Source organism: Vipera ursinii (assembly GCF_947247035.1).
Source record: "Vipera ursinii genome assembly, chromosome: 6".
Taxonomy (NCBI): domain Eukaryota; kingdom Metazoa; phylum Chordata; class Lepidosauria; order Squamata; family Viperidae; genus Vipera; species Vipera ursinii.
The window spans coordinates 82,241,170-82,313,258 of record NC_139515.1 but is presented as its reverse complement, the minus strand read 5'-3'; the positions used below and the strand labels follow the sequence as shown (position 1 = coordinate 82,313,258).

General features: G+C 42.6%; 2 protein-coding genes across 2 annotated transcripts in view; both read right to left on the bottom strand.

The window, feature by feature from the left end:
• Positions 1-1,809, bottom strand: part of LOC310641965 (sulfotransferase 6B1-like) — a gene marked incomplete at both ends in the record, with an annotated part of 14,214 nt that extends 12,405 nt beyond the window's left edge. Inside the window, 3 exons of the mRNA XM_083365343.1 lie at positions 1-52; positions 421-605; positions 1,668-1,809. The exon at positions 1-52 is cut by the window's left edge and continues 75 nt beyond it. Coding sequence (XP_083221469.1) covers positions 1-52; positions 421-605; positions 1,668-1,809 — 379 coding nt within the window. The remainder of the gene's footprint in view (positions 53-420; positions 606-1,667) is intronic.
• Positions 1,810-32,802: 30,993 nt separating this feature from the next.
• Positions 32,803-71,021, bottom strand: ST8SIA1 (ST8 alpha-N-acetyl-neuraminide alpha-2,8-sialyltransferase 1; the record flags this gene model as incomplete). The annotated part of the gene is made up of 5 exons (XM_083365342.1): positions 32,803-33,271; positions 42,991-43,083; positions 46,078-46,187; positions 56,786-56,930; positions 70,822-71,021. The coding sequence occupies 5 exons, from the start codon at positions 71,019-71,021 to the stop codon at positions 32,803-32,805; spliced, it is 1,017 nt and encodes a 338-aa protein (XP_083221468.1).
• Positions 71,022-72,089: the final 1,068 nt, after the last annotated feature.

Genomic DNA, 72,089 nt, shown 5'->3' with positions numbered 1-72,089 from the left:
AATGGAACATGGATACAGCGATATCCTTGGGATTTCTGACTATATAAATGGCCTACAAAATAGATACAGAATGTTATAATGGACCTCAAGAGCTGGATTCATCCAGAACTCTAGCATCCGCATTTACCCAACATCCTAAATTTGCTTACTTTCTAATGTGGGGTTTGATTGGGAACGGGCAGGTTGTTCAACCTGCTTATGTTGATTAATATTAAAGTTTGTAAAGAAAACGATCCAGCAGAAGGCCGCTGTTTGTTGTTGGGCAGCGTTGCATTAACCCATCCAGTTGATGGTTGAATAAAATGTGTGATTACATTGTGTGAACCCAGGACATTTGGGATCTAGGCTAAACCCCCTGGGTGAGTCAATACACTGCATTCCCAAGAATTTAAGTGCAATGATTTTATTTATTTTTTTAACCTTGCAATGCTTGACCCTGAATGTTGGTGGAAGCAGGTTGCTGTCCAAGTGGGTTGGGATGATCCTTTTGCAGGAAAGGCGATTCAGTTGATCCAGTTTGGAAAGGTCTCCAAATTCAATCGGAGAAGTCAAAGTCACTTTGGATGCATAGATGTGGGTAAGGATTTCCGCCAGCCAATGGGTTCCTAACAGGGAAGACAAGGGAAAGAGGCACAGGATTGGCAGAGTGTCAAACCAGGGTAGGACAGAGGTTATGTGAAAGCAGGCTTAGAAGAAGCAGACCACCTTCTGGCCAGCGAGAAGAAAATAATGCAAAGGATAGACAGATGAATGTTCTAGAGGTAGATACAGACGCATGAATTCATTGCACTACAGGTAATCCTTGACTTATGACTTGATCACTTAGCGACAGTTCAAAGTTAACAACAGACCCCTGAAAAGCTATGTACGACCCAGTTTTGAAGTATTAACATGGCCCCTCCTCCCATCCTCCCACATGACCACTGTAGGAGAAGGAATGACAAAATGTGGGGGCGGAGTTAAAAGAGGGATCAGCCTAGAATCTCTACGTAGCTACAAGTGAACTAAGTCCAATCCCCCCTTGAATTCTATTGACTCTTATTTAACTTCAAGCAGGTACTGACATTAGTTGAGAAGATTCTTGTGCATAGGCATGAATAGCAATCAATCAATTTAATTGGACTTTCATGTTGGGACCTGATCTTTTGTGCCTAACATCTGCATTTCGGGTGCTCAGCAACCAACCTGTATTTACAGCCATTTGCAGTGCCTGATGGTTACATGACCACTGTTTATAACATTTTTACCAGAGCCCAGTGTTTACTTCCAGTTTCTGGAATGTTCAAAAGACGCTCCATGTTCTTGACTGCCAAACCACAAATTAACCTGCTTTTTTCTGTTTTTTGCACAATATCCAGTAGTCCCAAAATCTCACCAATTGGGTTGGATTCACATGACCTTCATTCACAAGCCCTTGAAAACCAACAACCTAACTAATATTTAAAAAACCAACATAGTTTAGTTTATTGTGAGCGTGAATGCAGTTCTCAAGCCTTTAACATGGTTTTGTTTCATTCATTCATTCACCTTCCTCATGATGCAGAATGTCTAACCCGGCTTTCGACAAGCATTGAATGAATTCAGCCCTCCTCTTGCATTGCAATCCTTTCTAATTCATTTAACTAAATGACAAATTCTCTTTCACCCAAATTCCAAACAAACCTTACCAGATTTTGGGTAGGAAACCAACAGAATATCATCTTCTCTAGCATCAAATGAAACCAAAGAATTTAAAAGTTCCAGTGAGGATCTTGTAGTAAACCTGATGCCGTTGAAAGTATGTATGAGATCTTCTTCGTTCCACGACATTTGCACTTTAATCAGAGGCTACCACTGTGAAGAGACAGTTGAAAAGCTCCTTGCAGACCAGATGTTTATGACTGATCAGGGAGCATCAGAAAACACATATTTATGCACTTTGGACAATCTTTTAAAAGTATTTGGAAGATTATCTTTATGGATTACTATACCTGTAAAGCAATATAAAGGTTATCCAGATAAGCCACCCTTGCAAAAACAAATAAACCAAGAAATTTGGTTCACACGATGCCTTGCCTCTGGAGATAAGGAAGCCAGACAACCCACAAGTGAAAAAAAAAATAAATCTCCAGTCTTGTAATTCAAGCAAGGTGTGCAGGGAACTCATTAACAAAGGGTGACCTTAGAGCAAGGGCTGTGTCAATTCAGGAGTTGAGTTCCTAATGAACCAGTACAGCACGTGAGTGTAAAAACTATCCTGTGTCAGGTTGGAAAATTCCATCGCTGGAGAGCTGATAAACGGATGGGAATATATACCGCCTCCTTTACAGCCCTCTCTAAGCAGTTTACAGAGGCAGAACATTGTCCCCAACAATCTGGGTCCTCATTTTACCGACCTCGGAAGGAAGGAAGACTCAGTCTACCTTGAGCGGTTCAGAATCAAACTCCTGACAGTGGGCAGAGTGAGCCTTCAATGCTGCATTTTAACCACTGCACCACCACGGTTCTAATGCTCGGGATCCCTTGCGAAAGACACCAACTTGGTCCCAGAATTTTAGAATCCTTAAAAAAAATGCATCACCTCTTAACAATTTGTTTCCCTCATTCTAGAAATATGAGTAGTAGCTAAAACATTTTAAAAAAAACAAAACAAAACACCATGAGACCATTTTTTTTTCTACTGTTCTTCTTCCAGGAAGTTGCAAGGGGGTAGTTCCCTGAGAGAGGCACACCTACTTAAGGGCTGCTGGGGGCTGGTTGGTGATAGCATGGGGTCTCCAGAATGGGGGGGGATATGTCTGGGCCCATTTGGGGGAATGACCAATGCAAACTCGACCTGTTACATGGTGTGGGCTATCTCACAATGCAAATTCAAAAGGCGAAGCTTGCATGATGATGTCATAATGCATATTTTATCAGGGTGACATCATTGTGGGAAAAGACAGGCGCCCTTTAACATGGATGAACAACACCTGTTTTACCACCACCACCCCAAACTCTCCAGAATAAGATATCCCCTACACAACCACAGGGATGTAGGCCTAGCCATTCCCAGGTGCTCTGGGGATCCCAGAAGAGATAAGTACGTGCAGAGGAATGAAAAATGTGGAGTCAAGAATGCCAGCCACAAATACACAAACAGTGATTTTGTTCCTGTAAACTTATAATAAGGTGTATTGGCATTTATAGCTCAGGTCTATCCTGATGATGAAGATCAATCTTGCAAGTCTGAATGCACTGTCCCCATCCCTCTAACTTCATCAGTAGGGGGTCTCCAAACTTGGCAACTTTAAGAGATGTGGACTTCAACTTCCAGAATCCCACAACCAGGCATGAAGAATTCTGGGATTTGAAATCTACCGGTCTTAAAGTTGCCGAGTTTGGCAAGCCCTGCTGATGCAGATAGAGAGAAGATGACAGTCAATGGCACAAACTTTAAGACTGGTGGACCTCAACTCCCCGAATTCCTCAGTCAGGCATGGGGAATTCTGGGACTTGAAGTCTTAAAGTTGCCAGGTTTGGCAAGCCCTGTTCATGAGGATCAGGGAGGTTCATGCTTAAGATGCTTTTTCAAATTACATTTCGTCCAGGGACTCAGATTCCTTTTACCTGACTGCTACCTTGGTTACAGCTCTTCCTCCAGTTCCCCAAGGCTATTCCTGCTGCCCATTACTTAAACCTATCCTCTTTCAAAACCTTAACTAGGTATCTGTCACCTGTTGTATTTGAGAATATACAGAAATCTATTTATGAATATAAATAAGCCATAAATAAAAATACATTCCCAGGAATCTTGTTCCTTTTTTTTTTTGCCTGCCACTAGTGTTAAAATTTCACGTCCATGAAGATGTTACCTGCCATGGATATACAGGCAATCCCTGTTATTTGTGGGCTTGCAAATATTTGCAAATTCACTTATTTGCAAAAAAAAATATAATGTTTTTATAACCCCAAAATCAGTACTCATGGCACTGTCACATTTATTTGTGGATGTGTGAACTTGGCAAAATACTGGGATTGTCCTACATGCATGTTCCCAGCTAATTCAGCATTTTTCAGTATTTGTATACTGAAATTCAGTAATTTTCAATATTTGTGTGGGGCCCTTTGTGCTCTCTGAGCTAGGTTGTGTTTTTTTTTTGCAGATGTTTCATTACCAAACTAAGTAACATCATCAGTGCTCCCGCTGGTAAGACTGCAAGAAACCCACCAAGCTCCGAAAGCGCCAAGGACCTCACAGTTCAACCCTGAGCTACAAACATTCTCTTCTGCCAGGATTTCTGGCATTCTCACAGAACTTAAGTACTGTGAGTAACAGGAATTGTTTGCAACTGATTTGCACTGATATCGTTGCTGTGATTACAGCGACACTTAAATTTCAGGAGGTAATTGCCAATAATTAATCAATAACCTTCACTCTAACCCTAGCCCATTTGGCAGGAAAAATGTACGAGACATAAAATGGATCTAATTGATTGGTGTACGAAACTCACTGGGGGAAAAAGTAGGTAAAGATAAAAGTTTCCGTGTCCAGTTATGTCTGATTCTAGGGCAGCATTGTCCAAATACATTTTCCATGGCCATGTGGCCGGCATGGCTGCACACCAAAGGCACACAGAACACTACTCCTGTCCCACCGAAGTGGTACCTATTAATCTACTCGCATTTGCATTTTTTTCGAACCACTAGGTAGGCAGGAGCTGGGCTCTTGAACCCGGGCTGTCAGCTCTCCAACTGACAAGCTCAGCATCTTTAATGAACAAGAATCAAATCCAATAACAGCATTAGAAGCAGAACAAAAAGGGATCCAAGATCTCCACTACAAAATACAGTAAGTTTCAAACCAACTTTTTCTTTACAAATGTATAAACTTAAAAATACCCGTTTGAAAATTTTGGGAATATGCAAGGGCTTTCTTTCTTTCTTTCTTTCTTTTTTCTTTCTTTCTTTCTTTCTTTCTTTCTTTCTTTCTTTCTTTCTTTCTTTCTTTCTTTCTTTCTTTCTTTCTTTCTTGCTTGCTTGCTTGCTTGCTTGCTTGCTTGCTTGCTTGCTTGCTTGCTTTTTCCTTCCTTCCTTTCTCCTTCTCCTCCTTCCCTTCCTTCCTTCCTTCCCTTTCTTTCTTTCTTTTTCCCTCCCTCCCTTCCTCCTTCTCCTCCTCCTTCCCTCCCTCCCTCCCTCCCTCCCTTCCTTCTTTCTTTTTTTCTTTCTCTCTTTTTCTTCCTTCCTTCCTTCCTTCCTCCCTTCCTCCCTTCTTTCCTTCCCTCTCCTCCTCCCTCCCTCCCTTCCTTCCTTCTCCTCCCTCCCTCCCTCCCTCCCTCCCTCCCTTCCTTCCTTCCTTCCTTCCTTCCTTCCTTCTCCTCCCTCCCTCCCTCCCTCCCTCCCTCCCTTCCTTCCTTCCTTCCTCCCTTCCTCCCTTCTTTCCTTCCCTCTCCTCCTCCCTCCCTCCCTTCCTTCCTTCTCCTCCCTCCCTCCCTCCCTCCCTCCCTTCCTTCCTTCCTTCCTTCCTTCCTTCCTTCTCCTCCCTCCCTCCCTCCCTCCCTCCCTTCCTTCCTTCCTTCCTCCCTTCCTCCCTTCTTTCCTTCCCTCTCCTCCTCCCTCCCTCCCTTCCTTCCTTCTCCTCCCTCCCTCCCTCCCTCCCTCCCTCCCTTCCTTCCTTCCTTCCTTCCTTCCTTCCTTCCTTCTCCTCCCTCCCTCCCTCCCTCCCTCCCTCCCTTCCTTCCTTCCTTCCTCCCTTCCTCCCTTCTTTCCTTCCCTCTCTTCCTCCCTCCCTCCCTTCCTTCCTTCTCCTCCCTCCCTCCCTCCCTCCCTTCCTTCCTTCCTTCCTTCCTTCCTTCCTTCCTTCCATCCATCCATCCATCCTTTCTTTCTTTTCTTTTTTTCCCCCTCTTCTTTTGCTTAGCTCAGTATTTCATAGGTCATCCTGACTATTTTTGTTCCAAGGGTGAAGGTACACTTATAAACAAATAAAAGATCACACAACAGGAACTAGTAGAGAATATCTGAAAAATCGTTGAGTGATTTATGACTCAAAGAACAGAGGAAAGTTAACATATAAGGACAGAGTGGAGACTTCACCATTGCCAAGATGTGACTCATCCATGGTAATAAGGCTACGGAGGACATAAATGGGCACAAATCCATGGAAACTACATCTGCATAGCATATGGCTATGCAAAACTACACATTCGGAAATAATTCCTATATTTCAATAATCCAAATTCAGCTTCCTTAGAAGAGGATAACTGGAAATCAGTGACACCTAATCAAGAATAACTTGGGTCCAGTGGATTTATTTTGATTCCTGGTCAATATGTCCATATAGTTCTCTTCGGAGTGGTATCAAAATGGTTTCCTAGTGGAAATTCCCATTGTAAAATGAACAGGGCCTGTCCTTCTCAGCTTCTGAGACCAGTCAGCAGTGTGTATCCAATGGTTGAGATGAGCTTACTTTAAATTGGATTAAATCTCATTTCATTCTGATTATTTTAAATATCCAGCAGTGTGCTGCAGCTGCCAAAAAAGCCAACACAGTGCTAGGCTGCATTAACAGAGGGATAGAATCAAGATCAAGTGAAGTACTAATACCACTTTACAATGCCTTGGTAAGGCCACACCTGGAATACTGCATCCAGTTTTGGTCACCACGATGTAAAAAAGATGTCGAGACTCTAGAAAGAGTACAGAGAAGAGCAACAAAGATGATTGGGGGACTGGAGGCTAAAACATATAGGGAACGGTTGCTGGAATTGGGTATGTGTAGTTTAATGTTAACTTCTAACAGCCACTAAACAAATTGTTGTAAGTCAAGGACTTCCTGTAAGGTAAATAGTTTCGTATTTGCTCGTTGAGAATGTAACTGAGGCGCTTTTTAAACATTTTTGCTGTACACTAAATAAATAAATAAGCTACTGCAGTTTCCTTTCACAGATGGAGGGGAGCTGAACTCCTCAAACAGATCTTTCATTTTGTCCACTTAATGGCCTGGGAGATTGCTTAATGATCCCAGTTGGGATGGCTGGGATGGCGGTTGTTGAGTTGAAGCAGTCACATGGGTGCCTCGCTTAACAAATGCTTCACTCAGTGACTGAGATCCCAGTCCCAATTGTGGCTGTAAGCCAAGGAATGTCTGGAAGCTGACACGTTAAGTGAAACATCCCTGTGAGTTTATTTCCTGTCTAAGCAGCTGAGAGGCAGTCGATGGTACAGCTGAACTACATTTTATAATTACACTTATCAAGTCGGCCATATCGTGACCATCCTCAGCAGAGCAGATAGAGTAAACTAGCGGTGGTGGAAAATTACCCACAGAAATGCTTAGATGCGTTCAAGCAGAATGATCCCCTCATAAACCTTTTAATTTGGATGTCTGAAGTAAGCAGAGAATTAAACTCACTGCCCTGTATGGGGCCTTTGAACTTAATGATTCTATGATCACCGCCAACAGCTGGGAAGATAAGAAAACCACCCACAGCGGAGAGAAGCTGAGGGCACAATGTGTTCCCAGCTTAAGAAAACAACTTTGTTGACTTAAAAATGAATTGAGCGTCCTGGGGAAGCCGATTATATTTAGGAACAAGATCTCAAGAGACAACAGAGTTTCATTCCCAAAATAACGGTTTCTCCACACTTCATGAATGGAAGGCACCACCTCAGTAGATGGAAATAGACAGCTTTGGAAGGATTCGTAAACAAGGCCGCAAGCGATGACACAGCAGAAAGGAGTTGAAATTTGTGGAGGGCACAGAATTGTTATTTGTCAAGGTCTCTCTGGTTTCTCATACACAGGTAGTCCTCGACTTACAACGGTTTGTTTAGTGACCATTCAAAGTTACAACGGCATTGAAAAAAGGGAATTACGATTGCTTTTCATACTTGTGACCATTGCAGCCTCCCCATGGTCATGTGATTAAAATTCAGACGCTAGGCAACTGACTCATATTTGTGACGGTTGCAGTGTCCCTGGGGGGGGGCTTTTGTCATGTGATCCCCTTTTGCGACCTTCTGACAAGCAAAGTCAATGGGGAAGCCAGATTCACTAATACAACCATATTAGTAACTTAACGCCTGCAGTGATTCACTTAACAACTGCGACAAGAAAGGTCGTAAAATGGGGCAAACCTCCCTTAATTTTTATTATTTTATTTATTATTTTAATCCCATTTATATCCCGCCCTTCTCTGAAGACTCAGGGCGGCTTACAAGCTTAGCAGTAGCCTTCATTCTATGTATATGCCTGCTTATTAGGGCTTTCGCCCCCCCCCAAGCGGCATTATTAATGACTGTCTCGCTTACCAACAGAAATTTTGAGTTCATTTGTGATCCTGACTTGAGGACATTTAAAGATCCAATGGCTCCATTTCCACCCACCCACCCACCCACCCACCCCCACCCTCAAAAAACAAAGTTTAGTTACTTTTAATCTTGCTTTGCTTTTTCTCATGGCTGAGTAGGTTGTATGGATTGCAGCTGTTTGAGGAGTTCCATCTTCATTGAACTGGAAGATTGCTGTTTGAGACCCCAGCACCTTGTGATGGGATGAGCTCCTGTTACTTACTCCAGCTCCTTCTTACTTAGTAGTTCAAAAGCATGCAAGTGAGAGTGGATAAATAAATGTTTTTTTTAAACATATGCATCAGTGTGGCTGCCATCATCAGCACTATCATCTGTTTAATTAGAAACACCCACAGCCTGGCACCCTAACCCACCCCACTTTTAAAACCTAGACACGATTCTATTATGCTCACTTTGGCTGAAAACATCTGCAATATCATGCTATTAAAACTTCAGCCACGGGCAGCGTGAAGCCTCCCTTGCTTACTTCCAAAACTAAACTGGCTTGCTGACTGCTTGGATGCGACCAGTTGGGATTTCTAGGGCCATAGACAGGATATCAAAAAGCATTTCAGAATGGCAAGTCCCCTTTTTGATTCTGGAAAAAAACCCGATGATATAATCCCTAGCACTTGAGTTCAACCTGAGGGGTTATATCCCTTTTAAAGGCAATAATGTACAATATGTAATTTACACCTGCAATAAAGCGTTCTGTTATAGGAAAACTCCCATTGTCTGGCTTTGTTTTTCCCTTAGACTAGGGATAGACAACCTTGGCTCTTTTATGACTCGTGGATTTCAACTCCCAGAATCCCTGAGCCAGCCATGCTGAGGGGAAAGGCAGAGGTTTCCATGCTTAGCCATGCTGGCTCAGGAATTCTGGGAGCTGAAGTCCACAAATCCTAAAAGAGCCAAGGCTGCCTACCCCTGCCCTTGACCAATGTTTCTCAATCTTGGCAAGTTGAAGATGGGTAGATTTCAACTCCCAGAAACCTTGCTCTAGAACAGACATGCCAAACTCGCGATGTGACATGACATCATGCCACGTAGCAGAACTTTTTCCCCATTGCCGGCAATGGGGTGGGCGCAGTTTTTTCGTGATGCATCCGGCCCACGGGCCGGCCCCTGCTCTAGAATATTTCAGTAGCAATCCATTTCTTCACCCACCCCACCTCTCCCATCCAAGTGATGTTTTTAGTTTGTTTTAATTTTTGTAATATTAGTCTCTCTTTATATTTATAATCATCATATATTTGTATATTTTAACTTACTGTGAGTCGATCAGGGTGGCCTTGAACTGCGAGATGGGCGGCAAATAAATCTGACAGTCATAATTGTCGATAAGAAAGATAGAAAAGAAAGAGAATACAAATGGGAGAAGGGAAGGTCAAAGAAATATATTATTAATTAATATACTAATTATGGAATTATAACAATCAATCATTATGGACTGTTAATTATTATTACCTTTTTTTCAGATATATAAACCAGGGGTGTCAAACTGCCGGCCCATGGGCCAGATGCGTCATGTGGAAGCCGTGCCCACCCCATTGCCGGCAATGGCAAAACCGTCCCAATACGTTGCATGACATCATGTGACGTCGCGAGTTTGACATGTCTGATATAAACCAAGACAACAGGCTGTACACCAGCCACTGGAAATTGTTATTGTTAAAAACCAATAAAATATTTTTTTAAAGAAAGAAAAGTCTGGATAATGGATGTGGCAGTACTCGGAGACAATAGAAGAGAAAGAATTGGAGAAGATCACAAGGAATGGGACAACTTGCCGCAGCCAACTCAACATGGCCAACTCACCATGGCCAGCTTGCCCTGGGAAAATTCAGCAATTCAATGTATTTAAAATATTTTTTAAAAAAATATTATAATTGTTGTTGTTCACATTTCATTATGTCCCTCCTTTTGCATCCTTTCTTTATGTCAAGGTATTAACAGCTAACCAGCTTATGTAATGTAAGGTGTAAGATATAATGATGGAAATGACTCAGCAGGGTTTGTGTCTCTTTAAGAGCCTTTGTATAAAGGGAAGGCTCTACTGATGCGTTCCTTCTCTCTTCTGTTTCCTGCTGTAATTGTGGTTTTTTGGATCCTGCTGTATTAGCACGTGTATGTATATTGTTCGTGGTATATGATATTGTAGATAGTTTAAGATAAATCACCATTTAATACAGATCACTGTTTACTGTGTTTACTCCTGGGTTATCTCGCACAAATAAGACTGTGCACGTATTCCACCATTTCTTTGATATTAATGTAATTCTTCTCCCCCAGTGGGTTGTCTCTCAGTGAGTTGGCCATGGTGAGTTGTCCCTCAGTGAGTTGGCCATGACAAGTTGGCTGTGGCAACTTTCCCCATTCTACAAATAGAAGTGGAATGACTGTGGCAAAAAAACCCCACAAAGGCTATTACCAATAGTAATAGGACCTTGGGTGCAATCCCAAAACATCTGGAGCACCACTTGAACACCATTGGCACTGATAAATTCACCACCAGTCAATTGCAAAGGGCATTAGGAAATTTCTCCTTTGTTCTAGGGTGCTTCTCTCCTTGATTAGTTTCCACCCATTGTTTCTTGTCTTATCTTTTGGTGCTTTGGAGAATAGGTTGACTCCTTCTTCTTTGTGGCAGCCCCTGAGATATTGGAACACTGCTATCATCTCACCCCTCACCCTTCTTTTCATTAAACTAGACATACCAAATTCCTGCAACCATTCTTCATGTGTTTTAAGCTCCAGTCCCCTAATCATTCCTGTTGGACTTTTCTGCACTCTTTCTAGACAGTCTCAGCATCTTTTTCATATCGTGGCAACCAAAACTGCATGCAATATTCCAAGATCAGGGCATTATCAAGCGGTACTAACACTTCATGTGATCTTGCTAGTATCTCTCTGTTGATGCAGCCTGGGAACTGTGTTGGCATCCGTAGCACATTCCCATTCCCATTTGGAAGTATCCTACTCCAGACTGGTTCATCTGGCACGAAGAAGCAGACTGTTTTTCAGATTTAAAAACACAAAAGTAAATTCTCTGTCAAAACAAGGGTGGTAGGAGACTTTGAGAGGTCGGACGAATGCTGAAAATGGCTGGTTCCTGCTCAACCTTTAGTGTCTGTGAGAAACAACCTGGGCTTCTTTCAATCAAACCCAAGGAAGCTTTTTACCCATGCAAGAGACACCAAGCTCAACTGTGAGATACATAAAATCGTTTGTGAAACTTTAATTGAAATCTAAAGTCCACAGAAGGGGAATTACACGCTTGGTTGTAAAATGTTTTGTTTGTTTATTTATGTAAAAGGTTTAGATAGCCACCCATTGTAAACAAATCTGGGAGATTCACAACAGCAGTAAAACCAGGATCTATAAAACAGTCTTAAAACAATAAAACGATCAGACAAAAACAAAAAAACCTGCAACTTATTCATCTCCTTACGATGCCCCACAGCAAGCTCCAGTGTTGTCATTCTTTCCCCTCCCCTCTCCTGGGTAAACCAGAGAGAAAACACAACTAGGTGAGTTAAATCTACTTGGTTGTAAGGCTACATTAGCAGAATCTTGCAAGTCTGAAGGCACAGACTAACTGCCATCAAAACTGCTTGATGATTAGGGAAGTTCCTTCCTGAATTTCTTGTTCTGACTTTTAACCCACTGGGGGCTCCTGACTCTTTTTTCCCTGATTGTTTCTTTGTCAGCTTCTCTCCCCCTCGTCCCCCAAAGTCACCCACCCGTTCCATTACAAGCGAATAGCTTCAGTTACGTTTCTACGAAGCACTGCAAGCTGGCACATCTGATTTTAGCTGAATGTGTTACACAGATCCAGCCTGCATGATTAATTTATGATGGATTTGAGTCCAAGAGGGTTAAGTGAATCTGGAGTGTGTTGTCAAGACATAACCACAATGTCCTTGTTGTGGTCTTGCTGGAAATGATTAAATTATTCAAGGTCACAAAACAAATAGTGGGCGGTTAGGAACCCTTTCACCCACTTATATAGTATATAGCTATTTAGTTTAAATGTGATATCACTAATATCTAAGGTTTTCAAGAAATGCTAATTTTATGTTTTAACAACAACAACAATAATAATAATAATATTGGAAGGGACCTTGGAGATCATCTAGTCCAACCCACTGCTCAGGCAGGAAACCCTACACCAGGGGTGTCAAACTCAATTTCATTGAGGGCCGCATCAGCATTGTGGTTGCCCTTGGGGGGCCAGGTGGGTATGGCCAGGGTAGGTGTGGCTAGAGTGCGTATGGCCTACTGGGTGGGCGTGGCCAGCTCTACATCGTTCGCATCAAGGGTGCCTATGGAGGCCTGGGCAGGAGTGGGACAGATCTGAGGGCCTCTGGCAGAAGGAGGGTCTCTGGGCCAGGGCCAAGGCAGTGGGGGCCGTTCCCTCATTGTTTCCAGGATGGCTTCGTGGGCCGCATGAAACCACTTCGCGGGCCACATCTGGCCCCCGGGCCTTGTGTTTGACATGTCTGCCCTACACCATTTCAGGCAAATGGCTGTCCAGTCTCTTCTTAAAAATTTCCAGTGTTGGAGCATTCACAGCTTCTGGAGACAAGTTGTTCCACTGGTTAATTGTTCTAACAGTCAGGAAATTTCTCCTTAGTTCTAGGTTGCTTCTCTCTTTGGTTAGTTTCCATCCATTGCTTCTTGTCCTGCCTTCAGGTGCTTTGGAGAATAGCTTGACTCCCTCTTCTTTGGGGCAGCCCCTGAGATATTGAAACACTGCTATCATGTCACCCCTCACCCTTCTCTTCGTTAAACTCCCAGAATTCCTCAGCCAGCCCTCAGCCAAGTTTGAAGACCCCTGTTCAAGACTTACAACCATAACTGGAATGGGAAATTCTGTCACCAAGCAATTTGGTCATTAAGTCATTTGCACCCGATCTTATGACCTTTTTCCCGCCCATTGTTGCTAAGTGAATCATGATAGTTCTAAGTTAGCCATGCGGTTGCTAAGTCAATCTGGCTTCCCTATTGGTTTTGCTTGTCAAAAATTGCAGAAGGGGATCACCTGTCCTTGGGATACAGCAATGGTCATAAGTATGAACCAGTTGCTAAGCCTCTGGATTTTGATCACATGACCACGGGGACGCTACAAAGGTTGTAAGTGTGACAAATGGTCGTTAAGTCCCTTTTTTGGGTGCCCTCTTAACTTTGAATGGTCACTAAATGAACCATATAAGTTGGGAGCCACCTTATATGGCGCGAGAAAGATGTATTTTAGGTGGATCTCCAAAATCAAGGTAGCAGCTTTGATCATGCAGTTCCACCATTCTACAAAACTCCTCTGTCCCCAGTTAAGGTGGGCTAGAGGGAGAGTGAACAATGGCCAGGGCACATAGAATGAGATTGATTGATTGATTGATTGATTGATTGATTAAATTTATATGCCACCCTTCTCCCTAAGGACTCAGGGCGGCTGAGAACAATAAAAAATTAAGAAACACAAAGTACAAAAATTAAAAGAGAATTAAACAAGAAATATGATAAATACATGACAATTTAACCCAATAAAAAGCCTAATTTAAACCATAATCAGTCCAGACCCGCTTGTTGAAATAACCAGGTCTTCAGGTCACGGAGGAAGGGCCAAAGGTCAGGGGCCGTCCGCAGCTCTGGGGGTAGTTCATTCCAGAGGGTCGGCGCGCCCACAGAGAAGGCTCTCCCCCCTGGGGGTCGCCAGCTGGCATTGCCTGGCCGACAGCACCCTGAGGAGGCCGACTCTGTGGGAGCAAACCGGGCGATGGGAGGTTGACAATGGCAGCAGGTGGTCTCTCAAGTACCCCGGGCCTAAGCCATGTAGGGCTTTAAAGGTTATTACCAGCACCTTGAATCGCACCTGGAGGGTAACCAGAAGCCAATGCAGCTTGCGGAGGAGTGGTGTAACATGGGAGTATCGAGATATGGCCCATTTTCTTCTCTGTCCAGGCTAAAAATGCCTCGAGTTGATCTAGAACAGGGACTTAAGCTGACTTTGTATTAATGCCGCTTGGGGTGTGTGTGTGAAAGCCCTAATAAGCAGGCATATACATAGAATGAAGGCTACTGCTAAGCTTGTAAGCCGCCCATCCTCAATATAACTTTCCAATGACATTTTCATTTTACTTGCTTCCAAATCTTCAACTTTACATATGCCAAAGAAAGGGCTGTTGCAACGGAATGGGGCAACACCCACCCCCCCGGGCTGACTCGCCACAGCCAACTTGCCAAGTGACAACTTGTCGCAAGGCAATTTTAATGCAAGATAACTCAAGAGAGGGACAAGTAGTGTTGCAGGTCATCCCAGCTTTGAGGACCTCTAACTTAAGAAGGCTCAAACCAGTGGTGGGATTCAAATATGGGAACAACCAGTTCTCTGTCTGGATGCCATTTCCGGAAGTCCATTCTGGGCCTGGGCAACAAAATATTAGCTACCGGTTCTGCCGAAGTGGTGCGAACCGACTGAATCCCACCACTGGTTCAAATGTAAAGCAAGATGAGGCGCCCTGCAATTCCCTTGTCCCTCCGTGGAGTTATCCCACGTTGAACTGTCCCATGACAAATTGTCCCATGGTGATTTGTCCAGTGATGAGTTGTCCTGCAGTGAGTTGGCTCAGGCAAGATAGCCAGGATGAATCAACTGGGACGAATTGGTTATGGCAAATTATCCTAGACCCTTTGCAATACTTCAAACTCCACTTCAGAAAGGGTCTTATCAGCCAGGACTGTATGACAACTTCAAAGAGAAGCAGCATCCTAATAGAATAGCATAGAATTGAATAGAATATGGAATTTAAGAATAGAATAGAATAGAATAGAATAGAATAGAATAGAATAGAATAGAATAGAATAGAATAGAATAGAATAGAATAGAATAGAATAGAATAGATGGAATGGAATGGAATGGAATGGAATAGAATAGAATAGAATAGAATAGAATAGAATAGAATAGAATAGAATAGAATAGAATAGAATAGAATAGAATAGAATAGAATAGAATAGAATAGAATAGAATAGAATAGAATAGAGCTGGAAGGGCTTGGTTAGTTCTTGACAGAACATTGTTGGAGGAATCCCAAGTTTCTAGGCTAGTTTGCAGCATCCTGCAGTCATGTGACTGCATTTTATGATGTGTTTACTGAAAACTGACATTTAGTTTTGACCAAACCACTCATTCATTCATTCATTTGCTTCCTATAGCCACCCATCTCAGTCAATTGCGGTGGGTGGTAATACAATTCAAAAAGCATATTACAATTAAAATACTAAAAGCACTTTAAAACAATAAAAAAACAATACAAACATCCAAAATAAATATACATAGCAGCCAAGATACTTAGCAGGTTAGCAATACAGCCAGGAAACCACCCTTAACAGATTGAACGCCTCAGGTATGGGAATATATCATGGCTGGCTCAGGAATTCTGGGAGTTGAAGTCCACAACTCATAAAAGAGCCGAGGTTGCCTACCCCTGCGCATAAGGCCTTATGAAAGGCTAACAGGATTGGGACCATTCTGATCCCCGAAGGGAGGATCTTCCGTAGAGCAGGGGCCAGTGCGAAAAAGGCCCCAGCTTCCAATTCCTGCCAGTCAGCCCTGTTTGACTGACAGGATCTGCAGCATGTCCATTCTGCTTGATCTGATTGGATAGGTAGAGACGCTTGGAAAAAGGTCATCCATCAGATGCCTCCCTTAGCAAACCATTGGTTTGCTTCATGATTGCAGTGGTTCACTTAACGACCACCTCAAAAGAGGTTGCAAAATCAGGTCGGTCAAATTAAAACCCATTCTTGTCCATTCAACCACTGGTTGAATCTGAGCCTGTGTCGTCCCAGCCTAAGTTACAGAACTGCAGAAAAGAATGAAAGAAGTTTCCCATATAAGCATCTCTCTGCTGTGGAAGGAAAAACAGTCTGCAAATCTATGTTGTCACTCCTAACATTAGTAATTATTAGTAGTTAGCAATTATTGCTAACTCCTAGCTCTTTCTAAAGGTTACAGTTTGGAAGTCTTAAATTATTGGTTAATGGTGAAAAAAGTAAGGTTCTACATTTAGGCAAGAAAAACCAAATGTACAGGTATGGGTGATAACTTGTTCAATAGTAGCAAGTGTGTGAAGGTTCTTGGAGTCCTAGTGGACAATCACTTAAATAGGAGCCAGCCGTGTGCCAAAAGACCCAACACAGTGCTAGGCTGCATTAACAGAGGGATAGAATCAAGATCACGTGAAGTGTTAATACCACTTTACAACGACTTGGTAAGGCCACACCTGGAATACCGCATCCAGTTTTGGTCACCACAATGTAAAAAAGATGTCGAGACTCTGGAAAGAGTACAGAGAAGAGCAACAAAGATGATCAGGGGACTGGAGGCTAAAACATATAGGGAACGGTTGCTGGAATTGGGCATGTCTAGTTTAATGAAGAGAAGGACGAGGGGGTGACATGTTAGCAGTATTCCAATATCTCAGGGGCTGCCCCAAAGAAGAGGGAGTCAAGCTATTCTCCAAAGCACCTGAAGGCAGAACAAGAAGCAACAGATGGAAACTAACCAAAGAGAGAAGCAACGTGGAACTAAGGAGAAATTTTCTGACAGTTACAACAAGAAGCTGGGTGACTTTGAGCCAGTCACTCTCTATCAGCCCAACTCACCTCGGTTGCGGTTGGAGAAAATAGGAGGAGGAAGTTGTGTTGTATATATTCCCCGCTTTGTGCTATTTGTAAAAACAATGAAGGCGGGAAATAAATACATAAATACATAGATACATGCATAACGCTCTCATTCGCTGGGGTGGCCTTTGTACAAAAACATAGCTGTTGAGTTGCAAATCAGAAGGAGGGGTTGTGTGTGTTTGTTTGTGTGTGTGTGTGTATCTTTGTTGTTCAACCCCAATGCAATCAATCTCATCTGGGCACACTTTGTTGGGAATTGCCCCAGGCTCTTCGGAGAACAAAGAGATCATATCTTCTGGAAGCTAATCAAGAGATGAAGGGTGACCAGGAACAGAATGCCTGTTGTGGATAAAATGCATAAAAACAAAGGAAGACAAATGTTCACTTGAACAGCTGTTAGCCGGAAGATCATCCATCAAACGAAACAAGAAAAAAAAACAATTAATGTTCCCTGTTACTAAATATGAAATGCTTGAGTATTCCGTTTCTGATTTTGGATTCCAGCCCTGTAGGAAGAAAAGCCCAGAACATTAGAAATTAATTGATAAATAAAATATCATCTAGGACAGGGGTAGGCAACCTTGGCTCTTTTATGACTCGTGGACTTCAATTCCTAGAATTCCTGAGCCAGCCACGCTGAGGGGAAAGGGAGAGGTTTCCATGTTTAGCCATGCTGGCTCAGGAATTCTGGGAGTTGAAGTCCACGAGTCATAAAAGAGCCAAGGTTGCCTACCCCTGATCTAGGAGGTAATGTGGAGAAGTATATTTCTACCAGGTTGAAAAATGGAGGGGAAAATACTTGTTTAAAATAAATCAGTGTTTTGTAAAGAAGAGGGTGGCCCCGGTTTTGTTTTGGTTAAATGACAGGTTAGGAAAAAGGGAAATCTCACATCTGCTGGCAATATTTTTTTCTTTACTTCAGTTAGGAGAAAACATAACTGCAAGGCTGAAATATTTAGGGAATAAATCCAGACCTGAACATCTCAAGCTGATATGCAGATCAGGCCCTGGCTAACAACTGCATGTTGCGTTTCAGCTGTTGTTGCTCTAAATAAGTGTCTAATCACAATCATAATCATAATAGTAAAGTTGGAAGGGAACTTGGAGGTCATCTAGTCCAACCCCCTGCTCAGGCAAGAAATCCTATACCATTTCAGACAAATGGCTGTCCAGTGTTTTCTTAAAAACTTCCACTGTTGGAGCATTCACAGCTTCTGGAGGCAGGTTGTTCCACAGGTTAATTGTTCTCACAGTCAGGAAGTTTCTCCTTAGTTCTGGGTTGCTTCTCTCCTTGGTTAGTTTCCATCCGTTGCTTCTTGTCCTGCCTTCAGGCACTTTGGAGAATAGCTTGACTCCCTCTTCTTTGGGGCAGCCCCTGAGATATTGGAATGCTGTTATCATGTCACCTCTAGTTCTTCTCTTCATTAGACTAGACATACCCAATTCCAGCAACCGTTCCTTATATGTTTTAGCCTCCAGACCCCTGATCATCTTTGTTGCTCTTCTCTGTACTCTTTCCAGAGTCTCAACATCTTTTTTACATCGTGGTGACCAAAACTGGATGCGGTATGCCAGGTGTGGTCTTACCAAGGTGTTGTAAAGTGGTATTAACACTTCACGTGTTCTTGATTCTATCCCTCTGTTAATGCAGCCTAGCACTGTGTTGGCTTTTTTGGCAGCTGCAGCACACGGCTGGCTCATATCTAAGTGACTGTCCACTAGGACTCCGAGATCCCTCTCACAGTTACCGATCCCTCTCACAGTCTCTCAACCTTATGAGTCCAAGGTGTGTGAACTTCAGTTCCCAGAACTCCCCAGGGCTACCTGCACTCCTACCTGAGGCATGAAGCCAGCTGGGAAACCTTGGGGCAGTCATTCTTCCTTAGCCCTAGGAAGAAGAAAAGAGAAACTATTTCTGAATAACATGGCCCACAATTTGGAGGGCAAGCAGATGGCATAGCTGGATAACCTATTTTGGTCCCCAGGGCTCAGAAAGGCTTATACCACAACCCAGAGCACTCCAGAGATGTTTAGGTGGAAAAGGTGCTACCAGACTCTGATTCTTTTTTGCCAGTCTAGTGTTTCTCAGCCTTAAGAACTTTAAGATGTGGAGACTTCAAAGAAGAACAGACAGTGTAAGACAGGGGTAGGCAACCTTGGCTCTTTTATGACTCGTGGACTTCAACTCCCAGAATTCCTGAGCAGCCAGCATGGCTGAGCATAGAAACCTCTCCCTTTCCCAACTCTGCATGGCTGGCTCAGGAATTCTGGGAGTTGAAGTCCACGAGTCATAAAAAAGCCAAGGTTGCCTACCCCTGCCATAGATATATCTCCCTGTTTAATCACCTAGGACAGGGGTAGGCAACCTTGGCTCTTTTATGACTCGTGGACTTCAACTCCCAGAATTCCTGAGCCAGCATGGCTCAGCTTGGAAACCTCTCCCTTTCCCCTCAGCATGGCTGGCTCAGGAATTCTGGGAGTTGAAGTCCACCAGTCATAAAAGAGCCAAGGCTGCTTACCCCTGGTGTAAGAGAAGGACAGGCAGAGCCTGGGAACAGAGTCAAGAGAGTAATCAGTCTGAAGTCATTAAGTTCACACAAGCGGTGTTGAATTCCATGGACTCTTTTCTAGCGCCGATTTGTAACAGAATAAATAAAAGAATAACAGAGTTGGAAGGGACCTCGGCGGTCTTCTAGTCCAACCTCCTGCTTGGGCAGGAAACTCAACTGCCAACCGGAGTGAAGGAGTAGAGGCTAAAGACAGGTGGGCTTTTAGCTCATGAGTACTGCTGCCCTCTCTTGGCAATAGACAACAATGGCAATACACTCAACTTTTTTGCACTGCTGTTTCAATCTCAATCAGACCATTTTAGAACAGACATGTCAAACACAAGGCCCGTGAGCCGGATCCAGTCCACCATGTGGTTCTGTCTGGCCCGGAGGCCTGCTGTGGAAACAGCGAAGGACCGTCCCATGGCACCTCGGCCTGGCTCAGGCTGACCGGGCACTGATCTACAGCCTGGTTGCATCCATCACCCTGAGATCCAAAGGGTAACCATGGAACCAGCGACAGGCGCCCCCACCCTGCCCCCTGGGTACACGTGCAAGAGCAGGCAGAGTCTGGCATCCCTGCTGGCTGTCTTGGCCCACAGGCTGACTTCACCTGGGACGCCGGTACTGGTTGTCTCCTGTGTGCATACCCAGCGGGCGGGGCACCTCCTCACTGGTTCTAGGGCTGCCCTGTGGATCTAAGGCTGAGTGTGTTCTGGCTTTGATGGATGCAACCAGGTTGTAGATCAGTGCCACCCCCCCCTCCCATCAACACCTCTATGACCCACTCCGGGCAGCCTGCATAACTGGGGGTCCTCTGTATGGCCTGAGAGAGACAGCAAGGGTCCTCTGGTGGAGAAGGGTTTAGTGCTCGCCGTGGCGTCGCCTTCCTCACCTGGAGACAATGGATGCCCCCCAGCCCCGCCCAGGCCACCACAGGCACCCCGCTACATGAGCAACGTTGAGCTGGCCACACCCAACCCGGCCCCACAAGGTCAACCACAACCCTGATGCAGCCCTCAATGAAATCGTGTTTGACACCCTTCTTTTAGAACATAGAACAGCAGAGTTGGCAGGGACCTTGGAGATCTTCTAGTCCCACCCACTGCTTAAGCATTTCAGACAAATGGCTGTCCAATCTCTTCTTCAAAACCTCCAGTGTTGGAGCACCCACAACTTCTGGAGGCAAGTTGTTCTACTGATTAATTGTTCTAACTATCAAAAAATTTCTCCTTAGCTCTAGGTTGCTTCTCTCCTTGATTAGTTTCCATCCGTTGCTTCTTGTCCTGCCTTCCGTCGCTTTGGGGAATAGCTTGACCCCATCTTCTTTCTGGCAACCCCTGAGATATGGGAACGCTGCTATCATGACACCCCTCGTCCTTCTCTTAATTAAACTAGACATACCCAATTCCAGCAACCGTTCTTCGTATGTTTTAGCTGCCCGTTAGCAGACTAGGTTCTTAGATGGGCACGAGCAATCTTATTAACAAGAACTTAACATTTAGTTCTGATTCTTGAAGCGTGACAGAAAGCTAGATTAAGAGGTGACAGCAAGGCTAAACACAAAACAACACATTTTTTTTAAAAAAATGTCCAAAGATTATTCTGATCCAATTAATGGGACAACTCTGCAAAAGGGGTTTCCTGTTCATTCCTAGTTAATGGTGGGTCTTGCCAAAACAGTTTCCTGTGAGCAACTCTTGGTAGAACACAGCAGGTGTCTGTGTTGAGTGAAGGCCCCAAATTAAATGTAAAATAAATAAATAAATAAATAACACAATACTCAATACCAGGATTGTGAGCTAAGAGTCATCAGGAGCTCCTTGCCCGCATGTTTGGACTCTGGATTCAAGCTACGCTTCCTGACATGTTTTGATTTAGCTTTCAGCTGTGTTTGCATTTTGGTGCTTGAGGAAAGCTTCGCAGAACAGTTCAAGGCTAAACAGTTAGTCTTTGTTTCAAATTCTACCATGATCCACTAAACAGATTATCCATAAGCTACTTCTGTAAGCCTTGAAATGTTCTATAATGGCTTCCTTTGGAACAGTGGGATCTTGTATTCAGTGGACTCTCATTTATCAGACTTTAGATGCAGTGGACCAGATTTCTGCCTGGACATCTGTCTGGAATAACAGACCAAAGTAGTCTGAATGGAACAGTTACATACATTAAGATGTTGAGACTCTGGAAAGAGGGCAGAGAAGAGCAACAAAGATGATCAGGGGACTGGAGGCTAAAACATATGAGGAACGGTTGCTGGAATTGGGTATGTCTAGTTTAATGAAGAGAAGGGAGAGGGGGGACATGATAGCCGTGTTCCAATATCTCAGGGGCTGCCCCAAAGAAGAGGGAGTCAAGCTATTCTCCAAAGCACCTGAAGGCAGGACAAGAAGCAATGGATGGAAACTAATCAAGGAGAGAAGCAACCTAGAACTATGAAGAAATTTCCTGACAGTTAGAACAATTAATCAGTGGAACAACCTGCCTCTAGAAGCTGTGAATGCTCCAACACTGGAAGTTTTTAAGAAGAGACTGGACATCCATTTGTCTGAAGCAGTATAGGGTTTCCTGCCTAAGCAGGGACTAGATGACCTCTAAGGTCCCTTTCAACATTATTATTATTATTATTATTATTATTATTATTATTATTATTATTATTATTATTATTGTTTTTTTTTCTCATAGAACGCTCAGAACGGAGTTCCGGCACCTTTTTGGGATGGAACCTTGTAGGGTAGGCAAGGTGGGTTGTATGACATGTGTGAGTTCCGGCACCTTTTTCTTTTACAAAAAAGCACTGATTATTATTATTATTATTTATTTATTATTATTATTATTATTATTATTATTATTATTATTATTATTATTATTATTATTATTATTATTATTATTATTATTAATCAGGGCTTTTTTTTCTCATAGAACGCTCAGAACGGAGTTCCGGCACCTTTTTGGGATGGAACCTTGTAGGGTAGGCAAGGTGGGTTGTATGACATGTGTGAGTTCCGGCACCTTTTTCTTTTACAAAAAAGCACTGATTATTATTATTATTATTTATTATTATTATTATTATTAATAATAATAATAATAATAATCAGGGCTTTTTTTCTCATAGAACGCTCAGAACGGAGTTCCGGCACCTTTTTTGGATGGAACCTTGTAGGGTAGGCAAGGTGGGTTGTATGACATGTGTGAGTTCCGGCACCTTTTTCTTTTACAAAAAAGCACTTATTATTATTATTATTATTATTATTATTATTATTATTATTATTATTATTATTATTATTATTATTATTATTTATTATTATTATTATCATCATCATCATCATCAATTTTATCTTAATATTAAAGCACCCATGGTGACACACTTCTAATAGGTTTTGTAAAAATGATGTCATTTTCATCCATGTTGCTAAATTACTCAAGTGACATATATCACTGTGGCGATATATTTTATATTTAACAGACACCCTTCCCAGAAGCGATCCTTTAACATAAATACACAATATTGTTTCTGTTTTCTGGAGAGCTTCTCTATTTCTGGAGATGCTGACATTTAGCATTTGTGTTTAAGTTCTTCTATCATGCAATCGTTCTTCAAACCGTCAAAGAATTTGGAGGAAATTGTAAATAGCTTGTTTGGTTTTTTGTTGTTTTGTTTTTTTATCCTCCCAACTTTTCTTTTTCATTAATCAACTGAGCACTGAAATGGTCAGCTGGAGGAGATTTATTGGGAAGATTGCCTCCAAAAATAAATATTGACAAAAATACTGCATTACTCCAGTGCTTTGTCCCTAGAGATTACAGATACATTACCTCTTGGATGGAAAAAAAAAAAGAAACACTAAACAAAATTGAAGAGATGTTTGACTTTCCTTCTCAAATGTTCTTTTCGTACTATTTGAGGTCATTAAAATTTCATTAGTAACCTTTTGGTGTGACCCCAAAGTAAGCTTCTTGCCAGATTTTGATACTGTCTGCAATTAGGTAAAACGTATGAAGATGCATGAGACCTTGAAGGTGCCTTTAAAAATTTGAGATACAATACAAAAATGTCAAGCAATGTTGCCAGTTTCTTGGGTGAGAAATGTCCTTCTACTCTTTGGTGTTTTAGGCCAGTGGCCCCCAACCTTTTGGGCACCAGGGATCTGTTCCGTGGAGAGAGATTTTTCCATGGACTGGAGTGGGGACTGGTTTCGTATGCAGCCTGCATCCCACCGATGGAGCTTTGCTTGTTTGCATGGATCAGTTCCTGGCATGCCGCGGCCCAGGGCCAGTCCACGGACCTGGGGTTGGGGGCCCCTATTTTAAGCAATCAGCCATCGCAATTATTGCCATTTGGGGAAGCAAAACTAGACAATGACACAAAAAGAAAAGTAAAAATACCGACTAAATTTTCCTTTTTGTTGCACACAATGGGGAAGGGGGTGTCCTTGAGAGCAATGATTTCCAGTGGAAAATAATTTTGCAATCCAAAATTTTATCGTAGAGGAGAAAATAGTCACTTCTCGTTAACCACGGACGTTCTTCTAGTTCCGATCTAATGTTGTCTCTTTAAAGGAATCTGCCTTTTAGCAGTATTAGCAGAGGAAAGCATTCTTATTACATTTAATGATAGCATTTGTAGAGTAGGGAAGAACCATAAATGGAAGAATGTGGATTAATTCATCCTTGTTGTTCATAATTCTTACACTTTTTTTCTGAATTAAATCAGTGTAGCCCGGGGTTGATAGTATTTTGTGATGTTTGAGGGCGGATGGTGTGGTTGGGCAATGCTTAGTGCAAGCTAACAATATAGAATTTGGTCATCAGGATATGGAAAGAGTGCAGAAATCAACAAGAAAGATTAGGGGACTGGAGGCTAAAAGATATGAAGAACAATTGGAGGACTTATGTATGTCCAGTCTAGTAAAAAGAAGGACTAAGGGTGACTTGATAGTAATGTTCCAATATTTGAGAGGAGGATCAACTTATTTCCAAAAGCAAAGGATGGAAGCTTATCAAAGAGAAGAGCAACCTAGAACTAAGGAGAACTTTCCTGACAGTGAGAATAATCAACCAGCGCAACAACTTGCCTTTAGAAGTTATGGATGCTCCATCACTGGAGGTTTTTAAGAAGAGAATGGACAGCCCTTTGTCTGAAATGATATAGGGTTTCCTGCCTGAGCAGGGATTTGGACTAGATGACCTCCAAGGTCCCTTCCAACTTCTTCTTCTTCTTCTTCTTCTTCTTCTTCTTCTTCTTCTTCTTCTTCTTCTTCTTCTTCTTCTTCTTCTTCTTCTTCTTCTTCTTCTTCTTCTTATTATTATTATTATTATTATTATTATTATTATTATTATTATTTTATTCATAAAACATGAAACTCAGTCAACTGAACACTCAAATTGACTGGCACTAATGGTTGACACGGGTTGCTGCCAGCATCCTAGGTATCAACCAAATATCTCCTTAAAATGTAAGATGTTCCGAGTACCGCAGCTTTTTGTAGCTTTGCTGGAGTTATTGCAGGAAGCTGCAATTTCTTGATGTATTTTGCAAAGTTTTTGGACATAGTTCCCAGTGCCCCAATGACAATGGGTATCACTGTTACACGTTTCATCCATAATCGCGCAGTTTCGATGGCCAGGTCGCGGTATTTCGTTGTTGTGTTGTTATTATTATATCAATTTTATCTTAATTTTAAAGCACCTATGGTGACACACTTCTAATGGGTTATGTAGGGTCCCCTGCCTGAGCAGGGGGTTGGACTAGATCTCCAAGATCCCTTCCAATCCTGATGGGTCTATGTCAGGGGTCTCCAAACTTGGCCCTTTTATGACTTGTGGACTTCAACTCCCAGGCTCGCTTTTAAGATTTCCTGGTGGAACAGGGATTCTTAGTTGAGTCATCACTACTGCTAATAAATGACCCATTTTTCCTCTGTAGTGCTGGGCAGAACTAGCAAATGTGTCGACTTTTTAAGATACCCCATTCCATATATCTGACACCCCATTCCATACATCTGGGAAATGAATGAAAGGCTGCCCCCAAAGCCCCTAAGAAATACAAATATTCCTATATCATGAGCCTCTGTCTTTGATTCTGAAATAAAAGTCTATGTGAGCAATGCCATTTCTGACTGGGTGCATTATTAGGCATAGAAAAAACACCCCCCCCAAAGGTATAAACACAATGGATTCCCCCATTAATGTTGTAAAACTGCGTCTATTTCACAAGACACATTATTAAATCGGGCTACTGTTGTGATTTTATACTTCTGTGTTTGTTTTTTACAATCATTTATATCACCACTAGGGAGGAACTTTTTTTAAATATAAGGATTTATTTGGGATTCTATCCGTCAGCAGCAAAACTTGAGAAAAATTCATCGTAGTGTCTCAAGCAACCTCTCTCAGTATCTTAACATATGTTAAAATCCTTGTTTCGACAATATAAATATTTCAAAATATTGTAGTGGTTGTTTTTTTCAAAATTCTTTTTATTGGGGGAAAGGGAGGGAATATAGGAAATGATCACATTCTCTACCAAACTAGGAGGAAGAATAATTGAAGTCAAAAGAATTTACAAATACACATGTAGAACAATGCACAGTAAAGACAATACACAGTAAAGATAATGCAGATTTATGCACAGGGGGTTATTAATACTGACACCTCAGGTACGTAAACATAGAATAATATTCTAATTTGGCGTTTTTGAACATTTTTTGCCATAAGCACAGCCAGAAATGTAATAACCTTCTTTTAAAAGGAGATGACTGATTTGTATCTGGAAATCTGAATTTTAATGACATGTGGTAAGGCTGTTTGCTCAATTCCTAATACAGGTTAAGTCCTCGACTTACAACAGTGTTTAGTGACTGTTGGAAGTTACGATGGTGCTGAAAAAAGTGACTTATGACTGTTTTTCACACTTACGACCATTGCAGCATCCCCAAAGACACACGATCAAAATTTAAACACTTGGCAACTGACTCAATATTTATGGCGGGTGCAGTATCCCAGGGTCATGTGATCCCCTTTTGTGACCTTCTGACAACTACCTTGCCTAGCAAAAGAAATGTTGGGCTCAACTGTGGTCATAAGTCAAGGACCACCTGTAACGATAAGCAGATGGTCATTTCAAGGTTAGCTCTTCAGGTCACACATTCTGAGAAAAAGGTTCAGACAGCTTTAAGAGGCCCTCCCTTAATTAGCTTGCTAATCAATGAAAGCCAAGAACTAAAATCAACTTCCTTCTGCAAACAGCTCCTGCTTTGTCAAAGAAGATTCTCACTCATCCAAGTATGGCTGTCTGGAAGTTGCGTCATGGCAACTGGACTTTTCACGTTGGTTCAAAACATTCTGCTGCTTATCCAAGTAACTTCTTTAGAGTGAGTAAGATGGTTAGGTGAACTCCATAGATGTCCTCCAGGGTTGGTTTCAATTCTCAGCTAATCTGAATAGGTTCGTTAACGGAGTAAGCTGAGTGTCATCAAGAATTATTGCTCCTAAAGTCCAGTTTCCCCGAACTCAACTTCCAGACAATGGATGCTAGAGTTTTGCCTAGGCCAGGGGTCTTCAAACTTGGCCCTTTTGTGACTTGTGGACTTCAACTCCCAGAATTCCTCAGCCAGAATTCTGGGAGTTGAAGTCCCGAAGTCATAAAAGGGCCAAGTTTGAAGACCCCTGGCCTAGGTAGTCCTCCACTTGCAATCATTCATTAAGTGATCATCCAAAGTTATGAAAGTTCTGAAAAAAGTGACTTATGATGGACTTCATCCATATGACCATTGCAAAATCCCTGGTCACAAGATTGTGATCCAGATGTTTGGCAATTGGCTCACATTTACCATGGCTGCAATGTCCCAGGGTCATCTGACCACAATTTGCAACCTTCTCAGAGGGCATCTGCCAAGCAGTCAGTAAGGAAGTTGGCAGGGATGGTTGCAGATTGCGATCAAGTGATGTCTTGCTTAACGAACACACCGCTTATAACAATGCCTTTTCTAGCCCCAATTGTAATCGTAAATTGAGAACAGCCTGTACTCATTTCCCAGGATTCTCTTACTCTTGACAATGAACCTAACTAATGAAAAGATTTTGTGAATCTTTCTTTCTGGCTTGTATTCTGCTCTTATGACAGGCATGTCAAACTCATGATGTCACGTGACGTCGCGCGACGTATCGGAGCTTTTTCCCCATTGCCGGCAATGGGGTGGGCGCGGTTTCGTCGTGACACATCCGGCCCATGGGCCGGCAGTTTGACACCCCTGTCTTATGATCTGACTCTAACAAGGCCAAGTATCAGTGCATTTTCCTTCCCTGATATAATTTCAGCAAGGAAAAACAAAGCAAACACTTTTAACATGAGTCATTCAAAATACTGAGTTTCAGCCTTTTGTGTCTTATATTCAATTTATCCATGAATCTGGGTTTTAATGATAAAAGAAAAAAGAAATACATTAACGGTATATGTTTTTGTTTAGAGACATTATGTTACTACTTAATTCTTTATAGCAAGTTTTCAGATTTAAAATTTTAGTGGCTTATTTTATATCTCCTTTAGATTACTTTTGTATTGGGTGGGTGGTATATGACTCAGGGGTAGGGAACCTTGGCTCTTTTATGACTCGTGGACTTCAACTCCCAGAATTCCTGAGCCAGCATAGATGGCTCAGGAATTCTGGGAGTTGAAGTCCACGAGTCATAAGAGCCAAGGTTGCCTACCCCTGGTATATGTGAATTGGATGAAAACCACAGTTTCCTAAACGAATAAATCCTGACAGTCAAAACTAAAACCTTTTTCATTGAGAAACACAGACTAATTCTGAAATATTTCCTTCTACGGAGTGATTGTAAAGAACATGGCTTTGTTCCTTCTACATCTGATGTGTTAAAACTGCAGGCGGGCCGGATGGGTTATGCTACACCCCAGCTCCGGCAATGGGGAAAAAGTCATGATACATCGTGACACGTCACGTGACATGGCGAGTTTCATACCCCCGTTCTACCTTTTAAAAAGAATCCTCTGTCTTTTAAAGGGAGGCTTTATTTTTCTAGGCATCTTTTGGAACAAGGTTGACTGGAAAAAATAAAATAGACTAAGGATGACTCACAAATAAATTTGAAGAAGATCCTCAGGTGATCGATTGGCTGTTGTTCCCCTGGGGTGAGCCAGACTTCAGATTTTGAACTGTGCAGCTGAGCAAACAACAGGTTGAATAATGAGCAACCATCTATCTCCAGTGTGTATTTTGGAGATAAAACTGGCATTCCTGATGCAATCCAATCTAATCTTCAGTTTACCTTTTCGTGCCTCTCAAGGATGATTCATAATCTGAAGCCAGAGCACTGCTAATTCTAAGTTGCCTACATTTTACTAACATGAACTTGTTCTCAAGACTCTTATTGGGCTAACCAGTGATTGGACTTGATCCTAACTAACTGGGGATCATTTTGCACATCACACCTAACTACAAGAAGTGCTACATGGCCAAGCCAATCTTGCCAAGCGAAGTAGTCCAAACGCAAAGACAGTCCTTAACGTTTATGTCAGGAAGTGCTCCGTATGATGTAACATTTCTTGATCTGTGCAGCTTCTTGAAAGGGAGACTTAAGATGGAGGAAAAACTTTAAAAAGTTGTCTTTCTTCCACCCCACGCTGCCAGCCGTATTCGGCTATTCCAGCTCCAGAGTAAAACGGAAACATAATTTCACGCAAAATTATTTGTGTTAGGTTGGAGGAGCGAGTGGTGAAGGTGACAGAACTTGTTGAGGTGGGCAAAGGGACTGACTGTTCTGATTAGAGGAAAGGACAAGATCCACACGAATTGGTGAGCGGAAACCCCCTTTATGGACTTTTTGCATAAAATGAAACACATCACCTTCTACCAATAGAGGAGAACATTTGCAGCTCAGGGTTGAAATGAGGGGTCCTTGCTGCTCTCTAAGCTGGCTTGTTTTCTTGCAGAAGTTTCATTACCCAAAGTAGGTTAACATCGGTGCTGCCTTGTGACTTACGGTGTTGATGAAATAGTTTTCCAGCAAGATGCCACACATCGTGATGTAACATTAGAGAGGGAGGTAAAAATATCATTGCAGTCATACCTGCTGGGAAGACTATTGCAACCCCCTTCTTTGTATCTATCATTACTTTCCCTGTTTTGAACTTTCTTCTAACTTTTTTCTTATTGTGCTTTTAGCTTTTCTTTTATTTCTGTTTTTAGTTTTCCTCTGCCATTATAGTTTAAGTTCTTATCATTGCTGTTAAAACTTTCAGTGTATGCTGCTATATGTATGTATGTGTGTGTGTGTGTGTGTGTGTGTGTGTGTATATATGTGTGTGTGTGTGTGTGTGTGTGTGTGTGTGTGTGTGTAAATTAGTAACAAAGAATTAAGGGAGACTGAGATGCATTTCTGACTCTTTAATCTTCATCAGTCAGCCATACCCTTCTGAGATTCGAACCTGGGCTGATTGCATATTAGGCAGTATATTTACCTCTTGAGCCACAGGATCTCTCTCGCTCTGTTAGCTTTCTGCAAGGGGAGATATGTGTCAAATGTTTAACTATTTAGATTAGATACACACACACACACACACACACACACACAAATACATGCTGTATATGTGCATACACTGTATACATTAAATAAGATTGGACCAAACTCAAATTGAGTTAGGCCAACCATCTATGGAACACTGATATTAATAGTAATCATTCTTTTAAGTATTTTTTGTTTCTCCTAACAAGACCCCTCTTGAGTGATGTTATTTTTGACACTCAGCAGGCCCAAATCCTGATAAGTTGCCAACTGTTCAAATATTCTCAAACATTCCCACCCATTTCTCCAGTGTAAAATATCAACTGTAATTCAGTAAAGTAAAATGTTAAGTACCAACAAATACTTGAAACAGCTACTTTTGATTAATGGGTTGGGCCACATCAATTTTTAATTTACTAAAAATGCATCTTAAGATTAATTGCTCGGCTGGAGGGGGGGGAAATAAAGCCCTCCTGGAGATGGTGCAAATCTGTCAGTTTCTGCATAACTGGCAAAAATCCTGGAGCACTTTGAATCTTATAAATTTTCTCTTTGATTACTTTTGGTAATTTTGGGAAAAGCAAAAGCTACGTTGATCATTATTAAAGTTAGTCTGCACCTTACTAAAAGGGGAGGGGTTCAATGGCTCAGTGGTTAAAGATGCTGAGCTTGTCAGCTGGAAAGCTGACAATTGGGGTTCAAGACCTGAGGGGTGCATGACAGGGTGAGCTCCCTGTCCCTTGCACCAGCTCCTCCCCACCAAGCAGTTTGGAAGCATGAAAATGGGAGTAGATAAATAGGTATCACTTTAGTGGGGAGGTAACAGCGTTCCCGTGTTTCACGGCACACTCTGCGCTGTGGCATGATGTCATGCTGGTCACATGACCACGGAAGTGTCCTCAGACCATGCTGGCTCTCTGGGCTAAGAAACAGAGACGGCATCGTCCCCTAGAATCGGACACGATTGGATAGGGGAAACCTTTATGTTTACACCTTACTAACAAGAGGATTGCATCTAGATTGGAGACATTGCCATTTCTAACACACACCCGTCTATGACCCCACCTTAGGTGGGGCCCCAAAATATCAATTTAAAACTATTCTTTTATTATAGGAAATTCATGCAGGATTAGTTAAAAGAAATCAAGCACATTTTAGGCCATCACCCAGATTTGTATGGATTAGAGCTACATAAAAATGCATGTGAATAAAACAAAGTAGCTTTTTTAGATACCCTCCAGTATTCATATTTATTAAGGGAGAAGCCATAATATTTGTTCAATTATTTAAATGATTTCTATGGCTAACCATCTCATAAAAACATCTCTGGGTGATGTACAAAGATTAGTGGTTAAGGCGCCAGGCTAGAAAGCGAGAGCTGCTGAGTTCATGTCCTGCCTTGGGGCTGAACGCTGACTGGATGACTTTGGACCAATCACAGAAAACAGCTGAGTTCTAGTCCTGCCTTAGCCATGAAAGACAGCTGAGTGCCAGTCACTCACTCTCAACCCATCTCTCGCCGCAAGGTTGCTACTGTAGGGAAAATAGCACAAAGAAGCATTAGATATGTTCAATTGCCTTCAGTTCATAAAATAATAATAATAAAGGTGCAATATAAATTAAATAAATAAAATTAACCCAACAAAGCACGGGCAAAGTCATTGGCAGGAAAGATTAAGAGCTGGCAAAAGATTTTGTGTCGGCTCCATTGTAATCATAAGTCAATGACTAGGTGTATTAGCACGGGTTGAAAATTCTGCTTTTCATAAAGACAATGCAATGCATTTAACAAGTCCTAGAATGTATGATGAAGTAGTCCAAATTTATACAGGTTACTTTCAGACACCAACAAAGTGCCTCTAGATAATAAAGAACCTACAGAATATGTTGGTTCTTTTTTTATCATCCAGCATGGACTGAATATTTCGATATTAAAACAGCAGCTCAGAACTGTTTCCAGCTTCATTTTGCAGGCTCAAATAGGATTGGCTTTAAATGACCAGGAGTGACATGATTCTTCTGAACACACCCCCAACAGTTCTATGTGGAAGAAGCTGGACAGCTGTTTCATAAGATAAATCTGGCTAAAAACATTTCCATTTGTTAATTTTTTTTTTAAAAAAATCCCAGTTTGTGCTACAAGATTTGTAGAATACACTATTGAAGTAAATTGTTGATTTCTTGAAGAGGAGGGGGAGGGGAGAGGACGGGGGAGGAGGAGGAGGAGGAGGAAGAGGAGGAAAAATTGGCCCCTTGTGCTATACTTTCAATATTTTTTTGACGGAAATGTAAATAAATAACTCAGGCACCTTTTGAAAATCCAGCTTCAGGAACAAATTAAAAAAGCGAACAAAACACATCCCCAGTATTTTGGGAATCAGTTGTATATCTGAGCAACAGGAAGTATTCAACACGGTGGTTGAAAGCCCTTTGTAAACTCACTCTCCAGTCTTATTTTGAGCCTTCCCAGCAATGGACAGTTGCATTCTGCATTTTTTGCAAAACAATATCCACCAGGGAATTCACATTATCAGTGCCATAAAATTTCAAGTCTTCAGTTCACTGTTAGCTTATGAATTAAGTCCATGCACGTTTGTTAAAAGGATTCCACACACCCCTCCCAGCCACCCCCATCCCCACCAATACTTTGTGGTTTGTTCTTTATGCCGATGGCAAATTAAGTAAACGACGGCAACTGTAAAACACAAAGTTTCGTGCTCCAGGTAGAGCAAAATCAAGAATCCTCACAATGCTCCAGCTGCATTCGTAAGATTCCTCTCTTGTGGAGAAACCACAGCTGTAAGAATTCCTCTGGCATGGCATGGAAGCCGGGATCTGGCATGATGTTATCGTAGTAATGATGACTAATATACCGCCCATGGAGGTCCACCGAAAAAGGCCAGAAACCATAAATTGTCACTTCTTCACAAAGACCAAGAGCTGCACTGGCCAAGAAGAGACCGGTTGAAAGCCGCTTAGCGTGAATCCCTTTGCTCTTCCAAAAATTGCCAATATCCCGTAGGAAGTTAGGGTTGGCGAAGATCACCTTTTGTTTGGCTCCAACGTCAGTGAGGGTGTAGTACACTCGGAGAGAAGGCTGAGTGCCTATTTTCATGGAGAAAGCCGGCATGTAGATGTAGCTCTGGTTATAGACTTTAACGCTGTCCACAAATGTTTTTCGGGACCAAAGAAGATTCTGGAATCTGAAGAGAAGAGAAGAGAAGAGAAGAGAAGAGAAGAGAAGAGAAGAGAAGAGAAGAGAAGAGAAGAGAAGAGAAGAGAAGAGAAGAGAAGAGAAGAGGAGAGGAGAGGAGAGGAGAGGAGAGGAGAGGAGAGGAGAGGAGAGGAGAGGAGAGGAGAGGAGAGGAGAGGAGGGGAGGGGAGGGGAGGGGAGGGGAGGGGAGGGGAGAAGGGAAGGGAAGGGAAGGGAAGGGGAGGGGAGGGGAGGGGAGGGGAGGGGAGGGAAGAGGAGAGGAGAGGAGAGGAGAGGAGAGAAGGAAAGAGAAAAAGAAAGAGAAAGAGAAAATGAAAAAGAAAGTTATATGGTAAGTTCATGCTTTCCCAACTACTCAAAGCACACTATGAAAAGTCCAACAAAATATCGACAAGAATAACTTGTCAAAGTTAGTGAAGTTTTAGGGTCTCACTGCAACTAGGATCAAAGAAATAAGCTAGTGCTTCCCAACCAAGGCCACTTTAAGGTGCATGGGCTTCGAGAATTCTGGGAGTTGAAATCCACACATCTTAAGAGTAGCCACAGCTGACAAACATTGCAATAAAGGCAGGTTAATTTAAATCAATGCTGACGGTAAGTCTTGGGATTTCTGAGAAGGCTGTCATAAGCATTCTATAAAATGGTAGCTACTGGTGGTCCTCAACTGATGGCCACAATTGAGCCCCAAATTTCCATTGCTAAGTAAGACAGTTGTTAAGTGAATTTTGTGATTGACCCATCCAGTTGGTTTTCATGGCTCAGGCGGGACTAGAGCTCAATTGTCTCCTGATGATTGGCCCAAAGTCATAAAAAGGTGGTTTTCATGCGTAAAGCAGAACTAGAATCCACCACTTCCAGCTTTCTAGCCTGGTGCTTTTAGACCAGGGGTAGGCAACCTTGGCTCTTTTATGACTCGTGGACTTCAACTCCCAGACCAACTCCCATTTCAGACCAAACAGTCCTGCTTTCATGGCTAAAGCAGGACTAGAACTCACAGGCTCCCATTTTCTAGCCTGCTGCCTTAATCACTAGACCAAACTGGTTCTCTTGCTCCTCTAGAAGGGTTGGGAGAAGCAGAGATATCTTCAGCTGTTCCTCATTATCTAATCATTTTTGAAATGGGATTCTTCTTGCATTTTAATATTGAAATAGAAATTATTTAGGTCAGCTGCAGGACTGTTGGACCCAAGAAATAAGCTCTTCTTATCCTGTCTTCTTTCTGAGATCTGAAAGAGATTGATGCGTGGAAACCCACAGGACACTGAAGGATGTCAGATTTTTATATCCTTTTGATATCAGATTTTATTTCCGAAACTGAAGGTCTCCTGGTGGCCTCAGCAGGGGATCCTGATGCACCCCAGGGAGAATTGTTATCTTAATAAAGGTTACGCTAAGACGGGCAATATTTCTTTCTAGTGAAATGGTATATATGTAACTCAGGGTTGACCTATTCTTGATGCTCTCTGAGCTACTGTATATAAACAACCTATATTCAACTATTTAGGGGGAAAAACAGACAAAAACAAAGAGAAAAAAATTCTTAAGAAATAGGAAAACATGAAAAGTATTACTGGAAACTAAAACAGAAACTTTAACATAAAAAAGGGAAAACACGGAAATTATATCCCTTTCTGTCTCTGTCTCTTGTCTATTTAAGGATAGCAGATGTCAGGCTATTAAATTTACATTAAAAGGTAAAGGTAAAGGTTCCCCCGCACATGCGTGCTAGTCGTTTCCGACTCTAGGGGCCGGTGCTCATCTCCGTTTCAAAGCCGAAGAGCCAGCGTTTGTCCAAGGACGTCTCCGTGGTCATGTGGCTGGCATGGCTAGACGCCAAAGGCGCACGGAACGCTGTTACCTTCCCAACGCTGTTGTTGTTGTAAAGTTACCTTAGAGATAGTTTGATTTGTATTTTCATTTTGGATTTATTTGTGAACTCTGTTATTTGAATTAATTGCAGTATGCTATATATCTCCTCCTAAGAGGTATTTATGTTTTCTTGATGTGTTGTCTACATTTCTCTGATCCATGATGACCAAAAGTTGGAGTTTCCCTTCTTATCTGCAAATAGCTTTAGAGTCCCGGTTAAATAGATATTTGTAATCCAAAGAGTTCAAAAAAGATTTTTTTTCTAAAGTTTATAATTCTCTCTTTGTCTGCAGCCCAGATTATTGTCCTTTTTTGTCACAGCTGTTCTTTATTATTAAAGCTTTGAAGGTCACAAACACAAATTAGCTTTTCCCATCTTTTGGCAAGTTCTCTATGGAAATCATAGCTTGTCATAATCTTCATCCACCACTAGGTGTCAGCATCTATTTAGTTTTCAATATGAACAATAGTCTTTAAAATGAGAGTGTTTACCATTCAACAATCTGAAACTTGTCCAAAGTTAAATTTTAGCTTTCAAGTTTATAAATTTATTTCACTACCATATATTTTGATCCTCCATAGAAATTTTAATTCGCCACTTCCGTTAGTATAAGGATGGGACGGAAGTCCCCCTCCTTCACTTTCGGAGGTATTTTGCTTCTTGGGGATCTTTTCCAGGAAATTAAGTGTAGAATAGAAAAGGGAAAATCAGATTCCTTGCCCAGTTTCAAGCATACTGTTTACTGTAGTGCTGGTTAGCTCTTTTGGACTCCGGCTGCAAGTAGCTTGGGCTGATTGATGAAATACAGCCTTTCCCCTGTTGGGTTAGAAGGCTTTCCCCAAGACGAACGGAACGACCGCCGTCATTCCGGAGTCACCGGGGCACCCTTCTTTCTTCGCTGCCTCTCTGGGGTGGCTTGGACCCCATTAGGGTCTCCAGGCAGGACGAAAGTTGGCCGCAGGGGTGCGGCGGTCCGCAAGCCAGCGACCAGTCGCTATCACGCAGGACCGGAAGTCCCCTACAATTACATTCCTATCTGAAGTTCCTCAGAATATTGCTGTAGTAAATAACGGAGATCTACAAAGCATCTTCCCCTTGGAGAAAGAAGTCACCTTAGATGGCCTGACTTTCCTCAGAAATGCAAAGAAGAGAAACGCTCATTTGCTGCAGGGAAGAGCAGCTGGCAGGCAATTTTCCTTCTCTGCATTCCCTTCTCTTTGCCAGCTGGAAAATCCCCGAGTCAATCTTGGTCACACTGCAGAATCAAACCGTGGCATTTTTGTGGCTCACACACTTCCTTAAAGAAGCTGCAGAGACATCAAGAAAGTAGCTGAAAGTAACTGAAGCAACCACAGACTCAAGAGAGAAGAAAGGATCTTAGGCGAAATTAAACCTAACGTGGCTTGAGTGCCATCACTATGTGTGTGTGTGTGTATAAAATTGCTGTAGCACAAGAACTGCTACAAAGACTTGCCTATCTGTAAAATGGCTCACGTTGAGGAACTGCTGGTTGACGGGGCTGTGGCTTCATAAAGGCGACTTGGATCTTGGCCCCAGAGTGCAGCTGTTGTGTGAAACAGCAGCCCAAGCAACGGCCTAGCACTGAATGCCCATTGTTAAGAATTGTTTTGTTCATCAAATCACTTTTAAGCCAACCTTCCCGACACAACTATTAGGATGAATGCCATGGATAATCTAGATCGCCATCTGGTAAGCCACCCAGGCCAGAGAACTAAAGTTCTCTGCTCTACAGCTGGGCAAAGCTTTAATGGTGGGGATTCCATAATGCTGTGATTGATGCACCCCATCAAAGCAGATTCTGAAACCAGGAGACAGGGAGTTCTAGTCCCGCCTTAGGCATGAAAATCAACTGGCTGACTGGGCCAATCACCAGGAGACTGGGTTCTACTCCTCCCCCCCCCCCAGATATGAAAACTGGCTGGGTGACTTTGAGCCAATCACCAGGAGACAGGGAGTTCTAGTTCCATCTTAGGCATGAGAGCCAGTTGGGTGACTCTGGGCCAATCACTCTCTCTCAGCCCATTCCACCTTGCAGGATTGTTGTTGAGGGGAAAATAGGAGGAAGAAGGAGCATTATGTGTGGTTCAATGCCTTGAGTTACTCATAAAGTAATAAAGACAGGAGAAAAATCGAATGAATGAATGAATGAATGAATGAATGAATGAATGAATAACAGTCATGTTATTTCCCTTCATTGTCACCTTCCATGGATATGCAGCTTATGTCAAATCCTCTTCCAGCTAACTGTAGGACCGCTATAGCTAGTTTTAAAACCCCATTTTGTTGAAACACAGGGATTTTTTTGAGAATATTTTTTAAATTTTTTAATACAATTCAATAGTATTTATTCAACAAACATGAACCAGTACCGGGCTGCAGCATGCCAGCAACCGGTCCACACAAACAAGCAAAGCCCCATCCGTAGGATGCAGCCAGCACACAAAACCACGCACCCTCCGGTCCGTGAAAAAACCTCTCTCCATGGAACCTGGCCCTGGTGCCCAAAAGGTTGGGGACCTCTATGCTAAGAGTTGTCTAAAAACACAAAATATGGGCCCTGGCCGACACAGATAACAAGACTCCCTACAGCTTTTCCTAAAGGTGCTCTTTCCAAAAGGCAAATGGGCTTTCTTTCTTTTTTTTCCCCCCTTGAAAACATTTCACTTCTCATCCAAGAAGCTTCTTCAGTTCTAACTGACAGGTAGGGAATGGAAGGGTTTATATTCGTTGCAGTCATCTGGTGGTTAGCCCTCTGAAAGTCATTAGCCCTCTGAGAGTCATTGAGGGTTGATCTATCCTCTGCTTCATCTGAATCAGAGGGTAAACGGATGTGGAATCTTCCTGCGACGGCTGCCTGCATGAGGAATGAAACCGTTTCAATACTGCATCCAGTTTTGGTCACCACGATGTAAAAAAGATGTTGAGACTCTAGAAAGAGTCCAGAGAAGAGCAACAAAAATGATCAGGGGACTGGACGCTCAAACATATAAGGACCGGTTGCTGGAATTGGGTATGTCTAGTTTAACCAAGAGAAGGACGAGGGGTGAGATGATAGCAGTCTTCCAATATCTCAGGGGCTGCCCCAAAGAAGAGGGAGTCAAGCTATTCTCCAAACCGCCTGAAAGCAGGACAAGAAGCAACGGATGGAAATTAGTCAAGGAGAGAAGCAACCTAGAACTAAGGAGAAAATTCCTGACAGTGAGAACAATTAACCTGTGGAACAACCTGCCTCCAGAAGCTGTGAATGCTCCAACACTGGAAGTTTTTAAGAAGAGACTGGACAGACATTTGTCTGAAATGGTATAGGGTTTCCTGGTCGAGCAGGGGGTTGAACTAGATGACCTCCAAGGTCCCTTCCATCATCATCATCATCATCATTAAATGAAAAAGCCCAAGAAAGTCCAGTTGCCTTTTGGAAACGCACCTTTGGGACAACCATGGATGTTTGAAAATCTCTAGAGACATCCTCACAGCTTTGTGTCAGCCTCCAAACTTGGGGACAGCTTCCAGAGGCATGCAGAAGTCTCAAACAGATCAGTGTTTTAACTGTAACTGAACGGAAAATGCAGACCAGGAAACTTGGGCGACCTCAAAATTTACCTTAACAAAACAGAGATCACCAATAATAGAAAACAGATAAGGGGGGGGGGAATGGATAATAGAAAAAAAAATCACCCAAAGAGAAAGCAAGACAGCCAGATGTTTAACAAGAGCTACTCTTCAATTACAAAATTGAAGACTACAAAATTATAACCTTATCTTGAAATAGACATCGTATAGGATGAAAAGATGTAGTAGTTACAGTAAGTACAGGGAAAAGGCTGCATATTTATAGAAACAGAAGCACTCTCGGTCGTGCCAAATAACTCTTCTTTCGCAAGAAAAAGCATTAACTGGCCTTATTTCAAAAATAAGTATAAATGCACATATGTGGTGTTTGCAATTAAATAAGAAAAACAGAATGGGGGCAGAAGAGAAAAACAGGTGGGTGTATCTTGCTAGCTGAGATGTTAATATTTTGAACAGTGTGAGCGGGAAGACTGCTTACATTTTTAATCTACCATAATACCAACAAGCAAAGGACTGCAATTTTTTTTACGGTGCTAAAAAAAATAGCATATTTCAATCTCTTTGGACCAAGGCCAAACTCTCGACCGTTCTAAGGGTATCTCTAAGACAGCCTAGCAAAAAACAGCTGAGGAGAGGAATAAAAAATGAACAGATCCAGGAAAAGACTAGCTTTGCTTTAATTTTCATTTTAAAATCATTCCAAATTAATTTACATAATTTATGGCTTCACAGCAAGAACAAACTGCTTTATGTCAAGAACAAACATTTTTGAGGGTACAAAGCTGAATTAAAGGATGGAGGAAGGAGACCATCGAGCAAGGAATAACGTTGAACGAGGATCTGGCTGAAGGATCTGACTCCCTTATATTATTTGGAGGACCCTGAATAGGTTAAGGGTTGGAGTGCCTAAATATAAAACCAGCAGGCTCAAGTGGAGGATCTTAGCAGATAACAACATGCCATGTGAATGTGGAAAGAAGCAGAGCCCAGCCCCATGGTGGCGAACCTATGGCACACGTGCCACAGGTGGTACACAGAGCCCTCTCTGTGGGCACGCGCCGTTGCCCCAGTCCTAGGCCTTCAGCTGGGTTTTATAAAACCTTTTCGCTTTAGGCCGCCGCCGCCGTGTGCAAAAAAATAAATAAAAATCAATCAATCAATTTCAACTTCTCAAGGTGAAAAAAAAAAGATCTCGCAAAGTTGGAATTGATTGATTCAACTTTTTAGTCTTACCAGTCTGCCGTTACCACTGCAGCCACGCCCACTCAATGGACCATGGCCACCCGACACCTGATGATACATAAGTGGGTTCTGGGTTGCAGTTTGGGCACTCAGTCTCTAAAAGGTTCGCCATCACTGTTCTAGGCCATCTCCTGGTATGTCAGCTATGTACCTATAATGACATTTTGGCCAACAACAAAGCCAGGAAGGTGGCTTCATTCTGGCAGTTTAAAGTTTGATCTAGACATGGAAGAAGAAGGAATTTAATTAGTTCAGTATAACTAATACATCTTTCTCCTTGCATTGAATACGAGCTTCCCTTCAGTCCAATGAAACACTTAACACCGATAGCAAACCTGGGGTTATTCTGGAGGGTCACAGCCAAAACCTGGGGACTGGAAAGAGAAAATGGCTTCCAAGACTTGAGGTCAACCCTTCCAGGTTGGTCTTCATGACAAAGCCTGGAGCTGCATTGATGTAACAGAATCTCAAACCTTTTCCCTTCATCCCTCTTCTCAAAGTGAATCAATGCGGAGTCACCTAATGGTCTCTTTTTAATATATTGTAAGGGTTAATTCACACATTATTGACCATTAAATTCCTTCTCCAAGTCTTTGTTTGGTGGTGAGCCACGTGCTTACAACTACAGGTAGGTGATTGGTTGGGTATTTTGAGGATTTCAAGTGCAGGATTTCAAGTGCAGCCCAAATTGGGCAGTGCTGGTACAAGTCCCATCTCCTCTTGCATTAGATCTGGTGGGTTTCAACCTCTCCTGTAGCTTATCAGCTCAAGATTTTGCAGGGTATTTGAATTCTGAGCGGTGCAGCGGTTCAGTGCGTAAAACATTGGGCTTGTCAGTCGGAAAGCCAACAGCCCAAGTTCGAGACCCCAGCATCATGCAAAGGGGTGAGCTCCTGTCCTCGCCCCAGCTCCTACCAACCTAGCCATTCAAAAGTATGCCAATGCGAATAGATAAATAGGCACCACCTTGGTGGGAAGGAAACAGCACTCAGAAATGTCATGCTGAGCTAATGACCATGGAAATGTCTTCGGACAGCACTGGCTCAACGGCCCTTGAAATGGAGATGAGCACCATCCCCTACAGTCAGCAATGAATAACGGAGTAAAACCCACAGGGACTTCCTTTGAATTCTGAAGGAAATGCTCACATTCTGCTGCATGGGAGGTGAGCATAAACTTTTCTGCAGGGAATAAATCTTGGTTCTCTGCCTGCCAGCCTACCAAAAGCCTGTTGAGACTTTTGAAAAATCACACCCAGGCAGTCTGCATAATTTTTAGACACTGATGCTGAAAACCTCCCGATTCCAGACAATAATAAAGCAAAGGACATGTAATTTCCTACACACTTTAATCAAGATATGCACGGGCATGAGATGAAGGTTTACAAATATGGAAGATGACTTCATTTCTTACACAAAGATAACACACTGTGAGCATAAATGATAGCTTCAGAAGAATCTAAACGTGGGTGCCGTCTCAATCAGTTTCAGCGTGTAGAACTACAGAATTTCAGCTACTTCATTGTATTTCACTCCTCCACAATCACTTTTTGATAGTTAATTTGGATATTTGGAACTCTTTGTTTAGGCAGGGAAATTATTTCAGAATTCAGAGATGCAAATGCATCTAGTATTGTATACAGTATATATAGCAGGGGTCCCCAATCCTTAGGCCGAGGGTAGGCAACCTTGGCTCATGGACTTCAACTCCCAGAATTCCTAAGCCAGCCATGCTGAGGGGAAAGGGAGAGGTTTCTATGCTGAGCCATGCTGGCTCAGGAATTCTGGGAGTCGAAGTCCACGAGTCATAAAAGAGCCAAGGTTGCCTTCCCCTGTCCTAGGTGATTAAACAGGGAGGTATATCTATGGCAGGGGTAGGCAACCTTGGCTCTTTTATAACTCGTGGACTTCAACTCCCAGAATTCCTGAGCCAGCCATGCTGAGGGGAAAGGGAGAGGTTTCTATGCTGAGCCATGCTGGCTCAGGAATTCTGGGAGTTGAAGTCCATGAGTCATAAAAGAGCCAAGACTGCCTTCCCCTGTCCTAGGTGATTAAACAGGGAGGTATATCTATGGCAGGGGTAGGCAACCTTGGCTCTTTTATAACTCATGGACTTCAACTCCCAGAATTCCTGAGCCAGCATGGGGGAACTATACCCCCCTCATGACTCATGGACTTCAACTCCCAGAATTCCTGAGCCAGCCATGCTGAGGGGAAAGGGAGAGGTTTCCAAACTGAGCCATGCTGCCTTAGGAATTCTGGGAGTTGAAGTCCACGCCGAGGTTGCCTACCCCTGTCCTAGGCCACAGCCTGGTACCAGGCCGCTTGGGAACTGGGTTGTGCAAGCGGCAGGCAAGTGCATGAAGTCCATTTGTGCAAGGTGGGTGCATGAGCAAAACCATCCCCTCTTCCCTCCCCTCCCCCACTGCCGCCACCATTGCAGGTCCACAAAGCTGGAAAGGTTTGGGACCACTGATATAGTATTGTGCAAATTACATTTCCCCACCCGCACCCCCACCCCGCCTGTACTTCTTGTTAGGAGACACTTCATACAAAGTTGAGACTCAGGCCTCATTTATAGTTTTCCTTTTTAGCTACATGTTTGGCTCCTGAAACGTTACATGCTTCAAACACAGGTTTCAAGGGCTAAAAATTTCCTTTTTAAGTACCAAAATTGGGAATCTTGTGAGCTTTTGACCCATGTCGAGTGCACAGGATTGGCTCTGACTATCATATTCCAGTATTCACCCCTCTTTTTTGAAGCAGGTTGATGCAAACCAATTTCAAATCACCTGAGATGACAAAATGAGTCCTTTGACTTCTTAACACACCCTGTAAGATTGTGGTTGATTGCACACAGGCTGCTAGAAAGACAATTCTGCTCACAACATTCTGACTTTAAAATGCCTCTTTTTCCTTTCTTTAAAAACAAACAAACCAGGATGCCTCTTTTTCCTTCTCATTCAGCCTAGGAACTGAAGAAGAGACAGGCAATTCGCTGCTTACCTGTTATTAATTATGCTGGGATTTGCAGTTACCAGTTGAGTTTTTGATCCAACATCATTGCTGTATTCATTGCCTAGTGGAGCAAGATTACATCTGGAAGGAAGAAAAAGAAAAGCATATTATATTAAATTATACTTCTTGTGTGCATTCATGTATCTGAGGGGTCATTGGAGCTCTCTGAGATTGTTTTCTTGCAGATGGTTCATTACCCAAACTAGGTTACATCACTGGACTATGCAAAAGGGACTATATCACTCAGCCCAAAAAAGGAACAAAAAGACCCAAGCATCGCTCCATCAGCAAAGCAGCACCCAGATACAATCAGGTAAACAAAACTCCAATCAAGAAACTGCCAAAGAAGCCAACAGCAAACAGCCCAATCAAAGAATCTGCCCCCACCAACACTGACAGGCAAGCCACTAGAATGCAGAACTGACAGCAAACCGCACTCCTTACCAGCACTGATGTTGTTATCTAGTTGGGTGATGAGACGTCTGCAAGAAAACAAGCAGGCTCAGAGAGCATCAAGGACCCCTCATTTCAACTCTGAGCTACTAATTATTCTCTTTTATTAGTAGTCATGTATTTGCTCGAGTCAAAAATCTATTAAGAAAAAGGTTTTTCCCCACGAGGCGAGTAAACGTACTGCCTCAGTTGGGACTAGCAACTCCATTGCTGAGCAAAGTGGCTGTTGTGAAATGCCATGTAGCGGCACTGGACTTGTGACATCAGTTCTGCTGTGGCTGTTAAGCAAATCCATCACAGGTCATTAAACGCCACATCACAGGACCACAACTCTTATTGACTCTGCTTGTCGGAAACCAGCAACTGAAACTCATACATGGCAACCATATGACCGCAGGACACTATAAACGTCATAAACATGTGCCGGTTGCGAAGCACCCAAAGGGTGATCATCGTGTGATCATGGGCACACTGCGACAGCAGCAAATTCAAGAACCGGTCATAAAGCAACTTTTTCAGCACTGTCATAACTTCAAACAGTCACTGAACAAGCAGTCAGTAAGAGAGGACTACCTGTTAAACTAGACATGGACAAGGAGATGGTAATAATGCAGTATTTCCGCACATGTCTTAAGCGCAGAAAAATCTGCATTTAACCTTCGATATCCCTAGGCCGAGATAGGTCTGAAAACAGCATTTTAAGTTACTATATGGAAGATATTTATTTATTTATTTATTTATTAGTTTTTATAAACCGCCCTTCTCCCGAGGGACTCGGGGCGGTGTACAGAGGAAGGACGAAGAATACAGACCGAACAATAAAATAATAAGAAACACTAATGAACACAAACTGGGACCCCAATTAACGCTATCATGCCAGGCCAGCCTGCTGGAACAAAAAAGTTTTTAAGTCGCGACGGAAGGCACGGAGGTCAGGGGCCATCCGGATTTCGGTAGGTAAGGTATTCCAGAGGGCTGGCGCACCCACTGAGAATGCCCTCCCCCTGGGGGCCACCAGCCGACATTCCTTGAGCGGTGGCACCCTGAGGAGGCCCTCTCTGTGGGAGCGCACAGGACGGTGGGGTGCTGACATCGGCAGAAGGTGCTCCCGTAGGTAGTCCGGACCCATGCCATGTAGGGCTTTGAATGTCATTGTTAGCACCTTGAACTTCACACGGAAGGCAACCGGAAGCCAGTGCAGCGCACGGAGGAGAGGTGTGATATGGGAGTATCGGGAGGCTCCCAAGAGTGTCCGTGCCGCCGCACTTTGCACCAGTTGAAGCTTCCGAGTGGATCTCAAGGGCAGCCCCATGTAGAGAGCGTTACAATAGTCTAGGCGAGATGTCACAAGGGCATGGGTGACTGTACGTAAGGAATCCAGGTCTAGATAAGGCCGTAGTTGGCGAACTAGTCGAACCCGGGAGAAGGCCCCCTTGGTCACAGCTCCAATGTGGTCTTCCAGGGAGAGCTGCGAGTCTAGGAGGACACCCAGGTTGCGGGCCCTATCAGCAGGGGGAAGTAGCTTGTCCCCAATGTTAAGCAGTGGGACGTTCTGAATCTCCTGGCTTGCCGGTACGTACAGCCATTCAGTCTTGTCCGGGTTCAGTTGAAGCCTGTTTCTCCCCATCCATTCCCGGACCGCTTTCAGGCAGCGGGACATCACGTCTAGGGCATCACTGATATTGTTAGGAGTTGAGATAAAAAGCTGGGTGTCATCAGCATACTGATGGTACCCTACTCCAAAACTGCGAATGACCTCACCCAGCGGTTTCATGTAGATAAACACTAAGGAGGTTGAAACACTGATATAATATGGAAATGATGACAGTACACTTTGGTCTGCATATCAATCCTTGGTATGTCCAATAAAAAACAGCTGGATCAGAGGTGATGGGAAGGGTTATTGTCTGAAATCCTTTTTTCCAGTGCCCTTGTAACTTTGAACAGTCACTCAATAGAATAAAAAATGTAACGTAATGTAATAATAGAATAGAGTAGAGTAGAGTAGAGTAGAGTAGAGTAGAGTAGAGTAGAGTAGAATAGAATAGAATAGAATAGAATAGAATAGAATAGAATAGAATAGAATAGAATAGAATAGAATAGAATAGAATATGGAATGGAATGGCCCAGAGTATGGAATGGAATGGAATAGAATAGAATAGAATCAGAAATGGATAGGATAGAATAGAACAGAATATGGAATGGAACGGAACGGAATAGAATATGGAATGGAATGGAATAGAACAGAATAGAATAGAATAATAACTTTATTGTCGCTTTGAATGTACACTAATTGGCATACATTAAAATAAAATTTCATTGCATACAGCTCTCAAAGGCTCACCAACCTCCGCTATACGCTCCCTAAATATGAGAAAAATAAATAAATAATTATGCATATACCCACATATATTACATATATTACACAGAGAAGTGACAGTCTAGTTCAGGTTATGTACACATGTACATGGCGAGAAAAACGAATCTTGCGAGTTTACCAGACGGAATGGTTGTAAGTTTAGGACTACTTGTAATTCTTCCTGAGAAAAGGTTCTCTATACTTAAAAAAAAAAAAACAATAAAGGGAGGAAAGGCAAGCGTAGCCAAAATGGCGGCTTTTACCTCATGACGAAGTCCGCTTGATCAATCTGCTTGCCGCAGCGGCTGTTCTTCAGAATGCCGCTGTTGCCCACCACAGAGCATCTCTTCAGTGGTAGCTGGAGTGGAATCTCCTGGCAAGAGAAAACAGGAGTCACAATCACACCTGGAAAAAGAAGCGATGCATCTGGTGATTTTAGAAGGAGGGTTGAGGGAGCCCAATATTGCTGGAGAACAGGCTTTGGGTCTTCAAGAGACACGCTTTGTATCTACCTTAGAGCGATTAAACTTTTGGAATTCATCAACACAAGATGAATTGTAATTGGACCAATTCAGTTCAGTTCAAGAAGTCCTGGGATCAGTGCTATAGGACTGCCTCTGAAGAACATCTCTTGGGAGACCAAAAGGCTCCTTCTGCAGCTGTGGACTGCTAGATTAGATGGGACAGATGTGATCCAGAAGGGCACTGCTTATATTCTTACCTTTTCTATGGGTTTCTTAACCTCAGCATTACCTAAAACCATAACCAGAGTAGGATCTGAACTATAAGGGGCTTTGAAGGTCAGAAAATAAATCTCATGGATTGCACAACACAGGATGCCCACTTTAGAGGCAATGAGAAAGGTGACACCTGCAGCTGGATACAAACATTTTACATGATTTCCTTCCTTTTTCCCAGTAGCAGGGGGGAAAAACCCTGAGCTTGTTGGCATAACAGAAAAACTACGGTACATGTAATGAGTTAGGTAAAGGTAAAGGTTCCCCCGCACATGCGTGCTAGTCGTTTCCGACTCTAGGGGGCGGTGCTCATCTCTGTTTCAAAGCCGAAGAGCCAGCGCTTGTCCGAGGACATCTCTGTGGTCATGTGGCTAGCATGACTAGACGCCAAAGGCGCACAAAATGCTGTTACCTTCCCACCGTAGTGGTCCCTATTTTTCTACTTGCATTTTTACGTGCTTTCGAACTGCTAGGTTGGCAGAAGCTGGGACGAGTAACAGGCGCTTACTCTGTTACGCGGCACTTGGGATTCGACCCTCCAAACTGCCGACCTTCTGACCGACAAGCTCAGTGTTCTAACCCACTGAGCCACCGCGTCCCTTATGTAATGAGTTAAGCTATACTTAAAATATCTCTTGTTGCAGGTGAAGAAGGAGAGTGCAAAAGTTGGGTTGAAACTAAACATTAAGAAAACCAAGATCATGGCATCCAGCCCTTTCAATTCCTGGCAAATAGATGGGGAAGAAATGGAGGTAGTGACAGATTTTATTTTCCTGGGCTCCAAGATCACTGCAGATGGGGACTGTAGCCAAGAAATTAAAAGACACTTGCTCCTCGGGAGGAAAGCCATGGCAAATCTAGACAGCACACTAAAAAGCAGAGACATCACCCTGTCAACAAAAGTGCGTATAGTCAAGGCTATGGTCTTCCCAGTTGCAATGTATGGCAGTGAAAGCTGGACCATAAAAAAGGCTGAGCGCCAAAGAATTGAGGCCTTTGAACTCTGGTGCTGGAGAAGACTCCTGCGAGTCCCTTGGACTGCAAGGCGATCAAACCAGTCAGTCCTAGAGGAGATCAACACTGACTGCTCTTTAGAAGGCCAGATCCTGAAGCTAAAACTCAAATACTTTGGCCACCTAATGAGAAGGAAGGACTCACTGGAGAAGAGCCTAATGCTGGGAAAGATTGAGGGCAATAGAAGAAGGGGACGACAGAGAAGGAGGTGGCTGGATGGAGTTACTGAAGCAGTAGGCGTGAGCTTAAATGGACTCCAGAAGATGGTAGAGGACAGGAAGGCCTGGAGGAACGCTGTCCATAGGGTCGTGATGGGTCGGACACGACTTCGCAACTAACAACAACAACAAATATCAACTCAATACAGTGTAGTAGACCTGAGCTTGCAACCACTGAGAAGGTGACTAACCAAACGTGGAGAAGAGATTTGAGAGGTCTATTCTTCCTGTATGGCAGATGTACGCAATCTTCTATAGGTTTCCTAATCATAGTTCCCAGCAATCCCCATCCAAGGCCCTGCTTGCCTTCAGAAGTTGTGGTCCTCCATCACTGGAGGTTTTTAAGAAGAGATTGGACAACTGTTTGTTTGAAATGTTATAGGGCAGGGCTCTTCAAACTTGTCCCTTTTATGACTTGTGGACTTCAACTCCCAGAATTCTTTAGTTGGCCATTTTGATGAAACTGCAGGCTTGGATCCAGACCAGGGGTCTTCAAACTTGTCCCTTTTATGACTTGTGGACTTCAACTCCCAGAATTCCTCAGCCAGCATCACCCATTCCTCATACAAGTGAATGTAGATTTCTGTCACATTTATGGATCAATTTTACAAGATATACTTATATTTTAAATTTGTTAGATGCTTTCAGACTGTGATTAAATAAGGGGATAGAACTATTTATTTTAAATAATGGGATGGAACTATTTTAAATGTAAAATAAAATGTTTTCAGATATATAAATTAACAAGCAAGGAAATGAATAGTGAGATATGCCACTTTTGTTATCTTTTGGAGGTTGAGTCTATAAGTTTTCCTGCGACAACATCAGAGAAATTATTTGCTGAAAAACTTCCAAAGAAAGATGCTGTCCTTGTTAGATAATGTCATTCTGCAATAAAATCAAGGCTGGTGCTTGTCTTTGTAAAAAATCAGGAGCGCTGTGTTTGTTTCTTTTATTTAGAAAAAGAGAGATAAGAGGCCTGGCAGATTGGTATCCATGATGATTTCATAGCCATCTTTTGAAAGCCTGTTTTCTGTTTCCAAAAGATGTCTGGGGAAAATGCTTTCTGAATTATTTACAGTAATACATTGGGGAAGGATGATAATGCCCTATCTGTTTGCTTACTAGGTGGGAAACATATGGGATTTTTTTTTCTTCTATTATTCTAATGCAAACTATAGTCTTTCAACTCTAGCCCTGCTTGGAATTTACTCATTTCCCTTCCAGGATTAATTTATAAGGGAACATATTGAACAGCTGCATCGTAAGATACAACCTTTTGTATGTGATCCGTCCCCATGACCTATTGATCACTCTCAGAGCAATTCCTCATCAGTGAGCAATTCAAACTTGTTCAGGAATGCAAAATCAAGAAGAAGAAGAAGAAGAAGAAGAAGAAGAAGAAGAAGAAGAAGAAGAAGAAGAAGAAGAAGAAGAAGAAGAAGAAGAAGAAGAAGAAGAAGAAGAAGAAGAAGAAGAAGAAGAAGAAGAAGAAGAAGAAGAAGAAGAAGAAGCTTCATTGGACTGGCAGGATGGTGGGGGCTATAGAGCAGGGGTCTTCAAACTTTGCCCTTTTATACTTGTGGACTTCAACTCCCAGAATTCCTCAGCAAGGCACGCTGGCTGAGGAATTCTGGGAGTTGCAGTCCACAAGTCACAAAAGGGCCAAGTTTGAAGACCCCCTGCTATAGAGGGATTAGTTCTGAGAAGATGGGAGAGGGAATTGGAAGGATCTTAATTCTTTACAGTCATCTGGTTGTTAGCATTCTCCTTGAGAGCATTTGAGTCCACTTGGGGCTTTATCTGTGCCCTCAGGGTCATCTGTATCAGAGTGCAAATTCTTTTTGGACACTGCCGCAAGGGCTGCCTTGTAGACCGGAGATAGTTTGGGTCTTATCCCTCCCCCTCTGTTGAGACAGGACTGCTCAGCGTTAACATAAATGGCCTCTTTCATCTCTCTTTCAACCCAATGGTCCTTTCTATCCAGAACGTGGACTGAGGGCACAGATAAACCTCAAGAGCTAGAATCCCTCCATAGCTCCCACCATCCTGGCAGAACCGATGAAGCTTTTTGTATGAAAAGGGAAACTTCTTCTTCCTCAAGGAAAAAAACAGTCAAGTTGCCTTTAAAAATAAAACACCTTCGAGACAAGTGCGACATGGATGACTGAGAAACTCCACAGCCAGTCATTCCAAGTAGGTCTTGAATTACAACTGGTCACTTAGTGGTCATTTAAAGTTATGACAGGCATCACGAAAGGTACTTACAACCTGGTGACAGTGTTAAAACAATGTGAGGGCTACAACAGACAGTACAGCTGGAGACATGTTAAGTATGGAAGTTGGTTCTTGCATGTCTTTTTAACAACTCCACGTGGGACCCTTTGTTGACTGTTTGACAGATTTAGCTGTCAAAGACACTGCTTTCAGCCTTATGATACAGACACAATTTCAATTTGTGAAAGCATGAGAAAGTCATGATTTTTCCTGGCTGTAAAGCTGCTAGTAGCACTGTCAGCAAGACACTTTTCTCCAAAGTCCTCCCTTCAAAAGTTTAAGTTTACACATTAAGCCATATTAAAGGTAAAGGTTCCCCCGCACATGCGTGCTAGTCGTTTCCGACTCTAGGGGCCAGCGCTCATCTCCATTTCAAAGCCGAAGAGCCAGCGCTTGTCCGAGGACATCTCCGTGGTCATGTGGCCGGCATGACTAGACGCCAAAGGCGCACGGAACGCTGTTACCTTCCCACCGTAGTGGTCCCTATTTTGCTACTTGCATTTTTACGTGCTTTCGAACTGCTAGGTTGGCAGAAGCTGGGATGAGTAACAGGCGCTCACTCTGTTACGTGGCACTCAGGATTCGACCTGCCAAAGCCATATTACGTACTATCAAGTTGCCATTGACTCAGTTTCATTGTGGTCTCTGTAGAGCAGGGGTGTCAACCTGCCGGCCCGTGGGCCAGATGCATCATAGCGAAACCGCACCCACCCCGTTGCCGGCAATGGAAAAAAAAAGTCATGATACGTCATGACACGTCACGTGACGTTGTGAGTTTATGACACCCCCGCTGTAAAGGCATGATGGAATGCTGTATTCGGATCAGCTGGAGTGATCCTGAGTTTAAAAGCAGGTAAAAATCAGCCCGACAGCAATGGCAGACAGGATTTTTCAAGAAAGTTCTTTATCCAGGAAGAAATATACCAAGCATTAGGTCGATGAAGCTACCATTATTTGAAAATCGTACTACAACGTTTGAAACTTTCAAAAATAGGAGTTGTTTTTTAGAAAAAGGCCACAAAGCTCCAGAACAATTTTGGAAAGCAATACTTATTTTTCCCCGAATACCTATTTACAGTGGGATGGTGTATGAATGGGTGTTATTTGTCAGCTGCAGGTTTCGACAGCCTTAATCTACTTTTTTATTTTAGAAAATGAAATAAGGAAAGGGAGCAAGGAAATTACAGGCAACAGGGAGAAAGCAGAGCTGCTCAACTCATAATTTGCATCAGTCTTCACACACACAAAAAAAAACCATAGTCCAACACACCAAAAAAAAAACCACTGCAAAAGACATACTAGAAACAAAAGACAAAATAAGCAAGAAAATGGTAAGAGAACAGCTATCCAACCTTGACGAATATAAATCACCAGGACCCAAAAGATTACATCCCAGAGTTCGGAAAAAGCTGCCAGATGTTATCTCAGAATCATTGCACCACATCTTTCACAAATCCTGGAGCACCGGGGAAGTACCTGAGGATTGGAAAAAGGCTGATGTGGTCCCCATCTTCAAGAAAGGGAAAACAACGGACCCAGGAAACTACAGACCAATCAGTTTAACATCAATACCTGGGAAGATCCTAGAAAAGGTAATCAAAAAACACATCTGCGAACAAGTAGAAGCAAACAAAGTCGTAACTAGCAGCCAGCAGGGGTTTGTTAAAAACAGATCATGCCAAACCCACCTCATTGGTTTGGCCTACAATATCAGGCTGACAAAATGATTTCTCACTATCCTCGGAAACCTGCTCACACAACTCGGGATATTTTTCCCATAGTACACAAGGCAAATAACCACAACAACACTCGGGATTCTGAAACAGTACTGTGCTGACATTGTGAGAACACAGACATGGATCATTAATTACTATTAATCACTCCTTGGCATAGTCCTTCATACCGTCCTACTGCTGAGAATGATTAACCCTACAAAGTCAGCTGAATGTGGAAGAACCATGTGGTCAGTTACTCATTGGAGCAAAAGATGGAGGGTAGAAGATTTTTTTTTTAAATGTGTGTATGGGTTTTCTTTCTTTCTATGTGCATCCTTGCTATATGCAGAAGACCGTTATTCTTTCATCTCTTTGTAGTTAGTAAATGGTGACTTGTCCACTTACTTACACTTGACATTTTAATGATTTGATAACTTTTATTCTACCAAACGTCTAGTAATAGGACCCACCCATCTAACAGGCAGATACTATGACATTAAAAGGGTAAGTACTTTGTAATGACAAATATTTATATGTTACTTGTATGTAAGGGTGTAGGTCTATACATATGTTGTATATAGTATGTTTTAAATGAGTGTGATGTATGTGTACACTTTGAGAGGAAGCAACTAAATTTCATTTTTAATGTATTCCATTGTGCCCAAAGGAAAAAAAATGACAACAAAGGTTATCTATCTATCTATCTATCTATCTATCTATCTATCTATCTATCTATCTATCTATCTATCTATCATCTGTCTGTCTATCTACCCACCCACCTACTATCTATCTATCTATCTATCTATCTATCTATCTATCTATCTATCTATCTATCTATCATCTGTCTGTCTATCTACCCACCCACCTACTATCTATCTATCTATCTATCTATCTATCTATCTATCTATCTATCTATCTATCTATCTATCTATCTACCTACCTACCTAATGCCGAATCTCAACTGAATAGGGGAAGATGATCTGTTTCAGCCCTTATTACATGCCATGTCATATTTGTTACTGTTGTTCCCATGGTCAGAGACGATATATCAAAAGCCAAAATCACAATCTGAGATCATTTTTGCAAAGTAGCTGTTGAGAAGAAGGTGGGGGTGGGGGGTGGAGAGAAATACTTCTTTAGAAGAAGCTAAGGAGTCAGAAGGAAATTTTCTGATTTTCACTATAACATAAAGGAACCTCAACGTCATATGTTCCATGGACAGGCATGTTATTTTGTTGGTAGCAATATAAAATGCTTTCTTCTGCAGGGTGGTTTTCAGGTTCCCAATCTAATTCCTACTTTTTGGGTGATTTCTATCCAAGTATTAAAACTTTTTGAACTGCTTAACTTTTAAACTTAGACAAGTTGGATCAGGATTAATTATTCTAATACTGGTTCCATAGTTTTTAATGAGTGTGCCAACGAGCAGAAGTAGTCTTCGGCATGCCAGTATATTTATTATTTGATATTAAAATCCTAGATAGCATTCCACCAACACTCAGCAGAAAAAAGTGACATACTAGTTGTACTGACATAACCTGATTAACCTGAATTAGCCTACTCTGAGTTAGAAACCATGAGCCATAACATAAGAGCAAACTAGGTTTGCACAAAATGTGAAAATGCATTTCCAAATCTAGAAGGTTAATACCCTCAAGCCTTGCACATTCTGCACAGCTGCTAAATTTGTAACCAACCTGCCTTCTGGTTGTCCTTGATGTACTACAGTCATTTAATGGCACTGAAAAATGGGACTTATGACCAGTTCACCCACTTATGACTATTGTAGCATTCCCCCCCCCCCAGTCATGTCATCAAACTTCAAGTGCTTGGCAACTGGCACGTGTTTACAACGGTTGCAGCATGCTGATAAGGTGCGATTGTCATTTGCAACTTTCCTAGGGATCTTCCAACAAGCAAAGCCAATGAGAGAAGCCAGATTCACTTAACAACTGCAAAATTATTCATTTTACAACCGTAGCGATTCGCTTAACAACCATGGTAAAGAAGGTCGCAAAATGGGCCACAACTCACCACGCCTGCCCAGTTTGGCAAGGGAAAATTTGGGGCTTAGTTGGGGTCAGTATTTATTTACCGGTTTGGTGTGGTGGAATGTAGTCTGGATTTCCAGGGGGGAGGGGCTGGAGCAAAAGACAGCTAAGTTTAAATAGCTTGAGTGGGAGGGAGAGCGTTAAAATGGAGTTCTCAGAGTATGTCCTTAAGGATGCAAATAGTTTGCTCTAGTTTGGCAAGATTTCCGCCTATGGGGGAGGAACAATAAAGGAAACTGCTTAGAAAAAAAAATCAACTTGTCTCTCTTGTTTTTGGGAGCCCAAATGATTGGTTTAGTTTGAAAGCATCCAATATGGATCGCATCGCATCGCACGCATGTCAGAAGCACTAAGGCGCTTCTGGGTGGAAAGGATTAGCTGGTGACATCACCGTTGCTCAAGGGACGCCCAACTGGTGCCTCCTTTCATGTCCAAGGCAGAAGCTGGAGTGAAGGACAGGAGCTCATCTCACCCCATGGCAGCATTCGGGTCTCGAACATGGGCTTGCTCTCAGGCTCAAAATTTAAGAGAAAATTTTTATAAAATGTTTTATAGATGGCATTTGGATCCCAAAAAGTTGTCTAACATGTATCCTAACCTACAGTCTAAATGCTGGAGATGTGGTAGTTTAGATGCTACTTATTTTCATATGTGGTGGACTTGTAGAAATATAAAAGGTTTTTGGATTAAAATTTGGTGGAACATTCAAAAGATTTTTAAGAGAAAGATAAAGTTTTCTCCACAATTGTTTTTATTGGGTATTGTTGTAGATTGTGATACTAAAGAAATCAACTTGATGTTGAACTTGATAACAGCAGCACGGTTACTGGTGGGACAATATTGGAAGAAGGATAGTTTGCCTACTATAGAAGAATGGGTATTTAAAGTATCGAATCTTGCAGAAATGTCTAAGATTTCTGCTTATTTGAAGGATCACTTGCAAGAAAGATATACAGTATTTCAGTTTGGAGGAGATGGATAGATTATATTCAGAATAAATATGGGACTAAAAAGTTCCATTTAGCTTATGAGTAGATTTTAGATTGTTATTAATTTTAGTATTAGTATTGATTATATTTTTGTTTAAGTTACTATTATGTTTTTAATAATTTGAATGTATCTATGTTAAAGGGGAGTTAAAGCACATTATGAATTTGGTTAATTTTATAACGAAGAATCTTAGTTAGAATATGATTATTATATCTATAACCCTGTATTCAGCTCTGGGAAGTGGGGGGGGAAGGGGGGTGGTTTGGGGCGGGTGGGTTTTGGGGATATGTATTGTAATTTTTTTTTGTAAAACTCTTTAATAATAATGATGAATGATCTGGTGAATGATCTCTGGAGGGCTCGGGACAGAGGATACTCCTCTGTTCTAGTCCTATTAGACCTCTCAGCGGCTTTCGATACCATCGACCATGGTATCTTGCTGCGGCGTCTCAGGGGATTGGGAGTGGGAGGCACGGTTCTTCAGTGGTTCTCCTCCTATCTCCTGGGACGTTCGCAGTCGGTGTTGACGGGGGGGCAGAGGTCGACCGCGAGGCCTCTCGCTTGTGGAGTCCCTCAGGGGTCGGTCCTCTCGCCCCTTCTGTTCAACATCTACATGAAGCCGCTGGGTGAGATCATTCGTGGTTTTGGAGTTGGGTATCATCAGTATGCTGATGATACCCAACTTTTCATTTCGACCCCAAACCACCCCAGTGATGCCCTCGACGTGATGTCCCGGTGCCTGGAGGCGGTCCGGGTCTGGATGGGGAGGAACAGGCTTCGTCTCAACCCCGACAAGACGGAGTGGCTGTGCGTATCGGCATCCCGGGATATTCAGGATATCCCACCCCTCATTATGGGGGGTGAGTCATTACCTCCTGTAGATAGGGCTCGCAACTTGGGAGTCCTCCTAGATTCACAGCTCTCTTTAGAAGACCATATTGTAGCTGTAACTAGGGGGGCGTTCGCCCAGGTTCGCCTGGTGCGCCAGTTGCGGCCCTATCTAGACCGGGATGCCTTGCGCACGGTCACTCATGCGCTCGTGACCTCTCGTCTTGATTACTGCAACGCTCTCTACATGGGGCTACCCTTGAAGACCACTCGGAGGCTCCAGCTGGCACAGAATGCAGCCGCGAGAGTTGTGTCGGGGGTCTCCCGATACTCCCGTGTTACACCTTTGCTCCGCGAGCTGCATTGGTTGCCAGTTGTCTTCCGGGTGAGGTTCAAGGTGTTGGTAATGACCTACAAAGCCCTCCATGGCATGGGTCCAGAATACCTTGGGGAGCACCTGCAGCCGGCGTCAACTTCCCTCCGCCCAGTACGCTCCCACAGAGAGGGCCTCCTCAGGGTGCCGCCGGTCAAAGAATGCCGACTGGTGGCCCCCAGGGGGAGAGCGTTCTCTGTGGGTGCACCGGACTTATGGAACCATCTTCCGGTAGAGCTCCGGATGGCGCCCGACCTCCGCTCCTTCCGGCGCGACCTTAAAACCCATCTCTTTAAGGAAGCGGGCCTGGCCTGATGGGATGGGGTGGGTTTGTTATTATGACTTTAATTTTAAATTTGTACTATTTGTACTATGGGCATTGTTTAATCATGTTTTAACAATTTTAACTTTTGTACTTGTTTTTTACGTATTGCCCTGTTAACCGCCCTGAGTCTCTTGAGAGAAGGGCGGTATATAAATTAAATAAATAAATAAATAAATAAATAAATAATGAAAAAAAAGAACACGGGCTTGCTAACCTCCAACCCAGTGTCCTAACCACGCGAGCCACCGTGTCCTCATCCAACGGGAATGATTTATAAGCACAGTGTGAAAGCAATTACAGTTTACTCAGCAAGCCGCAATTAAATAAACCATGATGTGCAATTCTCGACAACAGGGATGTGTTCAGCAAGTCCTCCTGACATGTACACAAGAGCGTCCTGGGAAGAGCAAACTGGCCTTCCCCAGCATATCCTCGTCACTAACCTTTGGAAAGAGTGAGGAGGTTTCGTTGTCAATCGTGAAGTAGTAGAGAAATTCGCCATCGTACCAGACGCTCTTTCCCACCGGCGAATTTTGCTTCGTCATGGCAAAGCGATGGCTCGGATCGCAACAGTCTTTCAGAAGTTTCCTAATAGAAAGAGAAAGGACAACCATGGCAGACATTATGGTAAGAGGCATTTGTAAGCTTTCTAGAGCAGGGCTTTTCAACCTTTTCCCAGATTGTACCACTTTTGGGACGCGACAATATCTGAGTACCACCAGTGCTTAGGAAGGTGTCAAAAACTTGATGGCTAAAAAAAAAAAAAAAGGGGGGGGGGAATTTTGGCTTTTACTGATTAGATTCATTTGTTGTTATAGAAATGGCTAGTTTACACTACTATGGAAAAGTAAAAAGTTGAGGTTCAATGTTTGTTCTTTTTCCCTTTGATCACGTGACCATGGGGGAATCATGCAATGGTCATTAAGTGTGAAAAACTGTTATTAAATGAATTGCTGTTAAGTCGGGGATTACATGTTTTTGTTTTCACTATGCAGACAGAATTTTGCCAGACTAAACTGGCTATACTAGTCTAATCCTAATGGATATACCCCAGGAATGGCTATCCTAAATCTCTTTTTCTGTCTTTGATCCAGCTCCAGTTTGTGCTGCCTCTTGTCTTTCCCCCCTCCCTAGATATGTGTTCTATCCTTCCTGAGAACTTGCCGCATTACTCTAATCCAGGGGTCTTCAAACGTGGCCCTTTGATGACTTGTGGACTTCAACTCCCAGAATTCGTGTCTGGCTGAGGAATTCTGGGAGTTGAAGTCCACAAGTCATCAGAGGGCCACATTTGAAGACCCCCTACTCTAATCCAGTAGGCAGTAGGCGTGAGCCTAAATGGACTCCAGAAGATGGTAGAGGACAGGAAGGCCTGGAGGAACATTGTCCATGGGGTCGCGATGGGTCAGACACGACTTCGCAACTAACCCCAACACTCTTATCCATCACATCACGTCCCCTTTCACAGACATAATCCACTATCTGACAAAGGAGTCCCTGCGGATTTTATTCCGCTAGTCGTTGCCGACTATAAGGGGCGGTCCTCATTTGTTTCAGCGCCATTGAGCCAGTGCTGTCTGAAGACATTTTCATGGTCATGTGGCCAGCATGACATCACGGAGCACTGAAGTGGTACCTATTTATCTACTTGCGTTGGCAAGTAGGCAGGGGCGAGGATGGGAGCTCATCCCGTTGTTGTCATACTACTTGGACTTGATGATCCCCAAAGTATATTACAACACCTATGTCTATGATCTTATGATTCACCAGAGATGCTGTAACCAATTTTCAGTTCAACGCATTTCATTAACTTAAACATTAATCAGACCTGAATGGTCATATCTGATTTGTTCCTGTCTACTTCATCCTTGAAATTCAGGGGTGCCTCATTCCTTCTGGCTTTCTTGGTTTCCACGGCTGGCCCATCAGATGTTTAGGAGGTTCTTTGGGATGACTTCAGACAAAAAATGTGCCTCGAATGGACTTCCCATCTCTTTCCAGGGAATCCGCTAGATCAGCGTTGGTTAAACTCAGCAACTTTAAAACGTGTGGACTTCAGTTCTCAGAATTCCCCAGCCAACACAACACGGCTGACTGGCTTGTTCTGGGAGTTGAAATTCAAACATCTTAAAGTTGCTAAGGTTAACAAACACGGAGCTAGTTCTTCCTGCATTCCCATGCCAACGGTGTACGAGACTCCGCAAAGCTGGAAACATTAGAGAACCCTGTTGTAATGAATTGAACTTTCGTTAGATTATTCTGTGTCATTCTTGGGCTAGGCCTGGTCTGGTTCTGTATAAACTCTTGGAGCAGTGTTGGTTGCACATTGAGATTATAGAGGAAGGAAAAATTATCTTACCTAGCCACACCTACCCCTTCATGGATTACTGTCTTGTCGTGGTGCAGGGGCTTGGGTAACTCAATGAAAACTATGAGCTATGCCGTGCAGGGCCACCCAAGACGGACAGGTCATAGCAGAGAGTTCTTACAAAATGTGATCCACTGGAGAAGGAAATGGCAATGTCTTTGCCATGAAAACCCCATGGACAGTACCAAAAGGCAAAAAGATATTGATGCTGGAAGATGAGCCCCTCAGGTCGGAAGGCGTCCAATATGCTACTGGGGAAGAGCAACTGGAATTAGGGCTATTTGTAAATTTATTTATTTATTTATTTATTTGATTTAAATACTGCCCTTCTCCCGAAGGACTCAGGGCGGTGTACAGGGCAATAAAAATAAGAATACAGGATACAAGATTTAAAGTTAAATGATTGTGCCCAATGTAGTAAGTTAGTTAAAAATAATGTTAAAACCCCAAACCCATCAGACCAGGCCGGCTTGTTCGAATAGATAAGTTTTTAGATCACGCTGGAAGGAGCGAAGGTCGGGGGCCATCCGTAAAGGTAAAAGGTTTTCCCCGTTGTGTCCGACTCAAGGGGGCAGTGATCCACTTCAGAGTTGTCTGAAGACATTTCCGTGGTCCTGTGATCAGCTATGACTATATGCTGAGGCAAGCAAAACACTGTGATCTTCACACCAAACTGGTATTTAGTTATCTATTCGCATTTGCATGCTTTCAAACTGTTAGATGGGCAGGAGCTCACCCTGTCCTGTGGCACCCAGGTCTCGAACCCTGGCTGTCAGCTTGACAAGCTCGGCATCTTTTAACTGCTGAGCCATCATCCCTCCCCTGTCTGTGAATCCTTTCAAACTATTATTGCAATGGATGGTCAAAATGATTTCACACGATCCATTCTGTAAACGGGATTTATCTCAAATAAGTATCAAGCGTTTCGTCTTGAACTTTCGGTGCCACGCCAAATTGAGGCTGACTTAAGAAGCAGAAGGCTAAGGCATTTTCTTAGCTACGTTCTCTTTTGCTAAGCCATCAAAAAGCTGTTTCCCCTTTTAAGCTTTCAAAAGGATTATATTTCCCTTCTCGATGAAAATGCCAATTCCATGATCTTTACATTATTTCCACTTGACAATTCCTTTCGGAAAGTCCAATGGTTAGAAATATGCACGGTTTCTTTAAAGTTTAATATTAGGATGAAACCATAACTGCTTTTATTGGGGCATATTATTAGCCAATTGGAAAAGACTTACAGATGGCTGATTTTATATATGGTAATTCCAGCATTATTATATGCATAAGAATGGAGAGATATAAATACCGACAATGGAGGACAGTGGATAGTACATATGGCAATGGATTATAAAGATGGCAACATTACCAGAAATGGCTAATGGACCTTTAGGGACCTTTTTGCTGAAAACAGAAAAAAATTGCAATGGCTTCTGGACTTACTAATCAAAACAAAAGGTTGAATGTGGGATAGAAGAAATCTCTTTGTCATGCAATCTGAGAGAGAGAGGAAAGGTAATTTGTAACTGCTGCAAAGAAGATTGGAAGATTTTTTTTTTATTTCTCTTATTAGATTGCTTTTTGCACACTTTTTTTCTTTTCAAATTTTCATTATACATTTTCATGTTTCATCTTTGATCTATGCAAAAATCCTCAATCAACATCTTCAAAAGGCAAGATTCCAAATATAAAAGGACCGGGGTCAGTTTCTTTCTTGGAAATTCCTTTTTGGGCGTCAGGCGCAGGGATCCAAGCGCTGAGATACAGTTCAAAAGTACCGCGAGATTATTTCATGCTACCTAAACACAAGAATCTGAACGACTAAAAGTCAAGACAAATTGGTGGTAGATAAGAGTCAATGGAATTCATGGTGGGGGGGAGAGATGGCTGGTGTCTTGTAGCAGCATGGCGATTCCAAACTGGTGATGCCTTTGACCCCACCTCCGCCTGCCCATCTCCTACATCAGGGGTCCCCAACCCCAGGCATGCCAGAAAACCAGGCTGCACAAACAAACAAAGCCCTATCCGTGGGATGAAAGCAGCACACAAAACCACACCCTCTCTGGTCCGTGGAAAAACCTCTCTTCGCAGAACTGGTCCCTGGTGCCCAAAAAGGTTGGGGACCTCTGTCCTACATCACAATTTCTAAGTTTCCAAGCATTCAGCATAGGTCCAAAGGATACTTTCACTCCAATGCCATCCAAGACATTTTTCCTACATAAAAGTTTACCATGAAAAGTATTAATCCAGGGTATGGAAAACTGCAATGCATACTACAACTAGCATGATAGAGGTAGTCCTCCACTTACACCAGCACTGGAAAAAGTGACTTTCGACTGTTTTTCACACTTGCAACCGTTGCAGCATCCCTGTGGTCGCGTGATCAAAACTGAGATGCTTGGCAACTGGTTCCTATTTATGACGGTTGCAGTATCCCAGGGGGTCATGTGATCCCCTTTTGCAACCTTCTGGCAGGCAAAGTCAATGAGGGAAGCCAGATTCACTTAACAACCATGTTACTAACTTAACAACTGCAGTGATTCACTTAACAATTCTGACAAGAAAGGTTGTAAAAGAGGACAAAATTCACTTAAACGTTTTACTTAGCAACAGAAATTTGGGGCTTGTAAGTTGAGGACTACCTGCATAAGTTACACAGAGGGGTAATTGTCCCCAAACACATCATCTACCTTGAATACATGAAAACAAAAAGCTGTATTCAAAACCAAACATGCCTTCATGTGGACAATCAGCCATAAGAGACAGATGCAAATGTGATAATAGTTGTGTGTTATATAATAATTTTACAACTACTGGTACATTCTTATGCCAGAGTCTAAGCACAGATTGTGCTCAGGTGACTCCGAGAGCACAGACAAACCTCCAAGTGGCCTCAACTACTCTCTAAAAGAAGGCAAATGACCAGCTGTCTGCAAGGAATACGAATCCTTCCATTTCCCACCATCTAGTCAGAGCTGAAGAAGCTTAGATTTCCGGTGGCTACGCCACGCCGAATGGCGGCTTTTCCCTGGCCGCCCGCCCTGAGGCTTCGTTGGAGCCGCGGAGACAGTGACAATCAGCTGTTCCGCGGCTCATAAACTTCCCCTTCGGGAGAAGAGGGGGAGGTAAGTTTTCTCAGATAGTGGTAGAGCTCTCCAAGACCTCCCAGAATTATCTGGGGGTCGGAGGGTGAGAGCCCCCATGGAGTCCGAGGCTTTCTCCGAGTCCAGGACGCCTTTGCTCCGCGCAGGAGCGAAGCTAGATGCTGCATCCACATCTGCGGATTATAGTGATTTATGTGTGCCTTTAAAGCAAACAGAGCTGACCAGGAGGAGTAAAGTTGCAAGTATTCAGAACTTTAACTCGAGGTGCTTTAATCTTTTCCATTTATAAATTACACTTTGAAGAAGAAAAAATGGCGCTGAAATGTTTTTTTCTTTTTAAAAGAATAAATTATGAGGATTTTGTTAAAATTTAAAATAATATATTGGAATTTTTTCTCTTTTTTATTATTATTGCTATTAAGAGTTTATCTCCCTTTCTTTTTGGGATTTTATTTTAATTTTATTTTTTTTCCTCCGGAGTGCAGAGGGAAAGTGAAAGTGATAAAAGAAAGTGATTTGTGGCAAGTGAAAATGGCTTCAAGACGGCAGGCAGATCCTGTTGTTTCTAAAACCTCAATCTCTTCTCCTGTCATTCAGCCTACTGCAAAACCCAGATCCCCTCCACCCTCTCCTCCACCACCAGCACTTACACTTAAAGACCTGCAGGATGCTTTGAAGTTGCAGGCACAAGAAATGACTTTACAAATAAAGGAAGAGGTAGCTGATCTTCTTGAACTTAAAAATAGAGAGATGAGAGAAGACATTTTGTTTGCATTTCAAGGGCTGGCTGCACATATCGAACGTTTAGATGACCGCGTGGATGAGGTTGTGGAAAATAGTGACAGACTTGAAAATAGAATTGCTAAAGCTGAAAATAAAATCGACAAAACTGAGGATGAGCTGATGATTTCACAATTTAAAGAAATGGAATTTGCTCTGAGAATAAGAGGGTTGAGAGAAAACCCCCGTGAGGACTTATCGGAAGAGGTGATTAAGGTCATTGCTCCCATCTTGGGATGGGATCCTAAGGAGTTATCAAGGGAGGTGGAAAAAAAATTTCAGGGTTAATTCCTGGATTGCGAGGCAGAAGAATTTACCTAGAGATGTGGTGATTGATTTCTCTAAGAGGTCACTTCGAAATGAGATTATCCAGGCCTTTTATCAACAGAAATTTCAAATTGCAGGTCAAGATATTATAATTTTGAAAGAAATACCTCCTAAGATGTTGAGAAAAAGGAAGGATATTGGTTTTTTGTCTGATAAACTTAAAAATCGACAAATTCAGTTCAGATGGGAGATCCCTATTGGGATAGTGGTGAATCACGCAGGGAAACGATATAGACTTAGCATGATTGCTAAGGCAAAAGAATTTTATACTTATGTCCTGAAAGCAGGTTCACCACCATCTCCATTGCCTAAGAGAGCGGAAGAAGATAAACAACAAGTTGAAGGTGCATCAGCACAGTTTGTTGGAGAGGCACAATTGGTTGAACCTACTGAACAGAGTTTGATGTTAAAGGCTGATCCAAAAGACCAGAGAAGGACACGTGCGGCGCATAAGCGGAGAGAAAAGGAACAACAGAAACAGAAGATGGATTCTGGGCCTATGTTACAAGGCCCTGTTATGACGGAGCCAGTGGGAGGGGCGCGACCGAAGAGACCAACCGCAGATCTCCAGGTGGTGTTCCAGAGGTTCCAGGTCGCTGAGGATGGTGATAAAGCTTTTGACATGGAATGTTAATGGCTTAAATTCACCACAAAAAAGAAAGAAAGTGTTTCATTATTTAAAGCAACATAAAAATGATACTGTTTGCCTACAAGAAACTCATATTTGTGCAAAAGATCAAAAATACTTGATTAATTCTCAGTTGGGACTTCATTTTACAGTATCTGCTCCAGATAAAAAGAGTGGAGTGGTTATCTACTTTAGAAGAGACTTATCTGCTACGCTAATTGAATCTGATCCACAGGGAAGATATGTTATTATTGAACTATTGTTACAAGGCAAGAAGATTCTCATTATTGGATTATATGCTCCTAATCAACAGCAAGGAAAGTTTTACAAGTTTTTACATGATAAACTAATTCAATTGGATTATAAATCTGTTATTTTGATGGGTGATTGGAATGGTGTTTTGGACTCAAATAAGGACAAGAAGAGGTCTTCTAAAAACTATCCTATCTATTCTAGATTGCCTAAAAGTTTTTTTGATTTGAAAGAAGACTTGGAACTAAGAGATATCTGGCAGGAGCGGAACTTGGAGGATAGAGATTTTACTTTCTTTTCAGACAGGCATCAATCGTTTTCTAGAATTGACTTTTTTTTAGTTACTGGTGATCTTACTTCCAGGGTCAAGAATGTCAAGATTTTTCCTAGAACGTTATCAGATCATAGTCCTGTATGGATGGAATTATTTAGGGAAGATGGAATAAGAAGACCTTGGAGATTGAATGAAAATTTATTTAGATATGATGTACTTTCAGAAAAATGTAAAGATTATTTGAAAGAGTTTTTTGTTTTGAATATGCATAAAGGAACACCGATTGAAATGGTTTGGGATGCCAGTAAAGCTTATATGAGGGGGATTTTGATTCATATGAACAATGGTTATAGGCGTAAGCAGATGCAAAAACGTAAAGAATTGGATGAAGAGATTAAATTGAAGGAGAAAGCTTTTATTTTGAATCCATTAGATAAGAGATTAAGGATTTCAATAAATTTGTTGAAAGAGCAATTTAATATGTTAATGGCGGATCAGGTTGCAACTAATTTGAGATATGCGAAGCATAATACTTTTTGTAATGCAAATAGGCCTGGTAGGTGGTTAGCTTATCAATTAAGGAAAAAACAGAGGTTACGTACAATAGAGAAAATAGAATATAAGGGCAAAATAACATATCAACAAAATTTGATTAAAAAGGGTTTTTTTTGGATTTTTATCAAAAGTTATATGCTAGTGAGAATGTACAAACTTTAGATATAGATAAATATTTACAGGAAGCGCATATTCCTATGCTTTCACATGAACAAAGGGAAGGGATGAATTGTTTAATCACTTCTGAAGAAATTATATCAGCAATTAAACAGTTAAAAGTGGGTAAGGCTCCGGGTACAGATGGCTTAACAGCAATTTATTATAAAACTTTACTTACAGAGATGGTAGAACCTTTAAAGGAACTATTTAATAATATCCAGGCTGGAGGGGAGGTGCCTCCATCTTGGAGAAGGGCTTTTATATCGTTGATCCCAAAGGAGGATCAAGATCTTACTCAGCCTAAGAATTATAGACCTATATCGCTTTTAAATACAGATTATAAGATTTTTGCAAAAATATTGGCAAATAGATTAATGTTAGTTTTGAAACAGATGGTTCATACAGATCAGTCTGGATTTATAACTGGAAGATATATGAAATACAATGTAAGACAATTAGTTAACTTAACAACCAAGTCCCTGCGGCATTGATATTTTTGGATGCTGAAAAAGCTTTTGATCAATTGAATTGGCAATTTTTATTGAAAGTTGTGGAAAAGATGAATTTTGGGGATGAATTTCTGCAGTCTATTAAGGCCATATACCAACAACAATCAGCGCAAATTATAATTAATGGGGGATTAACAGATGCATTTAAAATTGAAAAAGGTACAAGACAAGGGTGTCCTCTGTCACCATTATTGTTTGTTTTAACATTGGAGATTTCATTGATTAAAATTCGGGAATCAACTAAAATATAGGGAATAAAAATAAAACAGAATGATTATAGATTAAGAGCGTTTGCAGATGACTTGGTTGTTACACTATCTCAACCGATTCAATCGGTTATAGATTTGATGGAAATTATGAAACAATATGGGAAAGTTTCGGGCTTTAAGGTGAATAATAATAAGACTAAAATATTATCTAAAAATATGACTATGAATGAGAAGGATGTTAGTAAAATTGACAGGTTATGAAATTGTGAATAAGGTTAAATATTTGGGAGTATATATTACAGCTTCTAATGTAAAATTATATAAGAATAATTATGAGACGTTATGGTTAAAAGTACAAAAGGATTTAAATAATTGGAAAAAATTACAATTATCTTTGTTGGGAAAAATTGCAGCTGTTAAAATGAATGTTTTACCAAAGTTTCTCTTTTTGTTTCAAATGATACCTATCTTGAAAAAAGATGCTAATTTGGATGAGTGGCAGAAGGGTATTAATAAATTTATCTGGGCGGGGAAAAAACCGAGAGTTAAACTTAAGATTTTATAAGACGCTCGGGAAAGAGGAGGACTTAAGGTGCCTAATTTGAAATTATATTATGATGCGGTGGTTTTAACACTGGTTAGTGATTGGCTTAATTTAACTAATAAAAGTATACTTTATCTTGAGGGATGGGATTTATTATATGGGTGGCATGCATATTTGATTTATGACAAAAAAGTTGATAAGACTTTTAAATCTCACATTTTAAGAAGTGCTTGATTGCGTGTTTGGAAAAAGTATTATTATAAGTTAAATTATAAAATACCAATTTGGGGGATTCCTGGACACGCAATAGAGGGGGTATCTATGGGTGTGAATTTGGATATGATTTCTTATAAGCAATTACTTAGATTGGTAGGGAGTGACTGGCAATTAAGGTCGCTAGTCGAGTTAAAACAAGAAAATATTGTACAGTCTTGGTTTCAGTATACTCAATTGCAAGCCAGGTGAAAGTTAGATCAGAAGGCTGGTTTGACGCTGATGGATGAAAATTTGGTAAAACAGATCAAAGATCAAACTCAAGCGCACATAAAGAGAATTTATAATGCTTTAATAGAATTGGACTCGGAAACGGAATTGGTGAAAGATTGCATGGTAAAGTGGGCTCAAAATATTCAAGAACCGATTCCATTGGATGTGTGGGAGGTAATTTGGGTTAGAAATGTAAAATTTACTCAAGCCCAAAACTTAAGAGAAAATTTTTATAAAATGTTTTATAGATGGCATTTGGATCCTAAAAAGCTGTCTTGTATGTATTCTAATTTACAGCCTAAATGTTGGAGATGTGGTAGTTTGGATGCTACCTATTTGCATATTTGGTGGACTTGTAGAAATATAAAAGCTTTTTGGATTAAAATTTGGTGGAACATTCAAAAGAATTTTAAGAGAAAGATAAAAGTTTACTCCACAATTATTTTTATTGGGTGTTATTATAGATTGTGACACTAAAGAAATTAATTTGATGTTGAATTTGATAACAGCTGCGAGGTTATTGGTAGGGCAATATTGGAAGAAGGATTGTCTGCCTACTATAGAGGAGTGGATGCTTAAAGTGTCAAATCTAGCAGAAATGGCTAAGATTTCTGCTTACTTGAAAGATCATTCACAAGAGAGATACATTTCGGTTTGGAGAAGATGGATAGATCATATTCAGAAAAAATATGGGACTAAAAAGTTCCATTTAGCTTATGAGTAAATTTTAGATTGTTATTGTTATAATTTTAATTTTTTTTAGAAGTTGGGTATTTTAGTGTGTTGGTAATTATGTTAAAGGCGGGTTAAAATGTATTTGGTTTTTTTATATAGGTGATTAATGTTAGTTAGATTATGTTTACTATATATTTGTAACCCTGTAATCAGCTTTGGGAAGTGGGGGAGAGGGGGGCTTGGGGGGGGGTTGGGAAGGGGATAATATTGTAACTTTTTATAAAACTTTTCAATAAAAAAAAGAGCTGAAGAAGCTTCTTGGATGAGAAGCGAAACATCTTCAAAGACAAACAAGGAAAGCCCAGTTGCCTCCTGAAAAAAAGCATCTTTGGGACAACCATGACTTGGATGCCTGAGAATCTCCATAGACATTGTCCCATATAAATTAGCAGCAGAAAAAGTGAAATGCAGTGATTTCAATCAGTATTTGGCTGAACTCTTTTTAACCCTAAACGTCACATCATTAGAGTGGAAGCTTAATCAAGTCAATTAAAGATCTTATAGCTGCATTCCCAGAATAGGATAAATTGGACAAGAGCCAGCCTACAGGGATTTTGTGAGCACAATGTGTAAGAAACTACATTGTGGGAGAAAGTATATACAATGCATAAGAAATTTTAAAGTGGATTTTTTTTAAAAAAAGGGGGGGGGGGAAACGGGGGGATAGGAATTAGCAAGCTGTATGAAATCAGCCTATTTGCTTAATTTATGATTCAATATATTTTGTTCAGAAAAGGGTCAGTTCACTAATCTGGGTTAAACATTTGTCTCTAGGTCTAGATTTCTGCATCTTTCTATTCAACATGGACTTGATCCTAAGTGTTCAGGACTGTGAGGACTGTGGAAAGAATGCAGGAAAAAATATATTTGTGGATCTCCTTGGTTCCCTCTGAGCTCAGTGTCATTAAGTTGCTGCAGTGTCATCAGGGTCGGCAAGCAAACAATCAAACTGCCACAAAGCACCTAGAACTCTGCAACTCAGAGTTGGAAGGGACCTTGGAGGTCATCTAGTCCAACCCCCTGCTAAGGCAGGAAACCCTATACCATTTCAGACAAATGGCTGCCCAGTCTCTTCTTAAAAACTTCCAGTGTTGGAGCATTCACCACTTCTGGAGGCAGGTTGTTCCACTGATTAATTGTTCTAACTGTCAGGAAGTTTCTCCTTAGTTCTAGGTTGCTTCTCTCCTTGACTAGTTTCCATCCGTTGCTTCTTGTCCTGCTCTCAGGTGCTCTGGAGAATAGCTTGGCTCCCTCTTCTTTGGGGCAGCCCCTGAGATATTGGAACACTGCTATCATGTCACCCCTCACTCACCCTTCTCTTCATTAAACTACACATACCCAATTCCAGCAACTGTTCCCTGTATGTTTTAGCCTCCAGTCCCCCGATCATCTTTGTTGCTCTTCTCTGTACTCTTTCTAGAGTCTCGACATCTTTTTTACATCGTGGTGACCAAAACTGGATGCAGTATTCCAGGTGTGGCCTTACCAAGGCATTGTAAAGTGGTATTAGTACTTTTTTTTAAAATTCCATTTATATCCCGCCCTTCTCCGAAGACTCAGGGCGGCTTACAAGCTTAGCAATAGCCTTCATTCTATCTATATGCCTGTTTATTAGGGCTTTCATACACACACCCCAAGCGGCATTATTACAAAGTCAGCTTAATTGCCCCCAACAATCTGGGTCCTCACGCGATTCCTTCACGCGATCTTGATTCTATCCCTCTGTTAATGCAGCCTAGCACTGTGTTGGCTTTTTTGATCTAAATCAGGGGTCCCCAAACCCCGGGTACGGGGACCAGTACCGGGCTACAGCATGCCAGCAACCGGTCCACACAAACAAAGCCTTATCTGCAACATGCAGGCAGCACACAAAACCACACCCCCTGCGGTCCGTGGAAAAGCTTGGGGACCTCTGATTTAAATAGAACCCACAAAAAGAATTGCTGAGGCAACCTTTCTTGAAAAACAAAGCACAAGGAGAGGGATCCGCTCTTAAGCACAGATTTCACTGCCAGAAGACACGACTAATTTAGCTCTCAGAAAGGAAAGGAGATTTTTAACTGTTTAAATACAGCCAACTGGGTCAGACTAAGATAAACCCATTGTTATCATGTTAAAAGTCAAAAAAGGGAACTGCCTACAAATCTTGTGTCAGTCTTCTTCCAGAACACCTGAATCTCCTTAAAATGTCTGTGGAGATTTTCAGTCATCCGGGTCCTCCGTTTTTTGTTGTTGTTTTTGTTTTTGCCCCCCCCAAAGGTGTTTTTTTCAAAAGGCAGCTGGACTCCCTTTTCTATTTCCTTGGGGGTGTTTTGTTTCCCACCCAAGAAGCTTTTTTCCGAATAAAGGAAGAAATGTTTTGGATGAGAAGCGAAACATCCTTAAGGGAAAACAAAGAAAGTCCAGCTGCCTTCTCCCCCCCCCCAAAAAAAAAGCACTTTTGGGATTGAAGAAGCTTTTTTGGGCAAGAGGCGAAACAAAGAAAGTCGAGTTTGCATTTTGAAAACAAACAAAAGAAAAAACATCTCTTGGGCGCATTGCTTTGCACCAATGGTGTTCCATCCATGCATTCAGATCACCAGGATTTTTGCCTTCCAACTTGAGTGAACTGCCCCCCCCCCGTTCAAATCCCCACCACCGTTGTCGGTTGTATTTAAGTGGGATGGATGGGTGTGACCCGAGAAGGCTTATTATATGCAAACGTCGCATCCAACCGGGCCCATAAAGGATTAAGGAGACTTTCTTCATCCTCTCCGCATTTCATCTGCAACGACACGACTTTTGACAAATCCTGCTCGCCGGCTCCTTCCGAAAAGGGGGTGACAAGGTTTTTTTTTTTAAAAAAAAGAGGGGGTGGCTAGATCCTCCTAAAGCAGGGGAAAAAAAACCCCTCGTTTTCACGACAAAAGAGGAGAGGCGCGTCTAAACCATCTGTCGGGACCCACCTCAATCCACATCTCAGGAAATAAGAACTCTTGGATGCAAGTTTAGTCCAAAAGGAAAATGTTTTACTAGGATGGAATCGATTGTGGCAATACAAGACGGAATCTAACAAAGTTACATTTCAATCCTATATAAAGCATTCCCATTTCAGCCCCTCCCTTCATCCATTTGGTCAGATGTCAGGTCCTTCCATGGGAAAGGGAACTCTCCTTGGTTTTATGGTTATTGCTTTCCTTTTTTTGTTCAAATGTTCCCTGTTGTTTGAAGATGCCTAAAGTCTATCCTCTCCCCCCCCCCCCGCTTCGGAGAGATGGCAGAATCCCCAGAATAAGCAGATTGTTCTACCTATACATTTATGAAATGTGATATAAATGGATTCTGACACCATCGGAACCGGCGGTGCCATTCAAGATCCACTGCGGAACGCAGCAGCCTCTTTGTCCTGGCTCCCAGCGAGCGCGCCGCACACCGGGCCAAGGGAGGGAGGGCGTGCTCATGAGGACTAGCCCCTCCGCGTGGTGGAATGGAGGGATCCCGCACCCCCACCCCGCTTCCCGCCGCCGGCTCCCCCCGGTCTCGTCTGCCGGCTGCCCACCGCGAGGCGCTGACCTGAACTCGGCCGCGGCGCTCAGGTTCCTCCGCCAAGCTCTGCCCTGATGCCGGAGCACCTCGGGCACGATCTCCTTCTCGTCCGGCAGCCGGTAAACCGGGAAGATGTAGAGCCAGCCGAGCACCAGGAAGCCCAGCGCGCTGGCGCCCACCGGCAGCCGCGTGCGCGGCCCTTTGCAGAGCGCCAAAGCCGGCGCCATCCTCCGCGGGCGGCCCCGGCCCAACCAGGTCGCCAGTCTTGGGGGAGGCCGAGGGCGGGAGACGACGACGACGACGACCCCGCCGCCTTCTCCTTTCAGGCTCCGGCGGTGAAGGAAGGCGGGCCACTCCAGGCCCGCCGGGCAGGGATGCCCCGCGGACCACCCGCTTAGCCGCTGCAGGAGCCGGGCTTCCCAGCCCCAAGCGAGGGGCAGCGGGCGACTCGGGTCCCTTTGGGCCTCCCTGGCTTAGAAGGGCGGCGGCAGCCCCCCGCCATCCATCCTCTCGCCCGGCTGGCGAGGAAATGAGGCGCGGGGAGGGCGAGCCGGGGGAGAAAAGAGGCGGCCGTCAGCAGGAGCGTGAGCGGGGGGGGGGAGGAAATGGGGGGGGGGGCGCGCGCGCCGAGCGTTCGGGGATGCTCGGCTCTCCCTCGCCCTCAGTCTCCTCCTTCCGCCGCCCTGGCTGGCTGGCTGGCTTCCAACCCCCCCACCCCTCTCGGCCGGGTCTCCTGCCCCCCCCCGCGCCGCCCCTCGCGCGGATTTCTTGTCAGGAAGACAAAAGGAGATGCCAGAATGTGGAGGCGGGGATGAAAGGCCCCGCGGGGTGGGGGGAGGGGGAGGCGCTGCCAGGTTTTCCCCCCGTCGGTGAGGAACGTGGGAATCCGCCGTGCCACAGGAGCCCGTTTCTCCTCTAGAAAGGAGGAGGAGGAGGGGGAAGAGGGTTGGGCTAGGAACACGGAGGGGAGGCGGCAGACCCCTTTTTTTCCCCTCACAAAGAAAAGCCTCTTGGCTGCCAGTGCCAGTGCTTTTTTTGTAAAAGAAAAAGGTGTCGGAACTCACACATGTCATACAACCCGCCTTGCCTACCCTACAAGGTTCCATCCAAAAAAAGGTCCTGGAACTCCGTTCTGAATGAGAAAAAAAGCCCTGTATCTATCTATCTATCTATCTATCTATCTATCTATCTATCTATCTATCTATCTATCTATCTATCAATCATCTATCTATTTATCTATCTATCTATCTATCTATCTATCTATCTATCTATCTATCTATCTATCTATCTATCTG